The sequence below is a fragment of the Patagioenas fasciata genome, chromosome 2, assembly GCF_037038585.1.
Source record: "Patagioenas fasciata isolate bPatFas1 chromosome 2, bPatFas1.hap1, whole genome shotgun sequence".
Classification (NCBI taxonomy): Eukaryota; Metazoa; Chordata; class Aves; order Columbiformes; family Columbidae; genus Patagioenas; species Patagioenas fasciata.
Genome location: NC_092521.1, coordinates 30,512,165 through 30,584,253, shown reverse-complemented (window position 1 = coordinate 30,584,253; position 72,089 = coordinate 30,512,165). Strand labels below are relative to the sequence as shown.

Here is a 72,089-nt window from a genome sequence, read left to right as displayed (position 1 = left end):
TGACTTGATCGTAGTCTGTCTGTGGCAGTTGCACATCCCCTTGAGATCCTAAGCCTTCAATGAGGTAGCTGATGGCTCTTTAGCACCTTTTGTGCACCACTGTGCCTGTCCCCATGTACACACCCAGGGTGGTACCAAAGTGCTGACAGTCACATCCTCCCCTGCCCTGGGGCAGGGTGACTTCACCTCCACCAGCTGGTGGGGCAGAAGGGGTCAGTTGATAGGGTCCTTAACAAAGGAGGTGCCCAGAGTAGGTATGGAGCTTCTGGACCATGTTGTAATGGCCACAGCCAGATCTGACCAGGTTATAAAACAGGGTCCCTGCTGAAGACCCCCTTGGAGTGCTCTTCTTGGAGCAGCGGGTCTGGGAACTGGAGGCCTCCCCTTAGACTGGGACACCATCTAAGGAGACTTCCTGGGATTAAGTGCACCTCACCTTCTCATCTGAGTGAGTGGTTATTTACTGGATATATCCTTGAATGGGTCCTTGCCTAACAAAGGCAAGTGTGAGCCCTCACCTAACCCAGGTGAGTGATTATTTTCTTGTGGATACCCTGGATATGTTGTTATACCCCAATAATCTCTTCAACTGATATCTGAACCTGTATTTTCCGTTGTCAGAATGCTAAATAATTGTATAAACCCTGTTTCTAGTCGGTTTATTTGCTACACTTTTCTGGCTAAAATAAAGTCTGTTTTGGAATTTATTGTTTGTCTAAAACTGACTTTGGAGTGCCTCCGTGGCAGTCTGTATGCATCACACATAAAAGCAGATTTTACTTTTCTTAACTCTTGAGTGTTTGACTTTTAATCTCAGTATTCTCTTAAAGCATAAATTTTGTGTGTGCATAAAAACTATTCTCTTTTTTAACAGGATCGCTTGAGTCTACATCTGTATGTAAAACATCCTTATTCATTTAGTTTAAAAAGTTATACCTATGATTGGATTTACATGCAAGATCATTGCATATTATCAACAAAAAGAAACTTAAACTGTTTTAATCACTTCAGGAATAAACAGAGGTCTAGCTCATTATATGGAATCATGTTATGAGTAGTAAGTAAAAGACTTTCCAGTCTGATATTTTTCTTACATTTAAATAAAAACATTAGAAAGGTAAAGCACATACCACAAATAATAATTCCAAGTAATAATAGTATTTAAAACATTGTAGGAATCTTTCAAGTGTTTTTGTAACGAGGAGGCGTATCAATGACACTAGTTTGTTAGCTTTGTTGGCTTCAGTATCCTAACTGATATTTTTTGTAATATCCCAAACTGTAACTCCACATCTTTTACCAATAGAAGGGAATATTTCCAAGTAATTGCCATAGCACAATGTATAGGTTTTTTTTTTCATTCTTGGATTGTCAGTAAAGATTCCCCATATATGCTTTATAATTTACAAAAAAATAAAAACATTAATATCTTTCAGATTTTATATAATATAAAACAAAATACAGAATGCTAAAATGAGATGGATTTCTAGACTGTGAAGAAAAATCCAGACTATTCAATTACATCCGGATTTGCAAAGTAAAGCATAATTCTTCTCTTCAACACTTTCAATGTCTTCATTGAACAAAAGATTAAGTACAAGTTAATGAAAATGAACATTTCATTAGTAACAAATGGAACTTAAAATATTGTTCTCAGCATATTTAGAAATATTATTGTAAGTTTTCCCAAAATCCAATAAAGAAAAGCTTGCAATAACTGAAGATTACCTATGAATATATTATGCTTATATTTATTTTGAAGGTTTATTTTCTAGATAATATTAAGAGGAGAATTATACTGTATTCTCCTTTTAAAATGAAGTATTGCTGGGAAAGAAAATGAGTATACCCATAACTGACAGTATTGAATCGAAAAACTTTCTTAAAGAGCAAGTGGAAGAAATAAAACTGAAATGAGACCATAAATCGCTATAATACTCAAAGTGGAGAAAAAGCAAAAGAAATTCATACAGCAAAACCTAGTAGGAGACAAGTGACACCAGATTGTTTATTTATGTATTTCATTGCTTTTAAAAACTAGAACACGGACTCAGAAATTTTTTTTTTCTTTGTGGAATTAAAATGCAGTTTAATTTAATGAACACATTTTCATTAAAGAACATTTCCTAATGAGGGTAACTAATCCAAAATTAGAAACTAGGTTGTTACCTTGAGAATCTTAATTTAAAAAGGTGGTGGGAAGTATGGTTCATCATCATCCTCAGGGCTAATATGGATAGTAAGAGAACTCTGTTCTGCATTCTAACCTGATAATATAGTCTGAGAGAAGGAGGTAAGACAGAAGAAACATGAAGCTGCCTGAAAGTTGGGCATTTTCTTTCTTCGTTTTGATACTGCCCAAAGACAAAGGCACAGGCCATGAGCAAGTCAAATCTTTTTCATTCCCTTCAAGAAAAACCTTCAAAACAAATCTAATGAATATAGCATAAGTAAGTTGAAAAAATAGATGTGGTAAGCAGTACTGCTTTTGATGAAAATGCCTATCACATGTAGTCTGAGGAGTTACAACATTCAGTGTAGGATTGGATCAAGCAGTTCAAAGCTTCTTTCCTGCCTATGACAACCAAATATAGTAGCCTGTGTCACAGGCACCACACTGGATTGGATAATACCTGTTATTAACTGATTAGGATAGCAGACACAGCATAGACCAGACATTGGTTGTTACATGTGTTGTCTTTCCTTTTCTTAACAATGGCATGCAACAGGGGAAAGAGAAGCAACTGCAGTCACATGAAACATCAGCAAGCCTGAGGTAAAAATCAAGAAAGAAGTGAGATAGGCACTTCATGTCTTCATTTACTTGGATTATGCTCTTTCCTTGTCCCTAAAAATCCTTTACCCTGTTTTACACTCTTCCAAGATGCACTGTACGGAGAAGTAACGTGTTTGCCTGTACATCTAATAACAAAAATGTGGTTTACCTCTACCAAAAACCTCTCAGGACCTCCAGTTCATATACAGTCTTAAAACACTCTCAGAGTACAGGGTAGAATTAGCCTTTTCCCAAAGTGCAATTATGGACAGAACATTCTTTTAAAACATCTCCAGAAGTGGTGATAGCAACTCCATTTCATGTAATAGCCGAGGCTAAAGCACTCACTCAGGAATTGATTTATACAGCTTTAATTCCTTTTACTTCCTCAGGAAACTCAAACTTGTACCATCCAGCAGCCCACAAAATGTTCCTATCATGGGGTTACCTTGAGGTTAAAGCACTCACCTGGAGGACTCAAGAGACAGAAAGCAAGATTCATGAGTTGCAGTTCCTGTTAGGAAGACTATTCCTGTATTAAACTTTGAGCAGCTGCAGGTGAAACGTGTATACTAAAATTAAATTAAACATTCAGTGATTCACAAAAAGATGATTAAAGATTCATTAGACAGGAGACAGATGGAGAGAACTTCTGTGAGACTAAGTATGACTGTCACCTGGTGTGAGGCCACATTTGTAAGGATAAAATCCTAACTTCTTTCTGCTCCCAGGCTGACTGTCCTAGTACCTAATCTCTTTTTTGGATGTTGAAGTTCTGGAACAGTAGTACTATACAATGCACAAAGCCAGCAGAAATTACTTTCTGAAATGAAATCTGTCAGGCCGCAGCAGGTATATGTTTCTTTGCAAAGAGGAAAGTGAGCCAGGAGGTGAGTAATGACCTAGGCAGGCCAGACACAGCAGATCTGCAGTAAAGTCCAGGAAAGGAACAAAGTGAAGGACTGGGAGCTTCAATGCAGTTATGCTGTGCCTCACCTTGTATTTGGTTGATCCCAACCTTACCTGTGGGCTTGATTTTCAGTTATGATTCAGCTCTACAGACTCATCTTGCTATCCCTCATCTGCATCTGACTGCAGTCACCATCACCACTACCGGTCCTGCTCTGCTTCCCTTGTTGGATATGGTGGCATGGTGTCCTGCCAGCCCTGCACTCTCATTGTGGCTCCCAACTCGTTGCTCCCCTCGATGGAGCAGCCCCCTCAAAGCTCAGGGTCTGGATGGTGTCATGTAGTCTTTACATATAATGCTGAATAAAATCCAGGGAAAATATGATAACATTAAAATAATTTCAATAATAGATTTTGCTCATACAATCACATATTTTAAATATCGAACTGAGCACAGCTTATTGGATATCTGCTGAAAATAGGGACCAGTCCAAGTCTCAGTGGAACACAGACAGAACTTCATGTCATTGATAGCTGTACCACTGAATGCTTGTGTCCTTAGTATGTCTGGAAAGAATAACTTTTTCAGAGAAGTCTTAATCATGTTCACTTGCATTCTATAGTAAAAGAGTTGAAAATTAAAAATAGATTTTGAACAAGTCGTGATTTAAGTAATGTATAGGCATGAAGGGATATCTTTAAAAGTGAATTGAATAATTTTTCAATGTATGTGACTTATTTCATTCATAAAGCAAATAAAGCCTGACTCTTTTCCTCCCAGAAACTGCAAAATGTAAAACTAAGCCTAGTATACATTAAAGTGGAAAGAACAATTATATAGCTAATTAAATTAAAGTCCCTCATTTATCTAAACTTGGCATTTTTGTCTGTGGCTGTTACTATGCTAGGCATATATACATGTGGTCAACAGTGAGTGTGAAAATACAGGATCAGAACTACCCTATCAGTCACAGAAAAGAAATGGAGAACAATTGAGATCAAGCTTATTTTAAACTCTCTTTGGCAATCTGTCCATTGCCCACCAAGCTCTTTCTGGACTTTCTATTTTCTTCTTCTTTCTCTTTTCTTCTGCAGGTGTGAGGCAGCTAGGAAGGGAACATGTATGGGACAGACCTTGACTGACATCCAGGCTGATCAATGGGTCTCAGACCTGTTCCTGTCACCCAAGTTCTTCTCATATATCTAGAAGTAAGAGACGTGTCATAACTTAAAATGATCATGCTTATAAATGGTTTCAGAGACTTCTGAGTGCTAAGATACACGAATGATAGCCAAGAATCAACATAACACGAGGACAGGGCCTGGCAGATATCTTTGCCCTAAATTAAGGCATGCCTAAACTCACCAGATCAGATGATATAGAAGAGGCAAGAATTTTCTGTAAGTAGTCTGAGAAAAGGGTTAAAACTGAATACTTGAAAAATTCCCCTCCAAAGACAGACATATTTTTAATAATCCTTTACATTCAAAATGTTGGTATGTGGAACTCAGTTGCTTTATAAAGATGATAGTAATATATTAGTAACTAAAAATAGAAAGTATTACAACAGGAGGCAGGAGAGTGAAAATCAAGTTTTCTAATCACCAAAGAACTAAAGCTGTAATATGCAGTATTGCAATTTGCACATGATCTCTACAGTAAAGTTGTGGGTTTTGATGCTCCTTCTTCTTGATTAAAGGTCAAGCTTTCTGTAGCTTTAGTGAACATGACCGTTTAGAATAATTATAAAGTTCTATTGATAGCACTTCTAAAAACATTCCCATAGAAATATAGTGCAGCAGCAGCAGGAGAACTGAGACAGTACCCCTCTGAGATGTGAATCAATGAACATCTCTACTGTTTTATTAGCTGTCATGACTACAGAGGTCAAAGTTCACTTAACTTAAGAAGACCCATTGAAAAATCCTGAGGGAAAAATACAGTGAAATACTGTCACATTAAACTTTTGTTTCATTCATATTAAACCACACAGATATTCACACATATGCACAAGTGCTTCTCCTATTTAAATAGATAAGATCTGTGTGAATAAAAGAGGTTAGGTAAGAGAGTAGAATTTGAATTTAGTTTCATCTCAGCTGGAGCCTTTATAGTCTTTATGGAGACTGCCTATAGGATACAAACAGCAACTAAAAATCAAAAGGACTTGTAGGCACTACACTTCATTATTCTGCAAACCTCTCAAATGTATATTTGTGCTGGTTTGACTAAAATAGAGTTAATTTTCTTCATGCAGTTAAAAATTCTTCTTCTTTGTCGCTAGCATGGTCATTGTTTGGATATAGTTTGAGAATAATAAGACAGGACATTGGGATAGAGTTAATGTTTTCTTCAAGTAACTTCCAAGTGGTTTTGAGTTGGAATGAAGAGAACATAAGAACCTACTGTTACCTTACCCATTGTCAGGGACACCAAGGTCTTTCTGGACTTTCTATTTTCTTCTTCTTTCTCTTTTCTTCTGCAGATGTGAGGCAGCTAGGAAGGGAACATGTATGGGACAGACCTTGACTAACATCCAGGCTGATCAACGAGAATATTCCAGGTCATTAGTGTAATGCTTTGTACATAATGGAAGTTGGGTCTCAGACCTGTTCCATTTTAGCTCTGTTCCATCTGAGTTCCGTTCAAGAGTTCCATTACTTCAGTTAGTTTTTCTAGTTCAGCCTTTTGCCATTCTGTCATTTTGCAGTTGGCCTATGGACTTTTCTACCTTTTGGGCCTTTTTGCTCTCTTCCTGGGATCTACAGTTTGGAACCAGGATGCTCTTTTCCTGAGACTGACTGCTCAACGTGGATGGAGTTAATGAGAAATTGCATTGAGTATCGCTCATTTTATATTTTATTTTTATTTTATAGATTACTATTATTACTATCACTATTATCAGTATATATTACTTTGTTATTTTATTAAACTCTTTGTATCTGAGTCCACAAGTTTCTCTCTTTTAAATCTTTCTGTACTTGAGGAGTGGGGAAGGGGAGTGAAAAAACGCGATTGTGGTTTTGATTGCTAGCTGGTGTTAAATCTTGACAATAAGTTTTATAGTTTGTATGATTATGCTCCTGTACGTGTGTTACAGGAGCTATGGCTGAATTCTTGATGTGAGACAGTCATTAGTTGCCTGAGTTCAGAGCAGTATCTTTGTGCTTCTATCTTCAGGTTTTCGGTAATTTGAATTTTATGAGAATCAGCGCTTTTTCTCCATTATTATCTGGCAAACATGTTCTCTATAATGTATCTCCTTGCTTGATTCTATAAAAACTATAAGTTATGGCAAAATTCATTTTAACCAGGGCTATAATGCTGAGCCTCCATGCCAACAGGTCACAGTCAAAGTTTTTCCTCTTTGTTTTTCATGTAATGAATGCAGTGCATCTGCATTTCAGTTATTTTTACAGTTAAAACTGTAAAAAAAATCTTGTACATCTGTTGGGCATTGATAAGGATCATGGCTGAAAACATTGTGACTAGTTCAGCCAGGAGAAGACAGGTTCAGAGCAGGGGGAACTGCGATCTTCATATCAACGAGGAGCTAACGAGTAACAGATCAGGCTGGCTGACTGACTGGAGATGGAGGATGTGCTGAAGGGCACATAGCCCCATCTCCTGATATGCCCAGCTTGGCAAACAAAGGGGAAAAGTTGAGACCCTTTATCATGGCCCAGGGCTTGTCGAAACTTGTTGATCTTTTGTAACCATCGCTTCCCCCTGGATTTCTGCATGACACAAAGGTGCAAGGTGGAGACCCTCAACGTGGCCCAGGACTTGTCCAGACTTGTCCCTCTTTCACAATCACCACTTTTCCCCCCCTCTACTCTGGGAGCTATAAAAAGCCCACCAAAAACAGCATGCTCAAGGTCCTACCAGTCGCACCGGAGGGAATACCAGTCTCATCTAAGGGCCTGTCCAGTCATCACTGAGGGAACACCAAGGTCCTACCAGTCTCATAGAAGGAAATACCAGCTTGGCCTCACCAAGAGAATACCAGCACCCTGAGGATCCTCACTCTGAACCAGTCATTGGAGGATGCTGTGCTCCTGACCCCAGCATCCTCGCCGTGGAACACCGAGGCCATACATCATCATACAAGTCCTGTCATCCACATTGTGGGGCCATAAGAGACTGGATCCCTCAGTCTTTTCTTTCTTCCTTTCTCTCTGCTCTTTCCTTCTCTCCATTTTTCTATACCCCTATTTCTTTGCCTCTCCTTCCTTTTATATATATATTACTCTCTCTCTCTCTCCCTTATATCTTGGTTTTCCTTTCCTCTCTACCACTCTCTTTCTCTTTTGAACATATAAGGATAACACCATCTTTAAGCTCTGCTATTGATTTCTGGTTGAATTTCATATTGTAGCTACTGATGGTTGCCAATATACTGCTCGTAGTAGGACTTTCGCTGTTAATGTGTTGATAAGTTCTGTTATACTTTTGCCAAGTCACCATTCGCTGTAACCAATATTCCAACAAGTACTTTTAGTAAAACTCACAACAGAATTGGACCCCGGAGGTGATTGTCTGTCATTCACTTCACGTAACTGCACAGAATGAACCTGGAGTTAACTCAGACCTGGTCTCATCTGTTGAGTCAGGGCACGTGTCACGTCTAGAGTTAACTCATCCCTCATCCCATCGGTTGGGACGGGACAGCATCCTCTTGTCCACTTCACAGTGGTCTGTAGCATTTTGGTCTTCATCCATTTTAATGATCTATTCCATGATAACAATATTTCTCTTATTGCTTTATGTTGAAACATATCTAAATGATTGTGCTTTGAGATTAATTTAATTTGATGCATTAAATATTCATGGTTCTGATCTACTCCTTTTATCGGAGTCAGGAATGAGAGCATTGACAGCAGCAGGCACTCACCCTTCATTGCCTTCTCTCCAGTTCTCCACCCTACAGCTTCAGTTTTTTTTTTTTTCTTCTTTAGGGTTGATTACTGTTGTTATTATGAAGATAATACTAGCTCCAGGGGTAGTGCTTATCTACACCATAAATATAGTTTTCTATGCATGAAAGCAGCATTTTTCTCAAGCTGATAACAAACAGAAGCCAGTCTTCTAAAATTAACATTCTGACTAGATGAAAAGCAAAGCAGGAGTCAGTCTTTCAGTCATGTTTGTTAATTTTTAAGCTCTTCAAACTCAGATGCTTGAACAAGGTACAGAGCAGCCACAGTGTAGTCCTAATGTTACCCACTCAGCATGTAGATTTCCTTCCAAGTATGACTGTCACAGCCCCAGAAAATGTCCAGGTAACTGCCAGTGCTTGTCAGCTTTGCTGTACACCATCATTGTACATCATAGTCTACCAACTGAGCTCCTCTACCGTGAGGCTGCACAGTACTGACAACAATGCAGTCCCCATTATTTGATTTCTTACTTATTTGCACGGAAATCTCCTATTAATATTACTCATTCAGGATAAATACTGAACAAGGCCAATGCAGTTTCTATCTCATATAACTACTAGTGTACAGATATCCTATCACTGTAAGGTGGGCTTGTTCCTAATGTATGCAAAAGTCAGCATCAAACCCAAAGGTGACAAGTTACAGAGTCAGCTTGGTTTTGTAAAATGCTTTGAGAGCTAGTGACAAAGATGTTAAATGGAATAGTCTTTATTAATTCATTAATTTCTTCTTATAGTAGAAACTAAGTTACTATCTCAAATATCTCCCTTGTCATTTCCATTTGTCCCACCACAAATGATTTTTTTTTGTAACATGAGAAAAGGGAACTTTACTTTTTAATTTTTTCTTCCTTTGCATCATACTAAGACAGTCATGATGAATAGTTGAGACAGAATGGAACAAGGAAAGTTCCTTTTTCTGCTTTTCCCAGGCTCAGAGCCAGTAATTCATCTGCCTTTTCTGTAAGTGATATCATGTGCCCAGGAAAGAGACAACACACTAAGAAGGTCTAACATAGCAAGCACTGTTGGAGACCAGATAGCAAAGTCAAACTGAACTGGCCTCATGGTAAATCTTATTGCTAACAGTCCATTATAGACAGTGTGAGCAGAGGTGTCAGACTGAAGGTAGAATAATTACCTCCTTTGCATTCATAAACATGATGAAAGTACCTTGCAACACCTCTTATTTTTTTAAAAAAACTTAATTATAGCACAGAGGGAAAGATTTGTCTTCGGTTCAGACAATTAAAGGCATTTATACAGGTTCAAATACCAACTCAGTTGTACGAGTATAATAGAAGAAAATAATGTGGATTAAATAAAAAAAAAAAACACACAGATTTAAGAGGTATTGCAATTCATAAAAAAATAAAACAAAACAAAATTAGAAAGACTACTTCTTTCAGTTGTAGGAAAAAAAAAAAAAAAAGAAAGAGATACTTTAATAAAAAATAACCAGCTAGTGAATAGATGGCTGCAGATAATTGATTTCACCTGAAGTCAAGACACAGATCTTCTTCTATCAAATAAATACCAGTAATACGTGTTCCATTATCAATACACATAATATTATGAGATAGGTTTTTAAAAATATTTGTTCAAAAGCATACAGAAGCTAAATGACTAAGAGATTCCTGCAAAATAAATTCCAAAACACTAGGCAAAACCAAAGTTGCAAGTTAAATTTTCACGTGTCCATGATGCTCTGCTCTGGCAACACCGTGGCAGTCTGAGAGCACCTGATGGTAGATATTTAGATGGTTACACTTCCTGAAAGCAACTTAGGTGCCTGCTTAAGTAAATAGACAGTTATTTATTTCTCAAACCTGCAATTTGACAGACATAAGACCTCTTTATGACCATACAGTTCATTTAGTAGGTAAAACAGTAAAATATGAAAGTGCCCCTCTTGACTATTCTTTGACACGTTAGACCTCCATAATGTAGACTGCAGTGAAATGCAAACTATTTAAGATTACTTTGTACTGCAGTTGTTATGGAAACTACGTTAAAATGTACTATCCTTTTATACAACACAAAATACTAGTACTCCACTAGTAACTTTCACAGAGTTGCGGTTGTTATAAGAAAACATTCAGGAAAATAAGTAACTCAATAACTCACTTGTGTGTGAGATTTTTTTTTAACGTTGAAAATTTCCACATTAATAACAATGTCACAAAATTAAAATTAATTATTCAACATCTTCAAAGAAGTTATAAGTATATTTAATATATAATATATTTTATATTTTATATCAGAATATTTCATATTGGTTGTGTATGGTTTCTCTATCTATGGTCCAAAACTTGCATGTTATACTTACACACTTCTTATACAATTCATAGGGAACCTGAGGCAGTCATGACTAAAATTCACTGTGGTCATCATGTTGAGCTGTGGAAAGTGTAAGCCAATCTGTTGGAAACAGCAAAGATAGGGTATGACTAAAACTTTCTCTGTCATAGATGCAACTCAAACACTGCTAAATCACCTTTTTGGATAGGAGAGGTTAGACCAGCTGACGTCTTCTCTCAGTATGTTGTAATGGTGCTATCTATCTTTTTTTCTCTTCTGAGAAATGTGCCCTTTACAGTGAGATGTACTGTAGACTGAACCTCCCTTTAAACTTTGTGACTGTGTGTGCTGGTTTGACTAAAAGTGAGTTAATTTTCTTCATGCAGTTAGAAACCTTGTTTTTTCATAGCTAGCAAGGCTGTTGTTTGGATTTCATTTGAGAACAAGAAGATACCACTCTAGAACAGAGTTAATGTTTTTAATTGTTGTTTTCTGGCAGCCAAGGTCTTTCAGAGCTCTGTGCCCACGGGTGTGAGGCATCAAGGAAGTGGGGCATATGTGGCACAGACCTTGACTGACATCCAGACTGATAAGAATATTCCATGCTATTGGTGTCATGCTTCATATTTAAGGTGAGTAGGGACTTTCTGGCTAGAGGGACAAAGATAGAGACCTGTTCTGGTTTCTGCTCCATTTTGGTGGAATTCTGTTTGGGACTTTATTTCAGCCTGTTGCAATCCTGCTGTTTTGCAGAGGCCTCTGGTCCTTACTGCCTTTTTCTCTTTTCTCTTTCTGCGATTGGCTGCTGTGGACCAAGGTGCTGCTTCCTGGGACCGGCTGCTCAGTTCGAATGGAGTTACAAGAGAAGCTGTCCTTCATGGCAAAGTCAATCTGGGCACATTCACTAACATGGGCAATTGCCTTTCCTTATTGATGAAAACTTAAGTGGTTGCTTGTCTTTAAACACATAAAGCATTTTGGTTTTGTGACAGACACCCCTAGGTACATATGCTGCTGAAATGTATTTCTTTTGGAAAAAAAAAAAAGAGAGAATAAGGCTGAAGCAACAAATGATAGATTATATACATTTAAAGGTATTTGGACATCTACTCTGTTTCTAGTACCATGGGTCAACAAAGACTAAAACATGCAGATATTTCCTAATTCTATATTTCTGGAATGTCTTCTGAACATACTAAAGGATGGTCAGCAGACTGCATCTTGCCCTGTACACGTTTGGCAGTGAGCTCATTCTCCATTTACTACCTTCCTTTCAGGTAAAATATCCACTATCAGTTTAGAGTATGAGACAGATGTGACAGTGGCATAGAATAAAAAAAATGCCAAATCATCACTTACACTATGGCAATTATTGTTACCTTAAAATTTAGGCTTAGAGTCTACAAAATATCCATTTAAACTGACATATATGTTATAATAGTGTCAGAAAAGTGACCAGTCTGTCTATAATGAAACCCTTATCTAATGGACGTTTTAAAGCTGGGAATTGACATTTTAATGTAAATAGGAATGGCAAAGACTTACTGATGATTGACTAGACCTGTAACCCTACTTCTCATACAAACATAAATGGTTTGACAGAAGTCAAATACATGCTTTTTTTCTCTTATCTGAGAAACTCATGCTGAACTACTGGCAAATGTGATAGCTTGACTTTCTAAGTTATGATGCAGTATAGATGAACCAGAGTGAAATCAGAACATTACAGAAGGTTTTAGTATGTGTTCTTGTTTCATTTATAATTAATACAATCTTGCAAGTTCATATGTGACATATATATAGACAAGATTTAAATGAATGAAACAAAAATTCCTCAACATCTTCTATGTGGGAAAAGACATGAATTATTGTAATTTATCAAGGTTACTAAGGAATTCCTGTGAGACTACATGACAAAATGAATGAAGACCAAAGCGTTTATTATCATATTGTCTTCTGTATCTAGCCTCATAGTTCAATAAACAGTGGAATTGAAATCGTCCATATTAAGAAAGATTACAGTCTTACAGATTCTTAAAAGGAATACATATTTTTTTTTTTATCAGTAACATTATATAGGCTGCCTGAATAGCCTCCACAAGAAATCATCAATAAGCAGAAGAGGCATAACTCTTATGGGAAGTTAGTAATAGCCAGCTAAAAATAAGCATAAGCAGGCCAATATGGAAAAGAAAGGCTCAAGAACAAGTGAGAGTGAGAAGAATTTTTGTGTGAGTTCCTGAATAAATACCCTCAGACCATCACGAACATCAGAACTTCCATTTAAGGAAGATAATTTTCATTTTAGTCGTCACATGTGAGAGACTTCAAAGGCTGCAAACACATTCTCTGGGAACATATAGCTGTGACTGATACACAGCTTGTTTGTTATATCAGTATGAAATCCTGCAGATATGGATGCAGTAACCTGATAAAACAAGTTCAGCCTTTTCCTTTGCTTTGGCTTTGGAGGAGCGGAGAGTTTAGGGCCAGGGGCAGGTGCTAAAGCATGTTAGAGTATGAGCACATCTGTGCAATAGCAGAGGAACAATCCAGAAAGATCTTAATAACGCTTGCAGCATGAAATGGAGTATTAACAAATGTAAATAAGGTAAGTCCTAGCTGATTTTAAGTCTTTTCATGAAGAATGCAACTTTGCATAGCGAAATTAATATTTTTGTGCAAAAAGTTGGTGCCCATACTATAATTTAGATTTTATAAGTCAAAAGTTAACATCTTTAAGCACAATAGAAAACTAATTCATAATCATTAATTCATAAATTATAATTGGATGCAAAGGCCCTTGGATATTTTGTATACTGTATATATATAAATCCCAGGTGTCTTTTCTGAGCACTCTTGCATTCTCTTGTGCTTCTGTAATTTCTTTTTGCTTCACTGGGGACCAAGAATGTGCAAAGGATGCAAAAGAAGAGCTTTGGGTTTTTAAGTATACCACAATACATACATCCATGACTTTCATCAAACCTGACTAAAAATGTTATAATTCAAACTAATGAAATTTTATATGCATCTCTGAACAAATTTTTAAAGTATAAAACCCAGAGGGACATAGTTCCTAATAGAAGTGCTGACAGAACCTTATGAACAAGCATAATTATTTCAAATATATTAAGCAAATACCTTTAATCAACAGCTGAATGGTAGCACGCTGTGCTAATTATTTCTGGTTGATGATGAGAAGTCTGATTGCAATTTCCTCATTAACTTGCTTTTTTTATCCCTTCTGTGAATTTCTCCATGTTTACATATTTTCTTTTACTTACACAATTGTCTTCTTCCTGTAGCAGTATTTTTGAGTCACAAATCCTTTTAAATCTCATATGCCTACCACCTATACTGAGGAGTCATAACATTTTTTTCCAAACAGGATGTATTCCCACATTTCCAAAAGGGGTTCGATGTCAAACCATGGTGTGCTTACTCTGTCTCTGTTATGGTTATGGTAGTGCTCCTAAAGTAAATAAATTGAACAAAACCTCTGCCCAATTCTTGAAATTAATATTCTGAAGCAGGTCAAATAAATAAATAGCCTTTCTCGTGGGAAGAGTACACAGTATAAAGGCAAAGATTTCCAGTTTTGTAATTTGTTTTGTATTTTTTTCCCCAGTGAGTAGGTTTTGGCTCTTTAGACCATTTTAAAAATTTATTTATTTATTTTAAATAAAGGTGAAAGAAAATGAAAAAAAATACTAGAATTTTGTTTTTCTAGTTAAAATTTATCTGTGTCTTAAAGACAGGAGGAGTGGATCGAGGGAGGAATCAATTGCCCCAGATCTCATCATTATGCTTCAATATTTTCACTATAACATTAAGCATAATCTCAGTTATGACTCAGTAAGGAACTGCATAAATGATTTCTGTGAATATGTTTGAATCTTAATTATTAGTATAATTAAGATCAGAATGCTTGGGTGAGGAGGTTGCTGGTGCCTCAAAAATTCCATTCCTTCTTCTTTGAAGGCATACTCACATTGTAGGTCTTACACAAGAACAGGATGCTGGCTTGGGAATTGAAACAACTCATGGTTACTTTACTTGATCATCATTCAGTCACGTTTCAGTCATGCATGGTAGTGTGGTAGCAAGCCAATCTGAGAAAGTAATATGTCAGTTATCAAATATGTATGGTTTTTTTTCTCTTTATCTAAACCTGAGATTATCATCTTCGTTACAGTACTGTGTATATGTGGATTGTGTAAATAAGATCTGTTTTATTGCTAATTTACTCCTGAGTGTCTGTGAGGAGTGGGCCCAAGAGTAACTAGAACATGTTAGAGCACTCTATTCCAATATATTACTCAACAACCTGGCACAAGTTTTCAAAGAAATCTAAATAATATTAACTAATGTTAAAAAAATAATTTGTTTGAACAAACTCCCTGCATTAGAGGGTTTGTTTGTTTGTTTTTTAAATATGAAGAAGGAAGCAAACAATTATAATAACCAGATCAGCCAGGAGTTGTGGAATTTGGCAAGTGTGAAATGAAAGTTTAAATCTCTCTGATTCATCCCTGGGGCTGTTGTTTTGAAAATGAGTTGTAGGCTATTTAAGCTTAAACTGGTTTATATTTTGTCATGAAGCATGGGTACTTTAGCTATGTTTCTTTTCTGCATTGGCATGATGTATATGAAAATCAGTATTTTTCAAAAACGAAATTGTTCTTTCTCTGTTCATGTCTGTACACAGACATTGAGGAAAGGTACAAAACCAAATAAACTATTTTATAAAAAATATATCAGCTAAAAGGCCGAAAAATATCCTCTGAGAAACACATTGGAACTTTTATGTCTATGATTTTGAAGACTGAGGAATTTTAAAGACAACATCAACATAAAGGAGACTGGAAGAGGAGGACTTAACAATAACCAAGGTGGGTGATAACTAGGTAACACATACAACATTAAAAAAGGCAAAACCATATGTGAGGAGCGAACAATCTATCTCACAGTAATTAATGTTCCAACAGTCAATTCACAGTCCAAAACCCAGCTTTTATTTGTCAAGTTACAGTTATACTTACTCTTATAGCCCAAATGATGTCATTATTACAGATAGCCTTGTTTATAACAGTAAAATTTGCTGTAGATGAACTCCTGAGTATCTACCCCCTTTCTCTGGTGTAAAGATCAACCTTTCAGTTTCTCTCTGAGTTCCACAGTCAACAAAACCCTTTCCAGAAGGACAGGAGGATTTGGTGGTTGCAGTATCACAGTATGTTTGGGATTGGAAGGGACCTCAAAAGATCATCTAGTCCAATCCCCCTGCTGGAGCAGGAACGCCTAGGTGAGGTCGCACAGGAATGTGTCCAGGCGAGTTTTGAATGTCTCCAGGGAAGGAGACTCCACAACCTCCCTGCGCAGCCTGTTCCAGTGTTCTGTCACCCTCACTGAGAAGAAGTTTTTTCTCAAATTTAAGTGGAACCTCTTGTGTTTCAGCTTGATCCCATTACTCCTTGTCCTATCATTGTTTGCCACTGAGAAGAGCCTGGCTCCATTCTCATGGCACTCACCCTTTATATATTCATAAACATTAATAAGGTCACCCCTCAGTCTCCTCTTCTCCAAACTAAAGAGACCCAGCTCCCTCAGCCTTTCTTCATAAGGAAGGTGCTCCACTCCCTTAATCATCTTTGTTGCCCTATGCTGGACCCTCTCCAGCAATTCCCTGTCCTTCTGGAACTGAGGGGCCCAGAACTGGACACAATATTCCAGATGGGGTCTCACCAAGGCAGAGTAGAGGGGAAGGAGGACCTCTCTCGATCTACTGACCACCCTCCTTGTAATACACCCGAGGATGCCATTGGCCTTCCTGGCCACAAGGGCACAGTGCTGGCTCATGGTCATCCTGTTGTCCACCAGGACCCCCAGGTCCCTTTCCCCTACACTGCTCTCTAATAGGTCATTCCCCAATTTATAATGGAAGCTGGGGTTGTTCCTGCCCAGATGCAGGACTCTACACTTTCCCTTGTTATATTTCATTAATTTTTCCCCGCCCAACTCTCCAGCCTGTCCAGGTCCCGCTGGATGGCAGCACAGCCTTCTGGCGTGTCAGCCACTCCTCCCAGCTTAGTGTCATCAGCAAACTTGCTGATAGTAAACTCAATTCCCTCGTCTAAATCATTAATCAATATATTGAATAATATTGGCCCCAGTGCTGACCCCTGAGGCACTCCGCTAGATACGGGCCTCCAACTGGACTCCACATCATTGACCACCACTCTCTGGCTTCTCTCTTTAAGCCAGTTTGCAACGCACCTCACTACTCTATTTTCTAGACCACACCTCCTCAATTTAGCTGTGAGGATGCTGTGAGAGACTGTGTCAAAGGCTTTACTGAAATCTAGGTAGACCACATCCACCACTCTGCCATCATCCATCCACCTTGTTACATTCTCATAAAAGGCTATGAAGTTGGTCAAGCATGACTTACCCTTGGTAAAGCCATGCTGACTGCCCCTAATGACCCTCTTATCCCTGATGTGCCTTGAGATGACACCAAGGATAAGCTGCTCCATTACTTTCCCAGGGACAGAGGTGAGGCTGACCGGTCTATAATTACCCGGGTCCTCCTTCTTGCCCTTTTTGAAGACTGGAGTGACATTTGCTTTCCTCCAATCCTCGGGCACCTCTCCTGTTTCCCAAGACCTGGCAAAAATGATGGAGAGCAGTCTAGCAATGACTTCAGCCAGCTCCCTCAGCACCCGCGGATGCATCCCATCTGGACCCATGGATTTATGGATGTCCAGACTATTTAATTGCTCCCTAACCCAGTCCTCATCAACTAAAGCAAACTCCTCCATTGACCTGGCTTCATCCGGGGTCTCAGGGGTACAGGGCTCCCCAGGACAGCCTCCAGCAGAGTAGACAGAGACAAAGAAGGCATTCAGCAATTCTGCCTTCTCTGTGTCTTCTGCCACCAGGGCACCCACCTCATTCATCAGTGGGCCTACATTGCCTCTGGTATTAGTTTTATCTGCTATGTATTTGAAAAAGTTCTTTTTGCTGTCCTTGACCCCTCTCACCAGCTGTAATTCTAAGGAGGCCTTGGCTATCCTATCTGCCTTCCTACGTCCTCTAACAGCAGCCTTATATTCCTCCCAAGTGGCCAGCCCCTGCTTCCATGACCTGTAAACTCTCCTCTTCTGCTTGAGCATTGTCGTATTGAGATCTTCACTAGGAAGCATATGATGCTCATGGTGGTGTTTTTCTTCTTCCTCAGTCTAGGATTCATGAAGACCGTCTGCTTCCTTTTTTTGTCCTGACTGGTTTTATTTTCCAGATTATATCTGTTTTACTGTTCTTCTTATCATTATTCTTAAAAATAGTTTCATCTGATTCACAAAGATGCACTCCTGAAGTTCCTGAGCCTGATTTCTTTTACACTGCATTTTCTTTCTAGGATAGTAGATCACTCTAAGCAGAATAACTACTTGTTATTACTGTCTATTAATTAACAATAAATAACACAAAACTGCATTGTTAAACTACAGTGAAAAGAAATGTAGGCAATAATATCTAAGCACTAGGCAATTGCTATTACAGCTAAAATCAGGTCAATCCAAGTCTAGACAAGTCCTGTGACTTTGTTATGTCAAAAAATGGCTGTGGGCTTTTACTAATAATGGAAAAATCCTATTTTCTCTGTTAAATTTCAGCATGGCTAAGAGTGTCCTTGAACATGTTCTGCTAAGGCATTCTTGCTTAAGAATCACATTGGTGCATAATTTTCCTTCCTATGCTGTTGCATGTCAGTAATAGCATTCATCATGTTGATGCCCAGGGTTGAGTCTGCTGCAAGTGCCCAGAGAGATTTTCTCACTCTTATCCCTGTAAAGTTCTGTCCAGTCATTTGATAAATCCATTATAATCTCAATTTGTAGGCTGCTGATTTGTTTATGAGTTGGGTAATTTGATGATGGGCTAGGTAATATCCTAATGGTATTTCCTACCAGATTAGCAAGACCAGACATCGCAAAGTTTCAACCTAATTTCTGGTGATCTCTCCTTGTACAGACACTCCAATGGCTTTAAATCAGCACTGAGCAGAGAAATCTTTCATTCTGCATGCAAAGTTAACATATATTGTTTTCTCAATAAATCTGCCAATAAGAACAGTGTGGTGTTATGTCATACTACTATGAAAAAATTTCAGGACTCACATTTTTCTTGGAATCAAGAGGAAGTTTCCCTCTCTAATTCAAGACTTGTGGAGAAGAGATAATTGTCTATTAAGTTTATTCCTCAAAGAATAATATTTTCTTGCTTCTGCAGTCAAAAGAATAATACGTAAAATGATGCATACACCTGCAACCCTGTCAGATCCAGGGCATTTAGAACTGAACTGCTTGCAGTAAGTGCACAGGACTAATCCTTCAGGTCATAAAATTGGGTATAGCTTTGAGTAACTGTTTCTAGGGTTGCTTTTTAAAGACAGCAGCGTTTGAACTTCTGGCTTTAGTTTATATATTTCATTCTCTGTGAATTGTGCTGAACTCTGTGAACATATTCTCATGATTTCCACTATGACACAACACTAATGCTTGGTGTTTCTTTTTTAAATAAGGAACACCCATAATGCTCTGGAAATTGCAAACTGATCGCCTTTCAGTCAAGCAACTCAATAAGGTGAAAAGTTAAACTAAATTTTTTATTTTCTCCATTAGTGGCCATGATCTAGAAACATGTATGTAGTTATTTGAGGGCACTGCACTGATTTCTGAGATGGAATCCTAGAAGTTATGAAAAACAAAAGCAAACATAAACTGCTGGTATTTATATTGAGTAAATATATCTTGATTAGACCGAATTTCCATAAATGCAAATGTGAGAGACAGATTTCCAACAAGCCACCTCTGTGACAACTGCTTTTGACAGCATAGACTGAAAAGGGAAACACAGAAGTAATAGAAAAGGAAGGCTTGAGTTTGTGAGGGGAAGAAGTTTTTTATAATGAGGGAGATCAAACATTGCAACAGGTTACCCAGAGAGGTGGTAGATGCCCCATCCCCAGAAACATTCAAGGGGGGGTTCTACTGGGCTCTGAGCAACCTGATCTAGTTGAAGATGTCCCTGCCCACATCAGGGTGGAGTCAGACTAGATGACCTTTGAAGGTCCCTTCCATCCCAAACTATTCTATGAATCTATGAAACAGATAAGGGATATCTGAATGAGTTAAGAATATTTCCCATATCTGCAACATAAAATAAAATACATTTCATTTTCAGATTTTTCCAAGCATTAAAAGTTTCTTTTGCCTTTTTCAGAATTCGTGGTTCCCAGTTTTAATACAATGTTAAGTTCTAAGCTATGTTTTAAAATAGACCAAAAAACTAGCCCAGTTCAGGGTAGGTACTTAATAATTTCCATATCTGACATAAATAAAATGCTATATGCTTAAGTCCTTATAACACACTCCATAGCTCTTCATTGTTGGTAGTCATGCATGCTTAAACAAAAAATTCAGACTTTTGCCATGAGAATGTTTTGCCCCTTTGACTTGGTGCTGATCTGTACCCTTTACTATGCCTCAGCCGTGTGTTTTGCTCTGGTCTTGTCACTGAAAGAGTGCATTGGACACTGCCACTTTGAGAGACCAGTCTTAGAATTTTAGGCAGCTTTTCCATGGATGACATAAGTGAACTTTGATCAGCATGTGTGCAGGTGCATAAGTGTATGTGTTTGTTTATTTTCACCTGGTGTTTCACTTCTGGGCTAGAAACACGTAACAGTTTATATAAACACTATTTATATCTACATAGTGAAGTATCTATACAGGATGTGCTTTTATCTATATTTATGTTTATTTATGTTATAGATAAAGATTGGACAGTATGTCTACACATTGTGTAAACGTGCCAGATGTAGAACATTTCATAAAGCCACTGGTGAGGGAAAGGATTAAAGGTTTTCTTTCTTCCTCTTCTACAGTGCTTTTGAGAACGTTACTTGTAAAAAACACTCAGTAGGATACCAAATGCAGGAATCCCAAAAGTACACTGTCATATGCCTGAGAAAAAGAAAATTGAAAATAAAATTAGCTTAAGATAATTTTCTGATTTGATATATTTACTGATGGCATTACGTACTGGATAGAATGCTGTTGATAATTAAAATACTATCAAATTGTGATGAAAGTATTTTTTTTTAATTTTTCAAAGTTGTGTGTGTGTGTGTGTAGGTACTGTTTTGTTCTTTTACAAAACAAACAATCAAACAAACAAACAAAACCCAAACCAAACCAGCCCAAACCAAAACCAAAACCCAATTACTTACATTCATTACCAGAAAATTACATTACTGTTGATGAGCAGCTGCCACCTGTTTTCTACCTATGTTGTATGAACTACGTTTTAAAAATATAGTAGAGAAGTAAAATATGAAACGGCTTCTACAGCTGACCTCACTTGGCGATCCAATGCTGTAGATTAAAAAAGATTTTGAAAACATGTACTAACTTATTTGAAAGATAACTTAATTCTAAATATTACAAGGGTAAGTAAAACTTGTGTCTGGGTGATAGTTCTCTATGTGGCTACCCACCAGTTTTACATAGAGCAGATGAAATGAGTGCTATTGTGCCTAAGTACTATTTCTTAAGTATTACAAAGGACAATACAAATTGAATGGAAGTACCAAAAAGAATACTAAACATTATTTTTTAAAAGTGATCATCAAGTTAAAGGAAAGAAAACGGCAGCAGATCAATCTAGGAAGGAAGGAAGGAAGGAAGGAAGGAAGGAAGGAAGGAAGGAAGGAAGGAAGGAAGGAAGGAAGGAAGGAAGGAAGGAAGGAAGGAGATCCCTTGTGTTTACTTATAAAATGCATAGATATTCAGATATGATGATGAGAACTTCATAAAACCCCAGAAAGAAAGATGGATGTAATAGCAATTTAGTCGATCTTGCTTTTAATGACTTATCTTCTGCCAAACTTGGTAGTGGAATTAATTGTTTCAAGCTGGGGTTTTGATTAAGATTTATTCTTATCCAATGTGAAGAATAGGAAATTCACCTTAGAGATCATATTTTCGCGCAAGAAATTAATGAATTTTAGACAGTAAAAAATTTAAGGGGGTGATTTCCTTACTGAGCAACAAATTTTATGCAGTGCACCTGAAAAAGATTTTGGTTTAGTTAAGATGAATGATGAATGACTTTTTCTTTGCCAAAGTGTAGCTATTTGTTCTAGTCTGCCACAAAGACTTTGCCAATTTAACAGCTTCCCTCTACACCGCTATGCAGGCCCTGCACAGTTACTATATCTCCTGCTGACAATATGATTCATATACGTGTAACACTGGCAATTAAAAGTGTGGTTTCCACTGGCAGCCCAGGGAATAGTATGTGAATTCATGGTGATATTCCCAGAGTCAAAGAAATTCTCCTGTTAAAGGTGATTTAAATTGTTTTCATTATCTATCAAACATCGGCAACCCCCCAGCCAATTCAAAAGCCAATTCAATTAGTTTTCTTCCACTTACGGTCTTCCAAAAATCATAACATAGTTAAAAACCTTATTCATCAGACAGATCAGTTGCAGTTGAGCTACTAAATGTCTATGGGCCATAAAGCCATCTTTCTGAGCAGAGCTAGTGTGTAATAAGTGTCTGAGTTATTTTAAACAAAAATGCTACAGAGAGGCTGTTTCAAATGATAGATAACTCCTGGGTTTCAGGAATCTCAAAGTAATAATTTTCCTCAGGGAAAAAACTCTTGTTGTAAGGTCATTCTTCAATAACAAAGTAAAACACTGTATTTTTTTTCTTCTTTCCTTTTTTCAGGTTTGGTGGAGTGATTTGTAAGTAGTATGGGAACATGACAAATAAAAGCATGTGCTCGGAACATCTGTGCCTAGCCAACTGTCTCATATATGGTTAGGTGTATGGATATGTTTGACAAGGATGTATTATGAATGGGAAAGTAATTAGTAAAAGGCTTATTTTTTCTTCAAAACTTCATCTTTGCAGTCTTTACAGTGTTGTTGAAGCTGACTTCAAATAGGGAAACAATCTAAAAGGTGTAAATATAATAAAATATGATGAGCCATATAATGTGCCACTCATTTTTATTGCCCAAGGGAGATCATGCATGAAATACTTACGGCCTTGCCTGATCTGTTGCTCATAATGTATATGATTTGCTTAAATTTATTTTCCTATGTATACATCTGGCTGTCTTCTATTGCACCTTTTATCCTGTTTCTTGCCCTTCACCTCCTGTCTTTCAAAGGCTGATGGGAATTAACTGCCAACTATTGTTTGATGAAGTGGTATGGCTTGCTCTTGTTAAAAATAGTTACTTTCTATATTTTGGGTATTAAAAACTGCTACCAGGTAAGAAAGTCAGGGATCAAATCCCATAAAAATCAATGTAAATTACTAGAGAAAAACCATTTCCAGTTCACCATGAGCTCCATTCAAAGACAGTAGCTAAAACTTCCAGAAAACCTTTATTATGCAAATCCATGGAGTTTTGAAAAAAAAAAAAGGTTTTGCATTGCTAGCAAAGCCAAAAATGAGCATTGCATAAAAGTTTCATGTAAACATTTTCTAATCTGAGAATAATTTATCTTAAGCACAAGAACAAACTTTGACGACAGTATGTGTGCTAGACATGATACTTTGAGAGTTTTTATGTACAAGTGATGAAATGCAACTCAGCTTAAAAGCAAAATAGAACTACATTGATAAGAAAAGTCTTCCTATTTGCCTGAATTATTAGAAGATGTTCATAATCAAGGACAGGTTATGTGGTGCTGTAAACACTGAATTCTGGGTGAGTAACTTTTTATAATAAATGTGTTGTCCAGTGGGATTAAAGAACTTGATCAGGATCAAGACAACTAAGTGTCAAGGACTGCACAATATCATGCAGTGATCACTACAGATCTTGTAAACTTATGTTGTTAGGTCTTAAATCAGCAAAAATTCAAAAAAGTGAGTGACTTTTAATACCTGATCAATTTTAATGAATTCCGTGACACAATTTACATCAGTAAAATTAAGATTAATTGTAAACGTTTGCAAGATTGAACTTATAATTACACAAGATGTAGCAGACTAGATTAAAGAAAAACCTTAGCAGGAGAAATTGTAATAAACATAGCACAAATTATCAATAATTTCTGTTCAAAAGAGTGGGTAATATGGATCAGAGAATGATGGACAATAATTTTAAATTAAATGCTCTGCTCTAACACAGAAAGTGACACATTCATAAATAGATTATACCTAACATTGGATAAAGGGGAGGAACAGTTTGAAAAATATACTTTTTTCAGGTTTGCAAAGGATGAAAAGCAAAGTAGAAATCAGTTAACCCTGCTAAATATTTTTTGACTTGTAACTCACTCTTTTCAAATCTAGGGTAATGAACAACTTTGATTAAGCTAGATATTAACAAGATCTATGATAAATCAAGATATTTATCATTTCAATGGTTGATGTAATTTAAGTTTGTCACAAGATTCAAGCTGACAAACTGTTATACTTTCATTATGAAAGCTTCTTATAGATTTTCACTCACATTATATATGTTAATTAAAAAACTGATTCTGAGTGAAGGAGGTGTCTTTCACACAGACAAAAATAGCAAGTCGTTACACAAGAAATGATAATACCTCTTACCAGGGTTCAGAATAAGTATACTCACATTTGACATCATTTTCTGATCGGGTATACCAAGTTGTGGTTCTGATTGAAAAGAGTGAGCCATTTTTGTGAAATATTTCTTGATCTCAGTTAATCATTCACATTGACTGGCTGTACAATGTTTCATAATTTACAGACTGTGTAGAGAAAACGGTGCTTGTTTCATTTCTCTAGGTGCATAATGGATGAGAACTGAAATGATTCAGGTGAATGGACACTAGAGGGCTGCTATTCTGCTGTAATGTATTACAGCTACCCTTCAAGTAATAGTACAGGAACAATGTGCCATTGTCCAAAGTCAGAATTTAAGCTTCAGTAAAATTTATCAAGTATATCAAGTGCTTCCTCTAAAAGCAGACATGATGTAGTTATTTTCTATCGATCAACATAAATCAGACTGGAAGTACAACTTCACACCTTTTGGATAATGTTTTTGTTCACAGCATCCCACCACACCTTGATTCTTAAAAGACACTAGCTAATTAATCTGTTATTACAAATATAAACCCCACCATCAACAATAACTTCAAAGCTTTCTGCCAAAATAAAAACATTTTCAGAATATATTTTTTTTATTGTTGCAGAGTTCAGTATTTGAGTCGTTCAGTGGAATTATTCCATGTTAAAATAAGGTAAGCCAGTGAAAGAGAAAAAATTGAGATAGATGAGGATACCCTCACACTAGATATTGCATTATTTGAACAACCCCCATATTTTCAATTTTTACTGAGTTAAAATCCTACTCCACCAGACTACAACTTCAGACATCAAGTGTAAAACGGTTATTCAGATTATCTAAATTATAAGAGAAGTTACCTAGAACAATGTCTTTTTCTTTAAAATTACTTCATGATTTCAGTGTGTTTATCACTTTCAGATCCCTTTCCTATTCATCTATCCACCTGAGCACTGTCTGTTTTGCCTGTCAGCTTTGCTGCTATGTCAGTTTTCCTGCCTTGCTGCTCTGTCTTTTTGCCTTTTATGCTGTGCATTTGTGGCCAAAGGAACTCCTTCTCAAAAGCTGGCAGCTCACAACCTGAGCTTCCAATTCCTTCTAGGTCTTTACTGTGCTGGTGTCGAGGTTTTATTTACAGGGTGACAATAAAACCGTGGCAGCCTAACTGTGAGGTCAATAAGGAGTTAAAAATAGTGCTTTATGCTACATGGACTGCCATTTTCTGGCTTGTCTGTATCATATGAACTCTGAACTTGATCTTCCAAGTGCTCCTGTAATACAGGTAACAGGCCCTTCTGGAGATACTTGAAAGTAAATCCTAGGCAGGAGACTTTGCTGAAATAGGCTGAGCCCATGAAGGTTTGTAATTGGTACATACTATTTCCTCCCTTCATGAATGAACTAAGCAGTTCACATAGAAAACCATCATTCTGTCAGCTCCGGCCAGATTAGAGTGGAATATAATCATGGGAGCCAGCAAAATCAAATGACAGAAGGGAGTAGGAGGAGTCAGAAAATGGAGAACAGTTTAATTGCATCAGAATTGATTGAAAGGATCTGGGGACATAATATGAGAAAACTGAACAAGGAGAAACAGCATTGTGATGAGCCATTTCTATACTTGTGTGCATAACCAAGAGTTTGCATTGGATTCATTAGTAAAATAAGCTTCTATATTTTTAAATTTTAATATTATTATAATATTTTATAATCAGGGAACATCACAGTCTTTTCACATCATCTTTGCGATGCACGAGCTACAGGGCAAAATTTGCATTTGAGCTCAATAGTGAAGAAAGGACATTGACTAGAGAAAATCCAAAACATGACAAAAATCCTCAAAAGGTTACAGAATGTACTCTACAGGGGAAGAGAGGGGATGAAAACGATGCATTTTGAAGGTAAGCCAACAGACAAATGATATAGTGTAATAATAACAAATACAATCATGGTGGGTAAAAAGAGGGGACAAGAATTGGATAAAGTAGCATAGAGGGAAAAGTAAATAAGAGTAGATGTGGTAAGGTGATTCTAAAGAAAGCAGGGAATGATCTGACTCAGAAAATTTAAAAAGAAAAGAAAAAAGAAAAAGAAGGTGAGATACAGAAGCTGAAATTTAGTTCTAGCAAAATTGCTTAATCACTATCACTAGATAAATTAAATGGTAATGTAATATTGCATATGAGGAAAGAATATGCATTAATGGAAATGTGGACAAATTTGACCAACCCTAGCATTGGAAGGACTAGAATCTACAAACTATCGAATGCAAATATCATGTTTGTTATCATCCACCAGAGATTTGTCTTTGTTTCTAGGATGAAAACCAAGATAAAAGGGCCGTGGCTTAATTAGGACATGAATTTATTAGCTCAGCTCTTGTGGGAACTCTTTGGCAATAAATTGTACAGTGCATATCAAGACACCTTAGTTGTTGCCATATACTAGGACTGTAACATCAGACATCCTTCCTTATTTCTGATTCATATTCATATTTCTTTTACTCATACCCAACTGCCTGCCCCTTTTACAGAAGTGTTAAATAGCATAGAAAGAAGAACCCACTCTTGTTACTTCAGACAGTGTAATTAAACTTGTTTCTCAGGTCTCGAGTGTCGCTTCGTCTCCATCCATTTCCAACTCTGATTAATCATGCACTACAGCAATTGTAGTACTGACAAATGCAGACTCTTGTTTCAAATAAGACCTTCAGATAAGATCTAGTGCCTGGTACCTCCTCCCATTTCAAATTAACTTTTCAGATACCTTAACAATTTCCTTCCAAATTCAGTCATCCTCATCCCTGAATAACCAATGTATTGAACACAATATTTTTGGTGGATGTCCATTAATCCTCCTGCTACTAATAAGTGGTATGTTATCTGGTCTTGTCAAGTCTGCAGATAGCTCACCATATGTTTTCTGAAAAATGCAGCCTCTGGGAAGAACTGGCACTAAGAAAAATGTCCCTGACCTGTCCTAAATTTTTTTTTTAGTTTATACAGATCCTTTCAAAAATCTCAGTACATTGTTATGCATTTTCAGGAGTCTGCCTTAGTATATGAAGTACAGCCAACTTCATCTTTCTCTTACAGGATCTGAGGACAGCTAGAGACATGGGGGAAGTGACCACCTGTCCCATGCAGGGCAGACCATTGCCCCGCCAAATCCAGCCACCAGCCAACATGACTTCATTTCTTCCTTTCTTTGTAATGGACTTCTGTCTTTGAACCACATGAACGCTGTTGTGCATTCCCACTCAGTCATCATATTTTGCTCACAGGGCTGTGAAAAAGGCATTGAAGAATAACTATTTAACCTCCATGTATGGAAGAATCAGTGTCTGTGTCAGAAGTTACTACATACTATGGTGCCATTCACAAAACTATCAATTTAGATTCCCTGCTGTGCTCCTATTAGAACCAAATCTTGAATGAACAAAAGCTCCTGTTTCTCTTGGCCAACTATAACAACAGTGTTTGCCAGGAAGTGAAATGTTATTTTTTTAAAGTGGTTTGTCCCCCTTAAATTAATGAAATCCCTGTATTTTCACATATGCTTAATTATCTCTCTAAAGCCTTCAAATGGCAGCTGATCTGAAACAACTGCGTTCACAGAACACATCTTCATAGTTTCAAATCAATCATAAACAGGATAACTATGACTTCTGTTTCCTTTATGGGTTAAAAGGAACAACATTTATACAGACTTTTAAAAGAAGTTTGAGTCTCTCTTTTGAGCTTTCAATGTACGTGTGCTAGAAATGTTTCTATGCAGAGCATATTAGAGAAAGAAAATCTAGATGACTTTTTTTTAATATATTAAATGTGGACTATGGCAAAGCTATACATTTTTAAAATAAATGACACATGGGTCCTCATAAATGTATTCTTAATATTTACTGAGTTACTAGTATATTACTTAAGATTTAATTTGCTCTTAACAAAAGATGTTTCCCCTCCTTCTTTTTGGTAGACACACAGGTCCAGTTGTTATCAGCTCAGTGTTCATATTAAAAATGAATTTTCTGCTCTTCATCTCTAAAGGAAATCTCAAAGAAAAGGCAGATGTTGACAAGAAAATTATTTTATTGTTTAGAACTTAGCAACTTTAAAGAAAATAACTCAAAACAATGTTCTACAACATTCTATGATGTTCTACAGTCATTGTTCAAATAGTTCTCAATTATTTTCAATAGTTAAACTAACTTCCAATGCCTCTGTGTTCCCATCCATAAGAAACTGTGTAATTCTGCCTGGCAGAGATTGGCATTTCTTCTGTAATGGCTGAAGCTACCGTCACTAATCTCTGTTACTTGTAAAAGCTTTTTGTTTCATTTGGATAACTTCTGTTTTCTTGTTTTTTTTCCTTTTCTGTCTGATCTGTGTAGCAATATTGTCTTGCTTGGATGGCTTTGATTGAATAAGTTACCTTGTATATGAAAGGAGAGGTTTTTGGTTTTTGTTTGTTTGTGTTTTTTTTTAGTGTTTTTTGTTTGATTGGTTTCAGTAATTTGATTTCTTTGTATATTAATTAATTAATTAATTTGGCATCTTTTAGATTCTCTTTGGTTTTTATTCTGCTATTCTTTGACACATTTTTAATTACTGGTCTCACTTTTCCCCAAGTTCTGTCATTTCTTATCTCCTTGAAGTGTCCATAACCTCACTTAGATGATTTTTAAAATACATTTTCCATACAATGTATATTAGGTTAAAAGATAGTTCTTCCAGTTGCCTCAATCTCTGCCTGTCATAGACCTATTCTACAGACAGTAAAGTGGCTCAGATCTCCTTCAGCATCCAAACAGATTTCTATAAATCTGACCTATGTTCTTGCCTTGAGCGCCTGAAAAGTATTTACCTTGAGAAAGAAATACGGCCCTGTGCCTAGTGTGTGACCTTTCATCTATAGCTAGTGAGAATGGGAAAAGTACTCTTTAAATAAAAGACTATTGTGTTGAGCTTTTTTCCTCTTATGTGCTCAGGCACATTTCATTCAGGATAGATTGGGGCCAAAGAATCAATCTAGAGATCTCTTGTGAGACCTGCAAATAATTTTGAAGAGTTATAAGGCAGAACTGTTATGAGGCTTACGCGTGACAGCAAACACTTCAACCAGCATCCAAAGTGCATCAACGTTAAGTAGCTTTTAGAATCAGTGAGGTTTAGGGTATAGGAAAGCTCCTTTGAACCTCTGCTCTTAGACTAGCATGAGGTAGTTTTTTGACATGTCGTAGCCAAAAAATTAAAGTTGTCACTACAGAGACACAGAAGAAACTGAAGTTTTGGTTATCCTTGGTTTGTTGGTGAAAGTATTGGAACATCTCCAGAAAATGTCTGCTTTTCAGGGCTTAGCGTTAAAGATCCTTTTGGAAAAAAAGAAAAAAAAAAAAAAAAAGGAAAAGATTTTTTTTTTTTAAAGACGTTAGCACTCTGTAGGTGGTGCTCTGTGACTCACAGCTTGTGTGTGTGTGTGTGTGTGTGTGTGTGTGTGTGTGTGTGTGTCCTTGTGATGTTACTTCATCACAGAAATGTTAATACTGTTGATTTTAAATTATACAATATGGACACATCAGTGTTTCACAGCACTAATGAGCCTAGTATAATGCTACTTGAAAATAGATGGTAACAAGCATTGTAACACCTCGCTTCCACAGCCATCCTACGCTCTGACACATTTTGTGAGCTGCATTGCATGTGGCAGACGGTTTGCTTAATGCAGATAGAATCCTCCTGAACATCTAAATGCTGTACAGTCTAAGGGAAGATTTGGTGCATAACTGTCCCTACAAAACTTCCATCTATTAAGGTGATATATCATCTCTAAATGATTTTTCTGCAGTGGCTAAATTAATACAAGTTGTTAAAATTGGAAGACTTCAAAGCTTTTATTTCTCAACATTATGTTTTTCTGTTTCTTCAAAGCTTCATAATTGTATCAATAATCAGCAGCCTAGAACAAATGGTTGTTGCTGGTTCAGAAAACCATTCTGGGTGTGAACTGTGAACTAATGCTGGTAGACTGCAGTTACTGGCAGAGCTGACAGTAGTTGTTTTGTAAAGTGGTTGTTAGAACCATTCACCCATAGAACATCAATTTGTGGAAATTTTAAATGAACCTGAAAACTATGCATGTTGGTAGTGCTTCCACTGTGTGGTAATTTCATGAAATTGAAAGATGGTTCATTCACATATATTCTCAATAACATACTCAAGGGGTACTGCATACTTTCTATTCCGAAAACTGATGTTGAAAGAAAATGTCTTATGCCATGAACAGGGCTTTTAGGGAAGAGTGTGCATGGGGATTCTGCTCATATTGCAGATTCTGCCCATATCGCAGATTCTGCAATTAAAATAGTTTACCCTATGTTTATCTTAAATGAAAAAGTAGAGGCCTTCTCAGAAAATACAATTGGAAAGTTATGGGGAAATTGATCAGGCAAAGACTGATCGTTTGAAGCTGAACCTCTAGAGATTAGTTATCATTAGACAAAAGAGAACATTTAAACTACCTTGAAATAAACAGGGTCACATCTAGTTTCAGGAATAAATTAATCTGTAGGTTTGTTGATACAGCACACCATTCCTTTCTGGAACAACGTGTACAAGGTGAAATTAGACAATATTTGACTTTGATCTGATTTGCACAAAGTATAGTATTGTACTTTCCCTTCCTTCACTTATCGTATCTGATTTCATTCCAAACTTTCACCGTTTCTTTAGTTCCCCCGACACACTGTTTAAACAGAATGAATTAGTAAAGTATGCAGTGACTAGCTGATGAGTTAAAATAAATTACATATATCCACACCAGAAAAGAAATTAAAAGCTTCCATTTAATGTACAGTTAGAAAAATTGGTGTAATCAAGTAATAAAAGTAAACAGACTGAAATATAAAAGTATTTGCCTACATAGGTAGGCCTTGCCCTGATTTTTTTTTTTTTTTTCCCATTCATTTGAAATTCAGAAAGGAACGTGAAGGAAGAGATAATGGAAGTAGTGCTAGAAGGTGTGCCTTTGGTGAAGCAAAAAGAATATGAAGAAAAATCTGCATCAGAAGTTGATTAATAAATTACAATCAATTGGAATTAGTCAAAACTACCATGTCAGGTTGGGTTTGTCCACTGCTGCTAGGTATAAATACCCTGTGGTATAAATACAACCCCACCCTGAAAGACCATTCCGCATACCTACATCTCATCCTGACAAAGGCAGAATTGCAACAAAAGAGTTCTTGTATTCTTCAGACAATTCCTAATCAGGGAAACAAGACCTTGTGATTTAGGAATATATTGAGTTACAGGAATAAGATTTCTTTCATAAGAGCTTACAATAAAAAAAAAGCAAAAATACAAAAATTCAGTCTAGTCAAAAACATACAGGACTCCCTAGTTTAAGGAGAATACTTACTGCATCTTAACTCTCCTTCTCATTATAACCGAAACCCTGATTATTTATAGTAGTTACAGACCTGTTTGTAGTCTGTATTATTCTAAATTGTTCAGTATCAAATAGATCAATACCTAGAAATTCATAAGTTCTGAATTTCTGTTGTTGAGTAGGTCTCATCTCACAGAATTGTCTACAGACACTCCACTTACATGAGCATGGCCTGAATAAATATTCTGAAAGATGATAAAATGAGTTGAAACATTTTGTGAGAGCTGGGATTGTGTTGTGAGGTGACAAACAAAATGAAGATCTCATGGGAATGATTGCCTCTACCTCAAAGTCATACTTGTAGTTAAGTGAAAATAAGAATGTGTACTTGAAAAAATCCAAGATATCTCACTTCAGCTGCATGAGGTAGCTTGGATCAACAGTATGATGCCAGTATCTGCTTGCCATAGTAATGCTCAGCAGTTAGGAGATACAAACATGCATCTGTGAGGTTAGAGGTGGGAGATATGTTTCTAGTATAGTGAAATAAGTGGTTGGTTGTAAAATTTTGTATTGTAACTCTTGGTATGAAGTAGGCCAAGCATTATGTCTCTACAGATTGCTCTGTTCCGTATGCAGAATGTATAGACAAAATGAATGTGTGTGAGGATAGATTATATGTTTGCTTTATTGGAAAAGAATAGAAGATATTTTGTTCTGAACATTAATAATATACTCCTGAGTCATCACAAGTTTTGTTGATGAATATGGCAGTAGGAAAGGAAATAAAATATCAAAATCAGCTTTTCTTTGAAAGGAATTTGTCCATTTTGGTGGCCATATCATCACTACAGTGTTTTCATTTTATTTTAATGGAATAATTTCTAAGAGAGTGTTAATTTCATTTGTTGGCAATTGTAAGAGGGGTGTGATATAAGTGTAATGTGTTGGGATTCCTGTCTTCAGGAAATGATGGGAACTGAGATCATAGAATCATAGAATTGTAGAATGGTTTGTGTTGGAAAGACCTTAAAGATCATCTAGTTCCATACTCCCTGCCATGGACAGGAACACCTTCCACTAGACCAGATTGTTCAAAGCCCCAACCGACCTGGCCTTGAACACTTCCAGGGATGGAAATTGTTGCACAGCTTCTCTGGGAAATCTCTTCCAGTGACGCACCACCTTCAGAGTGAAGAATTTCTTCTTTACATCTAATTAAATCTATTCTCTTTCAGTTTAGAGCCATTACCCCTTGTCCTATCGCACTATGCCCTTGCAAAAAGTCCCTCTCCAGCTTTATGTAGGCCTCCTTTAGGTACTGGGAGGCATCAGTTAGGTCTTCCCGGAGCCTACTCTTCTCCAGGCTGAACAAACTCAACTCACTCTGTCCTCATAGGACAGTTACCTCTGTTGTCTCCATTTCATCAATCTTAGGCATATTAATATAGTATTTTATCTCCCAATACGGGTAATCTTACTTATTGAATCACAGGAAAGGTGGGGAAGTATGCAGGCTTTACAGGATGTCAAAATTTTGGATTATGTGATAAAGAAGTGTCAAAGCACAAAATTCACAAGGCAAGGCAGTGCACCTGTGTATAGCTCTTGTGATATTGAGGCAGTAGGGTGAATTCAGAGAAAGCATGGATTCTGCGAGGTCCTTTATGAATGGAAGACACTGTAAAGGGCATAGCTCTGACTGCACTGCATTACCCTTTGAAGTGACTGTCAGCTTCAAAGAAATTATTTTGCATAGTCAGGTCTATCATTGTTTGAACTTCCTTAGAGCTTGAACATCTTATTTTCCCACAAGGCACACCAAATGAAAGAGCATGCTTAGTGAGTACGAGCAAAGTCAATCTTTCAAGAGAAAAGGTCTCTCAGAAAAATTCTGTAAAGCTTTTGCTTTATTGTAATAGGGTGTCAGAAAAAGATTGAAAGAAATTAAAGATGACCAGGAAAATAATGGAAATTTATCATACTGTGGATCATTGTCCCAAAGGCAGTGATAGAGTCTCAGCCACTTGGGAAATTCTGAGTTGGAGTGAACAAGGCACTTGAAAATCTATTAGTTGAAGTTTAGTTGAAGCAACTGACAGATGAATGGATTAAAAAGTCTACAATAATGAGTTTTTTAACTCATTTACTTCAAATAATTTTGATACAGGAAGCAGAAGAGAGATGTGCTTGAATTGGGAAGTAGGAAGAAGTGATGAGGTAAGAGGAAAGCTGGAGCTAAAGCAATATGAATACAAATATATAGAAGAAATGTAGGAAGTAGAAAGGTTTCTATAACCTATAAAATGAGAAAGAAAGGTAACATAAGAAAAAAGATAGAAGAAATAGGAGTAGGAAATGAAACTACAAATAAGAGGATTTCAAATTGGCAGAGTTAAATTATGGCAGAATGGAAGAAAGAAACAGAGACCATATGTACAGAACAATATGAGAAAAGAGCAATTAAAAAACAAACAAACAAACAAACAAAGAAGTTAGCAAAAAATAATCAGTTGTTGAATGTGGCGGTAGCAAATTCGACGAATCCAGACGCCGGCATAAGCTCTTTGATCGAACGGGCGGGCCGGGCGAGAGTAAGGAGTCTAATTCAATGTGAATTTACCATCCGTACTCTTTAATGAACTCTTAAACAACACTGAATATCAATGTCCCCGAGACCACGTTTTTCCAAGCCTTATATACTCTCTACCAAAAGGCCATGCGGCAAGCGCAGGCTACAATTGGTTACACTCACAGTCACTCATCCCCCCCCACTATGGTGATTGGCTGCAGGGCACTGTTCACAGACTGTTCATGCGCAGCGGCAACGCCCCTCCTGCAGCCTGGGTCGAGAGCAGACCGGCTTCTGTTTACTTTCCTTTTGTCTCTGGTGTCTCAGGGAAATCCTTCCGTGTAGCACAGCCGCATCAAGCCCTGGCTTGTTCACAGCACACAGCCAGTAACTCTCCACAGTTGAAGACAAGACACTTGTACAAATACTGAGAGAAAATTGAAGATTTGTAATTTATTTTCACAGACTACAGCAAAGAAATTGTTTTGCTCAAATAAGACATGGCAACATAAATTGAGAAGTGATGTGTAATACCCTCTGATCTTTACATACTGAGATAGTCTCAGAAGACAACTTGTTACATCTTAACAAAAACTAGTAAAATAAATTGACTTTTCACTATTACAAAATTAAAAGTGTTTTTAAGTGCTTGTATTTAGTGTTATTTCTCCTAAGCATGGTTAGGAGATATTAATTAGATTCTTTTGCTAGTAAATGGGACTCTGAAACTTATCCCCTATTTCAGACTGTCCTACATTCCATAGAAGTTTATTATTACCAGAATTATTTTTCAGTCAACCAATCTTTACCGTTTATCTTTATATAACCACATCTTTACTTACAGTTTTTTTGAAGTTACAGGACTGAGAGCTGCCCTTACGAACTGAGTTTTTCATTGTGCTCTTCTCATGTCCATTCAGAAAGGGAACAAGAGACACACATTTTCCAACACCAGTATAACAGGTTTATTCTGAGGAAACGAAATACTAAGGCTCTAGGTCATTAGCTATGGACTATAGGCAGGAAGCAAAATTAAATGCATGTCATCATTTCCAGATATATCAGTGCTTAAGTACACCTTGGAGTAACAAAGCAAATAAACAGGAATGCCTTACAGACTTAAATTTAAAATAAAACAAATTATCAGTTTATCATAGATGTAAAATTTGAAGTGACCCTATCTGCGACCAAACATTAAGATGAACACTTCAGCACATATAATAACAGGATAATGATGACATCAATATCTAGTTGAGGGACCTAAATGTCTCCTTTCCCAGATCTCAGCCAGAGGTACTGTACAAGTAGTGTGGAGGATGTGATTTATTTGAGTTGCCTGTGAGAACTCTGGCCAAGCCTAGAAAAATATAAACTCCTTTAGGTCTAGCAGTTCTGATTTCCAGGTTTCAGCAGAGACTTCCCATTTCTTTTGTGGTCAGCTTAGTTTTTTTACTGTCAAGGGGATAGATTAAGAACAGGTCTTGCTCACAGTTTGGCCATGTAAGCTACTGCACTATTGCTCAGGTCACTACTATTTTGCTATTTTGCACACTGCAAATAGTTCACTTTTCCATTTATGTCACTCCACTGATAAATATTTTAAGGTGTGCTCTCCATTATGGTAGTCTGGAAAGAGGCCTATGTAGAGTTATTAAGATCCTGAAGGCCCTTACTCTGCTCAAACCAAATGCAAAGTTCAGATGTCAATCAGAAACTACAGCAAACATTCAGGATCTGGAACTTGTAGGTAAGAACGTATTTTGTTCTTCCTGTTCCACAACAGACATCTGCTGGCTGGGTCCTATACCCCTGCATAGAGCAGCAGCCTGAGCAGAATAATTTTTCCAGAGTAAGGGTGTTGTCTGGCTAATGACGGGAAGTTATGAAAGTCTATCCTCATTAATTATTTCTTGTGAAGAGTTCAAAGAAGCTATGTAATGATTAGCTAGAGTTTGTTAAACCTAGGATTTCTGAATGCTTCTTGGATTCACATGCGTGTTTCTTTATCATGCTTTTCTGCATATTGGTGTGGCATCAGCCTTAGTAAATCAAATAGCTGAATAAACACTGCTTGTCTATACAAGTGCAACATTCAGGGAGTTTGGTCTCATCAGTCTTGCTTTATACTTTTGACTGGACTTCTGCAAAAGATAGATTTAATTGAAATGGAAGCATTTCAAGAGATTTGCACTTCTATACTGAGCTAGTTCTGGTGTATCCAGAATATCTCTGATAGCTGTTTTTTGAGTATACTTCCTGACTCCAAAAGCATACCTAAGTTTCCAGTACCTCCTCCTCATACATAACTGAAAGCTTAAACAGCAATCTATTGCTTCTGTGTGGAGTAAAAAATATATTTTTTACTCCCCATTAACATTTTTTTTCTCTATTTCTTTTTTCCTAAGAGACTTTAAGAAGAAAATAGAAAAGGAAGAGGAAAAATACCAAAAAATGTCAAAACAAAAAAAGTCATAGTAATATGAGAATGTGATGGAAGTAGAATGGTCCCAGGGAACAATCAGCAGTAATTTATACTTGGCATATTAAATAAACAGACAACTCTTCCAAATTACAGTACTTGTGATTGTCAGGAAAGGCTATGAAAACTATTAGAAAAACCTTTTAGATTTACTCAGTAATGGCATGAGGTTTAGTATATGTAAGCTAGGAAGAATATAAATTATGTTATCTCAATACACAAATTTCTTTGAATACTCAGATTTTGTCATCTTGAAACTGCTGCAATAGTTGTACAATATCGAGCATCTCATTTCGTTAGAATATCATCATGTGAACAGAATGAGAAATGCTTGACATTTAAATAGTCCATGAAATTCAGTCCAACTTTAATTTTGTGGCATTGTACATTCTTAGAAATGATCATGCATGTTTTCCTGCATGTCTGCATGAATACAACATTCTACCCTTTGCTAAGACCAAGTTGTTTGCAAGTTAGAGGACTATTGTCTGTCTTTTTGTTAGACTCACATTTAAGAAGTAGTAGGGGCTAGATAAAAAAAATCAAGACAGATCTGTGGTTGGTCTTTTTCATGGCCTAAATGAATTTCACTAATTCAGTTCAGAGAAAGGCAGTCTTTTGTGCTTATAGATTTAAAACTTCATCTTTCCTTTATTACTACAAAAATTAAGAAAAGCTGTAGCTTTTAAGTAACTACGACCAAGCCTCTTGAAAGCTTTGTCTATCAATGAATTCTTCAGTTGGAAAGCAGATTTTTGTGCCTCCTTGTCTCTACCCCAGTCTCATCTCAAATAAACTGCTCAACACAGTTGCTTTTTCTCTATTGGTACCAGTTTTGCAATATTCATACCCAAATTTAGTATTTCTGATACTTTTACCCAGGTGATCTCAGTTAGGGTTACCTAAGTACAGGGAGATCCCCTGTACTCCCCTCCAAATACCAATGAAGTTCAGCCATTTCTTACTTCCTTGGTAAGCATGAGTAAAATCCAGCCTTCCCTCATGAAGGGTAACAATTGTTGCCTGCTTCTCACAGTTATCTGTCACATTTGGCAGCTTCTTAGGCCATATCTAACAGCTTTTAGTAGTCTCTTCTCTCAGGTAAGCCTCAGGCCAGGGCCTAGTCAGTGATGTCGTTATTTACCTGCAACCCTAACCTGGTGCTTAGCCGCTTTTAGAGTATTTTGAGGTCTCAAACAAAACATATTTCACAGTAGAATAGACCTTTCCTTAGGAAATCTTGAGGGTTGTCATCTGAATAAATGCAAATTATTTGTAAATCTATACACATTTTGAAGGGAATAGACTCCTTCATTACCATTTCCCTGGTATTCAGTTTTCATTGACAAAAAGACAAAAAGTAGAATTAAAACCATGCTACATGTGACATAGATTGCTCACAAGCAACTGCAGAGCTATGCTTTCTTATCTGAACTTCATATTACTTTCCTGAGTACTTAGTGATGACGTTTGCCAAACCATCCCGTGTGCTTAACCAAGTGTGGCTTCAACCATAAAGGAATGAAATCCAAATGGACATTTTGTCTACAAAATCAGGTCATTTATTCAACTATTTGGTGTAAGGACAGGCGATCGGGAGGGAAAGAAGGACAGGGAGAAGAAAGTTGGAAAAAATAAAAATGTTTTACTAGTGCTACTAATAAGAACAGAGAAAATAATACAAAATATACAAAACCAATCCTGAAAGTCCCAGCAACTGCAGAGCCAGCACCTGAAGTCCTGGATTGGACTCTGCAGCCAACCGGATCTGGATTCAGTCTGTCATTGGGCCTCACTTTGCAGGGACGACTAGCAAAGTCCTCTCCTAATGTCAGCCATAAGCAAAAAAGGGATGAGATCCTTGTGATCTCCCACTTTCATATGAAGTATTCACGTGAATGGGATGTTATACTCCGTTGGTCAGTTTCTTGGTCACCTGTTTCTCGTTGCCCCTCTCGTGAGATGTCCATCCATGCTTATCAATAACTTTGCATTCCATTGTTATGTTTACCAAAACATGTATCTGGTTTTCCAGGAAAATGCAGCTAATATGAAAGCTTTAGCTGACAGGCAAATTCACTAAAAGAGAAACTTGTTTTTAACAAAACCAGGACAGGTGGTTGTACTTCATTGCAAAAGACCATGCTCATGTAGAATGAAGGCTTTTGCAAAATTTGACTGAGGCCTGAAAATCTAAAGTTTGCCCTGGAGATCGAAAGCTAAGAGTGATACATATAATACACTGGAGGTTAATCTATATTCCAGGCAGTGCATGACCATTTGGAAAAGAAAAACTGGAGATGCCTTCAGAGCTCCTGCTGTTCATGGAACTGGCTGGGTTAAGCAGTCATTTACCAGTTATGCATCTATAAGCTCGAAGCAAAGATTCTGACAATATTGGATGAGGCAGATGAAGGAAATTGTTTCCTTGAAGATGAGTAGATTTGTTCTTTCTTTCTGTGTATCAGACTAATTTAGCTTTATGCACTCTGTGAACTGAGGAGAGAATGATGCACATTAATTGGTAACTCTGCAGTCATTCAGTACACATGCATATAGTTTCAAAATATTCCCCTGTGGATGTAACTCAATGTATGCATACAAACAAGCTCCACATGGGATCCTGAGCATCAAACATGATTCAGCTTTTGTCCATCAACCATCATGTCCATCTGTTTCTCTGACTCATCTTACAAAAATGGAATTTCCCAAGAGAAGTACTGTTCACTCTAAGTTCTCTAAATGGCACTAAGAAAGTATTATGGGCCAGAGGATCTTGGCCTTATATGTTCATTTTTTATTCTAATTCCTAGCATTGAGTAGGACTATATAAACCTGAAATGCAAAGTTTCTAAATGCTAGACTAAGAACATTTCCACTTTCTTCAAATTCCTCAGGCAAAATTAGGAAGGATGCTTTCCCAGGGGCTCATCTAGCTCACACTTCCGTCCCCTCTAAACAATTAATCCTAAAGATCTGTCTAGAGAAGATGTATATTCAGCAAAGTAGTAGTATAATGTAAACGGTACTAGGTTGCACATCATTTCGGGAGAGTCAGCGTGTATTAAGGAGTAGTGGGCTAAGGCATCATGAATAAAATATTAAATGGATATTAATGTTTTTTATACCAATACAAAGCTATCTTTTAAACACAAATTTGACTCAGTATTTGCAAAATGTTGGGTATCAAGTGGTAGAAAACTATATCACTAGATGAACATCACAGAATATACAAGAGTCAAAAGAGGCTTTGAGGCTTTTACTTCTAAGTCTGTACATTTTTCCTGTTTGGATATTATTTAGTAACCATTACCTCACCAACATGTTTGACTGTGCTCATAATCTGTTAACACTTTCACAGCTTTTACTAAGTTTTATGTAGTAAAGAACTGTGTAAGTAGCCAGAGTTCAAAGAATTGTTTATGCCCTGAAATATATGGCTTTTTGTGTGGAAATGCTTGGAATATGTGAGATGGTTTATCCATTCCTTCATCCATTCCTTCATAGTTGCACGATAAGTGATGTAATAGGAAGAAAAAAGCACGCAAAACAAAACAACACAAAAAAAGCAACACAATTGGGAATGGCAATCAATACTCTATTTTAAGCCGTGAACAGGGACCAAGCTGCAGGTGCAATTCAGTGACTAACTCCACTCTTAAGTGTGTGCATAAAGCCAAGTTTAGGGCGAAACAGATCACTTAGGGAAGAAGGAATCTTCAACTATACCTTGTCCTTGAAAATGTCCTTTGAGTATATATTTATTGAACACCTAGACACCTCAGGAGTTATTTTCTCTTAAATGTGATCTTAGACTTAAGAATGCATATAAATATATGTCCATGCAAATTCTGAGGACTGCACTCTGTTTTGCACACTTAATGAAATTAACGGAAATGGAATCTTTTCATTATGGAAGGCTGCTAGTTTAGGAGGATTTAATATTCTTCACGACTAATGAAATGAGGAACCCCATCTACTCAACTTGATCCAAATTAAAAGATGCATTTCAGAAGAAAAAAAATGTATCACTATGTAAAGTCAGTGGCAAGTAAAATTCATAGGAAAAATAAAATTTTTTCTCTTTTTTTTTTTTTTTCTGTTATGGTCTAGAAGATTATATGGGGTAGGAAACTATTTTAAAATGCAGCACAGCTCACCATATTGTCTTTACATTAGCACTTTTACATGCCCACATGTAAAATCTTTTACCTAATCTATATTTAGTCTTTTGTTGTTTAACATATTGCAATTTTACTAACCACCATAGCTTCAAAAAGCTGTTGCATCCCATACCTATAATTTACTGTAATAGACCTTCACTTCCACTTTGGAATTCCTCACATTCACACTGGTAAGTTGATGACTGTTGTACACCGACAGTTATTTCAGCAAGATCTTCTTGCTAGGCTGAAGGGGAACAGAAAAAGTTTAAAATTTCCTCTGGTATCTTTTTGACTCAGCTTTGTTTTGGTAAGCTCATACCACATTATGAAGGTGATGTCTGTAAACCTCCAGTGCTTACTAACCATAAACTTCATCAGTTTTGTAGCTGGTCTCTGCATGAGTACAAATCAGACTTAGGCTTTACAGCTATATGTGATTTCAAATATTACTTTCTTCTACTCAGTCAGCAGAAAAAATCTCTAATTATGCTGCAGGCTCAGTCAACAGAGTCAGCAAAACAAAACTCATTATGTATTACAAAAAATCCAGCTCATGCAAATTTTTCATGGAATTACAGAAAATAGATTCTCTATTAACAGAAAAAAAAAAAGTTCTGGCTTGTCACCTTGGTAAGTTCTTGAACTTTTTTGTTTTCTTTACTTGGTACATTGATGTTGCAATTTCATACATTCCCATTTATATTATTTGTCAAAGTTTCTTTGTTATAGGCATTGTACAGAAATGCTACTAAAACAGAAAATTCATTAACTCCATAAAGATGTTAGCTTTAGAAATATGTGTTGGATATGGTTGGTTTGCCTAGCAGTAAAATACGATTCATGTTTTCCTATTTGTTTTTTTTCTCCCTGTTCCAGAGAATTAAGAGGACAAAGGAGCAGGAGAAAAACACGTGCATAATCCTCTTTAACTATGGCCTGCTGTCCTTTTGCCTCTGACTTCCAAACTCTGTAAACTTTGTGCAAGTAATTTGAGAAACCTCATGATATCAAGACAAGCCTTGAACTATAAATCTGCACCATTTTAATGGAATCTTGAACAATTTATGGTGTTTGGATATTTTTCTGATTTTATTTACTTTTCTTCTGTTTCAGCGAATGGCCATTTATACCTAATATCTGTTTTTCCTCTGTCTGTATTTCCAATTTACTTATTTCTCAGTTCTGTCTCTGTGTGCAGTCTTCAAGAAAGAAGGATGACATAACCACCTTCCTCCTGTCATCTCTGCCATGCACATTTTTTTTGTTATATTTTTATTTAAAGTGAGCTTCCTTACAATATGCAGGGGGAGACAACTTGCTAATTGCTCTGCACTTGCTCTCATTATATCTGCTGCTCTGTTTTGCAGTTTCATATTCCAGCACAGATGACAACAGTCAGAGAATGCGAGAGAAAAACTAACACAAATATAGTTAGGTAGATCCGATTTATGTCAAAAGCTTTGTTAAATTGGATATTTGATCAACTGCATACTGTGCAGGTAAAAAGAAACTCCTAATATGAACAGCAGTCAGAATGATATTAGAACTAAAAAGTCAGATATCTTTTGAAGATTAATACCACCACTACCCCCCCCAAAAAAAAAACACAACAGCAATGTTGGTTTCCCTGAAAAACAAAAACAAAAAACCCAACCAACCAAACAAAAAAACCAACAACAAACATAACCAAAAAAAAAAAAAAAAAACACCACCAAACCAAACAAACAAAAAAAAAACCTTGCCAAAACCCCCACTTAAATAATGGAGTAAATTTTAATGTTAAAGTGTTTGGGGTTGTTTTTGGTTTTTTTTTGCTTGTTTGTCTTTTGTTGTTGGTTTGGTTTGGTTTTTGTCTTTAACCTAACTAGGCTCCAGACCTAGATGTAACTGTGCTATTTCTCTTTTCTGAACACAAGATGAAACATTTTATTTTTTCATGAAATTATATGAAACTTTTTGCAAATTATTATGATGCTTTAAACTCCAGATTAGAATTTTTGTCCCTTAATCTTTAATGTTTTTCTGAATCCATTCCTAGATTTTTTTTTTCAATGTATAACCAGTTTTCATTATCAACCCCTGAAGAACATTAATACTATATGAAACTATGAATATTTCATAGGTATGTACTTGACCATGTATGTGTGGTCAAACCTTTTGAGTTCCCTACTGAAATAAAATCAAGTTAAAATATCTGATACATGAAGACTGGAAAGTCTGATATAATTCAACTGATTTCAACTATGTTGTTCCTGATACACGTAGGTAATGAAAGTAGGATCGAATTCTGTGTGCATACCCTCTCATATTCTTTCAAATATCCTCACTTTCATTTTTCTTTGCATTTCATTTTAAAAAGATTAAGTATTACTTTTACATAGTCTCCTAACATTAAAATTTACCTTAAATTTGTAATATGTGATTGACCTCAAGTGAACAATATTGCTCTAAACAGTCAGCAGCCCATGTTATGACATTACCATTGGTAGAGACTTTTGAGAACAATAAATGTCAAATTTACAAAGCGAACCACTTCAGCTTTGAAGGACTAGCTTTGTCAAAAATACAAGTGTGTTTCAACTGTAAAGTAAAGGAGAATTTTTAGAACTGCTGTGAATAATGACCTCGCTCAATAGACATTTCAACTTTAACACAACTATAAGATAAATATGAAAGAGGCACTGCAGGTGTACACTAAAAATACATTTTATGACATGTAAGTGGGCATCAACACTGCAACTTTCTGCTGCAAACCTGTTTACAATGTTATTTGCAATCAGACACAGATCCAAGTCAGTGCTGCTTCTGATCTGTTTTCACATGCTTAAGTTCCACTTGCAACGGACAGCATAACTATTACGTTTCTCACAGCAGAAAAAAAAGGCAAAATTCTGCTGTAATATTAATTAGAGAGTGATACTGTAGCGTACTGTTAAGTAGTTTATCTCCTTTTGTTGATTTGAAGACATGTAACATTTCAGTCAAATCACAGGACTGGTCCTCATTTTATATAACCTTCTCTTTTTTATAGTGATAAAGCAGTAGTCTTCAGATGCAAGGGAAAAAGAGAACAGGGGAAAATGACAGGAGGGTGATAAATGGCTCTCTATTTCAACTAGGCTAAGTTTGTGTGAAATTTTGACATGACTGTTGGATCTCACACACAGAGATAATCTAACTTCCTAAATTTGCAATCTATGAAGTTCCCAAATGGTATGATATTTATTTATATAGAAGTACTTTGATGACATACAAAGTATATTATCATCAAACCAAACTCAGGCACATGCTGAAGTGCTTACTTAGATAATGGTTGTGTTGATTGAATCCCTACTACTATGGCTCTTTGTACAACATTCTAAAAATACAAGTAATTTTGCTATTTTATTTTTTTTCCCTATAAGGTCTTTGGCTTAATACCAGTAGACAATGTATGGCTTTCACTTCTTTGACAACTGTTCAGTTTCAGTTTTGTCGCATTCGTTCAATCTGTGGACATATGCCCTGCTTATTGAGCATCACTCTGGTTTTCCTTGTGGACACAGAAGGAGAGTTCAATCTAGGCTGCCTGGGAAAACCTAATTGCCATGCTTCCTAATAGTGAATGCTCTACATCAGAAGTTTTAAAATATTCAAGAGATGTTTTGACAGTACATGATTAGAATACCTGGTGAACTACTATACCTATTTCTATTAGAAAAAAAAAAAAAAACATGACCAGAAACCAGAGCATTAGAACTCATTTGATGGTTTCCTGATGAATTCTATTAACAAGAAAAAAGTTTATCAAAAGTAAATCTAGTCGGGCAGGCATGTAGAGAAAAGGCATTCTGGATTCTTGAAGAATCTAGAAGACATCTGCCAACATCTTTATTTTAATGATTGCAAGTGAATAAGATCAAGTCAGCATGTATATTAAACCTAAATATTTTCTGGAGCATTCATTTATAAATACAGTTAAGTACAAAACTCTTAACTAGTGAAAATGTATTTATAGATATTACCTTATTGTGGAATAATTACTGGAGGGGGGGCAAATTATATAAACTAATTATTGAAGGCACACATATTTAGAGTAAAGTTATACCCACATTTTCAGCACATAAGGTTTCTGCTTGATATGCAAAGAATCTGTTCTATGATGGTTCACCCCCACACCTGACCTGCATCCTTAGATGTTCACACACTAGGAAAGCTTGGTGTGCTATGCACTAGGAGGAACAAAAGGTGGATCGATGTGGAGATACCACAGCCAGGCTCTGTGTACAAGGCAGGTATGGGAACTAAATGGTACTGTGCACATAGTTGCTGTCAAATAAGAAATAATATCCCATTCTATCCAGAATACTGTTTGCTGAGCTAGCAGTTGTATTTAAATGTTGTCCTGTGGATGAAATTTGCTTGTTATAATCTCATTATAACACCAAAACACACCTCCATCCCCAAAGCTATCTGTCTCCCTTCTACTGTGAGCATGCTCTCTGAATTCTTTTTAGTCTATACCTTTAAAATTGAAGCAAGAGAATTTTATACCAATCAATAACAAAGGTAGATATGACTAGAGTCACTCAAGCTCCACCTAAATGTAAAAAGTATTATAAAACACACTGATGACAGGGGAAAGCTGGGGAAGATTACATCACTGAGAAGTCAAGGAGACAGCATCACAAACTTCTGGGATCAGCTGACTGCCTGAACCTCTCTTCCCCACCCACAGGGACACCTTTGGATAAGACTTGCACACTTGGCTAAATCAAGGGCTTCCTTGGAAACGTAGAAATCAAGCTTGTATTTGTAATCACATTAGTAGTGCTATGTAGTCATCTTAGAATAAATATATTTGGTTCAAAGTATATTTTGCAACCAAGGTGTATTTTTGTGTCAATGGCAATCTTAAAGAACATGTACCTGTTGCTTTATTGAATCTCATTGTCTGCGGATCTATTCGTGAGAATCTCCCATTGGATGCACTCAGACTTGTAGTACCATTCGCAGATCTGTGTAAGCACCTAAGTTCAATGACCACGACCTGACTTTGCACTATGCGTGAATTCATAATTGTGTGAATTCAACATAACGCTGGACTGGCTGTTGAGCATTATCAGACTTATAGTGCCGATTGAGGCTATTTTTGGTGTAATTTGGCATCACTGAGAAGCTAAATTCGGCCACCCCCAGTCACTCTGATATCTGAGGACAAACTGGAATGCAACGGCGTTTAGTTTCTGCCAAATTAACCTTTTTAACACACCACCTGTGAAGAATCTTTGTCAGTTTGCTGTTTTGTTAACACTGAAACAGGGAACTTTTACAAAGAATAGCATACTTAAGACATCTATAAAATATAGGACATTCTGCCAGAGGACATGTACGAAGTGCTGTTTGGTTGGAGCAGATTACTACTTTGTTTGGATTCCTTTCTATTCACATAGAAATCAGAAATTATATTTCCTTTAAATAAACAAATGGTCATGTTTCAATGAAAATATTTTCAGGCAAGCTTTCAGGTTAAGCAAAACCTTCCAGGAGACAGAGAAATCAGAGAGACAATTAGACCTGGAAATTACAATACTTACCTGAAAATGTTTGTCGGTCATAAAAAATGTCTCTCCTCCTCTCTCCTCCAATCTTTTCACTATTGCTGTTTTACCGTGTGAGCTCTTTCTCTTTTTCCCTTTCGATTAAAAATTTTGAGTGGTTTGGGGCTTTTGTTTTTGTGTTGGCTTATTTTTTTCCTTTTTTATTTTTTTTCAGAACAACAACAAAAACGCAGGAGCTCAGTTCTTTTGTGTATGACCTTTTTTTTTTAGCTTCTCCATTATTTAAAAATTTACTTTGGTGGGCTCACATTCAGGTTTTATTTTCATGTTGTTTCTCCTGACAATATGTACCCAGGAGGTTTTGCTAATCTGTTTTTGAAACACTAGGTACCTAAGCCATATGGCATCAGCTCCCACAAGGAATGACTGACAGAGGCTATTAAGCAGAAAAATCTCAGAAATGGGGATGGATTTGGGTGTGCAAAAGTAAAGGTCTGGTTATCAGTCAACAAATTATTCTTTCTGGTTACTATTTAAGAACATGGTTGCTTTAACATTTTGGTTACAATTTTCTACAATGATTCTGAATGATTCTGTGCAATGAACCAAAGTCTTTCAGAATACATGTATAGAAAACAAACAAACAAACCACAACAAAACATTGATTAAAAAGTAAAAAATCTGTTTAACCTTGTTTGTAAAATGAATGTGATAAACATTCTTCTCTAAAAGACAGATTACCAAATGAGCAGTTAAGGCACTGGGAGAATAACATAGTAATACAAGAATTAAGGTGGATTTGCTCTAGGATTTAAGATGGTGGTCTCAGACCATAAATAAGAGATAAATTTATAATAAGTCAGTCTTATGGAATTTGATTTCTTCCCTTTAAAACATGCTCCATAGGTGAATCTCCTTATATATAACAGTCCATAACACAATATATTCATGTGTAGTTTATACAAAGTGAGTGGACTTTCAATCTATAAATAAATGCTTTTATTTTCAAACTGTTCAAATAAAGGTGTTATCACAGGCAGAAATCACAGATTTCCAATAAATCATTTATTCTAACTACAGAAAATGACTAGAATACTCTGAGATGAAAGGGATCAGTAATAAGAGTTTTCCATGATGATGGGTACTTTTATAAGGGAAAAGAAAGCAGTTCTGCAACAATTCAGGAACCAGAGATGTATTGTCTGATATTAAGAAGTGTACTGGGATGCTCCAAACCACAGCAAAATTCAAATAAACTTTCTTTCCTGTTTTCTGTGACCTGTGAATCAATCCTAACTAAGGCAATAACAGGAAATGTTCAGAAATGTGCTTTCATTAGTAGATATGGTACTTTCCCAACTCTTTTTTTTTGGCATCTCCACACTATTTTTGCAGTGTAAAACGTTATTCATAGCAAACTCCATGGTTGCCTAAGCCACATGATCACTGAATTTACCACCTGTGGAGAAGGGAAGAGGCAACATATGACAAACACTCTACAGCCAGGTGCAGATGGATCTGGGCTGCTCCTCTAGCTGCAGACATTAGCAGTTGTGATGTTTTCAAGTGAGACATGAAGGTCAAGAACTCCTACCCTGCTTTCAGGTTCATACCACAGAAAGCAAAGTTGCTTTTCAATATAAGCTCAATGATACAAAAGCATCTCAGGGAACACAGGTTTTATTCTTTCACAGAAGAGTGCATTGTTTTGTAAACTGTGGAAATCAATTCATTATCTTTGAGTTCAAGTCCTCTAGCCCTTACTTCCCACCAAATTAACCCCATCTGATCTTGTGTCTTGTGATCTTTTGTGGTCCCATCAAACAGGGAAGGGCACTTACTATGGCTGCCCTCACTGGCTGACCATCTCATTCAGACACTATTATTAATGAATCCTATTTCCTTTTCCTCAGTCCACTGATCTGAGTCACTCTCACTATCTGCTAGCCTTCATATAACTTGTAGGAACTTCATTATCTTTCCCACTTTTATCCATTATTTAAATTTGGTTGAATGTGTCTCAAGGACTGAGAAGTTGCCAGTAGGGCCTGAGAACCTAAATGGTCTCTGTATACCACTTAAAATGATAATGTGTTTAGAATAGTGCAGCTCTTTAAAACGTGACAAATCATGGCCATTACATGTATATTACAAATACTATTTACTTGATTTTTTTGTTTTATATTATTGCTGCACTATCTATTCATTTTATTTAACTGAAAATAAAATTTGTTACACTGCATTAACCATGTTTAAATTTCTTTATTCAGATACACATGATGTGTAATGTACAGGCCTTTTCCACAGGGACAGGAAGAAACTACTCTCCATAAGTCTTTTCCACCTGGTATTAAATCTCATTTCCAAGCAGAGACACCTTTTGTTAAATGAAGAGATGGCTGATTCTGAACTATTTTTTACCGTGGCTGATAATTCTATTCTGACCCATTTTATGATATAATAATATTAGGAAATTTAACTCTCCTATTATTTTGACACTTTTGACTACTATCCAGGATTTATTTTTTAATTGAGCTTCATGGTCTAGAATATGAGTTTAGGATTTCACACTCTTTGTTCCATAATAAGACTTCCCGTAATATAGCTAATAGGTTTGAACAGGAATAGTAGAATAAATGCAGACATATTTCTGTCAGAAAATTTGCATATTTATTATTTTTTCAACTGCTTGTGCAGGGACTCTCCACAAAGCAAACCTACCTCTTTTAGTGCCACATTTTCAGTTTTGTTCTATTTTTTTCTTACATTCAGCAGTCCTTAGTCATGTCAGCTACTGTGACCTTTTTCTGTTGTGTTTTGCATTCTGCCACTCTCAAGCCTCATTTCTCAAGGATTTTGTTCTTTTCCTCTTTTCTACTTTATCTGTTAAAACAATCAGCAATTGCATAGTTTATGGTTTCCGAGATATGTCTTCTGTGGCCTGTAAATTTGACCCTTCAATGAGATTAGTAGGGCGCAGAAGGGGGATTAAATTCCTCTCAGTCTGACTTCCTACAATGTTCCACAGTAGTAATAACATTTCTTTATACTAATTTCACATCTGAAAAGGTCACTTTTATGGCTAGTCCTTTTAGAAATGACATAAATTAAAAAAAAAATCACAGAACCTGAGAGAGCAATTAGCACATAATACATAACGTGAGCTGTATGCTTTTACATTCAGAACCCATTATATAGAGGATTTTCTATGCATTTTTTCATGAACTCTAACCATGAACCTTCATTCAGATACTACCTGAAAAATTCTTCACTGAATGGTTTCTTGTGGACCCCTTATTCATTCAAAAGTTGTGTTAAGGTCTTCAGTATTCTTCACCAAAGAGCAACAGAATCACAATTTGCTATTTGATTTGCAAAATGAGGACATGGGAATTGCTTCATCTAAAAAAATTCATAAGTAAATTGAGTTGTCATATATAAGTACACTACACTTATTCTAAATTCTAGGCAAGTTATATACATCAATCAAACTGAATACTGGTGCATACCAACATGAATATTCTATAGTTTTCAGCAGTCAGCTGTTAATTTTTCTAATATGTCAATACCCATTATTTAATTAAAATAAGAGTCAATTACCTATTTTTGCTCACAATAAGAAATACAACTTTCCAACAAAACTGCTAGATCTGCAGCATGGAAGAAACATCGGACTAAATTCAACTTCTTGAGTAATTTTTCATCTATTTTTTCCCTTAATCAAAAAGGTATTTGCATAAAGTTGAAAGAAGCTACGAGTGCAGCCTTTTCCCCATTTGTGTCCCCAGCAAACGACTTAGCTAGCATGGAGGAAATCATGGAATTATTTCTTTTTCTGGAAGGTAACTGCTGAGTAAGAGTATTACAGCTGCACTACTATAGCTTTTCACATTTGTTAATTATGAGGAAACAGATCATCAAAACTTGAATGCTTCATTTTATAGTGATCTTCTATATTGTGTTATTTTAAAAAGGCAAGTGCCTCTTGACAAAGCTAAAAAAAGGAAGAGGGTGGGGAGAAACTTCTAGTGCTGGCAGCTGACATTGTGCAAAAAGTTTTTTCCAAGAGAAATTGAAAACAGTGAGGTTTGGTCTCAGTTTTCCAATTCCTGATGTTAATACAAACAATAATGAGCACAATAAGAGCACAGATTTGAAACAACTCTATTATGCTGTTTCCTGGAGGAATAATTGAATTTTTGTTTGTCTTTCCGTAAGAAATATCTGGCAGACGTTTTGCAGACCTTAGCAGGAGGAAAATGAGGCCATTGCCTGCTTTTCCTGTTCAGGACAGTTTCTGGGTTGACCTTTTCAACAAAAGGTGGTAAAGGAAAAAAAAAAAAATGGATCACGAATGATACTGAGATATAATGAATGCTATGACCAATGTTATGGTCCAGCAGAGCATTTCTTACTCTGAGCAGGTAATCAGCCAATTTTTATCTGGGTGGATCATCACAGGGAACAAGGCATTGGTGTGACCAGAGCAGAAGCATCTGTGCAACAGGACCTGTTGTAGTTCCTGACAGACCATACCAACTCAATCCAGTAGGTACTTTTCTCCCTTTTAGGTGCATATCTGAAAATGGCGCACTCACTAGCAACTAAAGGAGATGTAAATTACGCAATATAAATGCTTCTGGGTGTAGTCAGTTGCACATACACCCTGATCACACCCATGGAATCTGTGATCCTGAGCAGTTGTCTGTAGAAGATGCTACAGAGATGGATGCTGAGGGCAGTGAGAGGGGAATGAAGAAAGACGGATGTGCTCTGATGACTCTACGATATCTTACTGAGAACCACACCACCCGTAAGTGGTTCATTATGACACTGTGCCCATCACTCGCAAAATACGGATATTCTGTACATAGCTGTAAGACAATTGACAAAATTACTTTAAGTTCTTCAGATGAGAAATCCAAAGGGAAAACGTATTTGAAAACATAAAATCCCAGGGCCAAATGCAAAACCAGTATACACATATTAAATTACTGAAAATTAATCTGACAATATTTATTTTGTTCCTCTCATTTTCCACATTTTATGCCTATATCTTATCTCTCTGATATCTTATCAGTTTCCTTTCAAGATTTTAAAAAATTAGGTGTAAAATTTTTATCATTGGGGCCTAATCCACCTGACCTCTCTAAATACTATGCAATGAAAAATATAACGATTAATAGTATAGCACATATTTCTAAATTATTTTAACACAATTTCAGAGACAATTCTTCACTTATCTCAGTTGCATGTCCTAGGAAACATTTTTTCGTTGTTGTTTGTTTGTTTTTTTTTCCTTTCTTAGTGGTATTACATACATAAAAAAATCGCCCTATCCACTTGAAAAAGACAACAGAGGGATGCTTTTGCTAAGTAATATGACTATTTCCAAAAGTACAAAAACCAGTACTGTGTAAAATTTAACAGCTAAATTATGCTTTAGACCTCTGAGATTCCACTAATACACAACAGGTAATAAGTACATGAGAACCTGTAAATAGCACATTCTAAACCCAGGGCCCAGGAAATGAAAATTTCCAATAGAGAGGTTTGTCCCTTAGAATAAACAGATTAAGAAGCTGCGGAATAAGCAAAGCAATGACTTCTATTGGTACAGAAACACATTGCAATACAGAAGAGACAGCTGAAAATTGCACCACCAAACAAGTGGCACAGAATAACAGTAAGTAGGATTGCTTTTCAAAAAGAATCATTATCTTTAAGCATGTCTGGAGAAAGACACGATCATGAACAGTGCAATTATGCACTGTTCTTTACAGTCTGTATTAACTAGTATTTTTTCTTTCCTATCTTGTTCTTTGAAGCTTCTGTACATTATTTATTTGGAAAATACCTAAATAGTGTTAATTACTAACCTAAAGAGAAATCATCAAATATTTAAATTATGAGGAAAAAATAATTAAAATTTGGATTTAATTAGCATTTTTCAACTGTGTATGTGCTTATTTTTTAGCTCAAGTGGTTTCTTTATTTGGATGGATCAGTATCCTTAGTGTAGCAGTAGTATTAATAGCTCTAGTGCATTGTCAGATTAAGATTATTTTTCACTTTCCTTTGCAATTAAGTTTTCCTTAGTTTTATCACTGAAGAGGATAGGTTTGATCAATTTAATTAAAACAATGGAGGAAAAAGGGTATCAAGGATTTCTTGCTTAAATTTCACACTTCTCGCTCTCCTCATCTTTATCATCTTGAATATGTTTCCCACAGTTTATGTCATACAGTGAGTGGTATGTTGTTTTGTTTTGCTTTTTTTTTTATTAGACGACCTCTATTCTAAACATTTTTATTAATAAAAGTGAAGAATTTTCTTATCTCCTGTAATACATTTGTAAAAGCATGAAGGAATACATTTTTTCTTTGGAGATTATAGGATCTTTCTATTTTAAAAATAATACTTGTATGAGCTGATTTATTAGATACACTCTTAATCCTTGGGCATTGTTGCTTGAATCCAGTTAGAAGGTCAGCAACTGTCATATCTGCTCTACATCAGGAGATTTTATTAACCTTGGACTCATATTATTGACTCTTCTGCCCTAAAATTTTGATGTGATTACAACTGAATGCAGTCCCAGCTTTTCTTAATCTCTCTGTTATGAGTCACTCATCATTTTGCAGAAGTATTTTGGCAATGTCCTTTGGTATTTACACAATTGCTTGGGCAATTCTTCCAGGTTTTATGTTTGTTTGTTTCTCTGTTTGTTTTCTGTTTTGCAGGAGTATTTCATTGTTATAAATAGTATACTGTTCTTTCAAACTCACATGCTTAGCTTTGTATATGTAGCCCAATATTAAATGGAAAAAATGTATAAAAATGTCTGAGAATATAAAGTCTAAAATACTTATTCCAGAAATTCTTTGCTATGTAAATGGAACCCATTAATTTGGAGAACACATATTCAAAAGAGAACATTTGTTGTAGGATATGTAAACCAGCTTAGATCATAGATATTTGAGAAAAGAGTACTTGAATTTCTTTTGTATGCATATACAATCTCCTCACATTTTGAAGGCTGATTTCATGGAACAGAACATTTGCCTTTACATTCCAATTAAACTTTAGTTTGAAAATGTATCTGAAAATATAGTTATGGAAGTCAAGCATGATTTTTAGAGAAAGCTGAATAGTGTGCATATCACAAATAAATTAATAATGAACATAATAGTTACATAAAAGTAACACATTTTATTTTTGGTAACCCTGTGCAGCTGATGTATCTCATCTCTTCACATTCTTTTCTTTCAGGGCCTATAAAACTCTCTCAGGAATTTATGCATTATTGAATGAAACGTAACTTCTTTCATCTGCTTCTGGCTCTGAGTTAGGTCTTTCCACCAGGATCGATCACTTTTTCTGATAATTCATAAAGCACCTACAATACTTCTGTCACCAGAAAAAAAAAAAAGTAGTCATGTTTAATAACATAACTCTTTTTTTCAGGTGGATTTTTTTTTCAACAAATGATAAATAATTATTCGAAGGATGACTTTACAAAGAAAAGGCATTTTGATAACAGCAATTTTGACTACCAATCTGATCTGCAATACTGCTTTGCATTTCAGTATGAGACCCAACCCTAACTCACTCTTGTCAACATGCATTAATATCTTGGTCTGTGAACTAGTTTGTATCTGTGAATTTTTAAACATATATGTACAATTCTTAAAATGGTGTGTCTTTTCATCTTTGGCAGTTTGCTTTGAAAATGTATGCTACTGATCAGATTTGTGGCATTTATCCTAGATATGGATTAATCATCTGCCACCAGTTTCTGATTTACAGTTTTGAGAGGTTAACACAAATGTTCAGATCACATACAGAAGTAACTTATTTTGTACAAACATATAAAAGCATATATAAAATAATTTGCACGACTCTCATGAGTAATCTACATTTCCTCAATTCATTACGACAGTTCTCTGTGGGAATTCCTTCAGATCTAAGCACTTGTATTTCAATTCCAACCATTTCCTAACTCTAAGCAATACAGTGAACATTTTGGGTTTATTTTTCTATGCAAAGTAAGAGAAAATAAAGCTGAATGAACCTTCAAGGTTATATAGTCCAGCCTCATATGCCAGTAGAGTATCATAGTATTTTATATGTGCTTTTAATTTTCCTTGTTAAAATATGCACCCATTAATTTTTGCAGTATGTATGATGGATGAAAAAGAATATCTCATTTTCTTTATATTTGCAGCAGGTTTTTATCAGTTCGAAGACTAATATAAAATAATCACTCATCCTTCTCATCTCTGTATAGCTTGTGTTCTTTTAACCTCCCCTCATCAGTGACATTGCCAGAGCTCTAGACATTTTAATTGCTTTTATCCTGCTTTGTTGAAGATCAGAGCCTCAACCTGAACACAGACCTGCAAATGATATATTGCCTACATGGAGCAGTGTCTTCAGAGTATCCTGCTATTTAGAAATCACTAATTTTCCTCTGTAGGAGTCATGTTACATAATCCTTGATCCTTTCTTTCACAAGTACTGCTTAGCTGTTTGTTTCCTTAAACCTTGTTCATAAAGCTGAGTATTCTTGCCCAAACGTGGATGCTTGCAGTTCTTGTTAAATAGCAATCCATTTTGTGTCACTAATGTTACTTGTTTTCTGCTGTCTTTACAACTATTTGGGTTAATTGTTCTTGTAGCACAGAAGAAATTAAAGTTAATTGAAGTTCTATAATGTTCTGGCTTCTAATCTCTTGCTTTAAAAAATAAATGCTTATCCTGTCACCTGCCTCTGCTTCTCATAGACAATTGTAAATGTTACTGACATTATTTCGGCCAGTATCATAGGCACCCAAAGGTGAATTACCCTGGTTTACCCAAAAAATACCTGCATTTACTTTAAAATGTCTTCCTTTAGTGCAATCTGAGATCTTTTTTTTTCTGTTATAGAAATAATCATGTAGTTAGACAAGTTTACTTTTTTATTGAAGATAAAAGCAAACATCATATTAGAAACTTTAATCATTATGGCATCCTTTTAGTAGCTTATAATTCTACTGATCAGAAGAATGTGAAAGAACAGTTATAGAAATAATTATTTGTCTTTCATCTATCATTGAGTCCTAGTTTTCCCAGAATGCTCATCTGACACTTTTCTATGCTCATTAAGCCTGTGTTTACTGAAATCCATCATTTTCAGTCTGTCACTGTCCTTCCTTCCTGCCTGCCTGCCTTCCCTCTTTTCCTTCCATTTCTGTTGTTTAGCCATCTTCAATGGATGTGTCCATTCATGGTGGCCCTCATCACCCAACTCTCCTTCAGGTTCTGCATTCTCATCCAGTTACTCCCTGGTGTTTAGAAGAAAACCTAGACAAGGCTCTTTTTGGGTTGCTTGCTCTACCTGTGTTTCATGATCTTCTTGACTTCTGCTTTCTGATACATTCCTTTTTCTAGTAGGAGGGGGGTTTAACTCACCTCAGGTTTGGAGTTTATCATGTGCATAGCTACACAGACAAAGCTGTGAAACTCACATTATACTCATCGGCTATTCAGCCATACAGTTTGTAAGGTAAATATCTGATCATAGTGTCAGTATATATTTGAACATTAAAATGTAACATCTTCTTTCCCTGAACTTCACTGACCCTCTTAACTAATCTCCATAGATCTTAAAAGAAACCTACTTTGATTTGTTAGCATTTAGAAATCTTCCTTGTTAACACCTATGGAGTAAAATGGTGTGTCTCCTTTTTTCCCCTTTGTCTATTCTTTCTGAATAATGGAAAGCTTTTACATTTATGATTGATTGATCATTTTGCAACTGAAAAAAATACATCTAAATATTTTGATTATATGTACCAACATAAATTAGGAAAATAGATATTATTGTCTTGGAAGAGTCTAAAAGACTGTGCAAGTGTCTCAAAAGCTTCAATTTGCCTTTTTCTTGGTTATATCTTGTTTGTACATTTACCTTTAAATGTATTACAAAAAAGCTGTGCTTGTTGCTGATTGTAAATATTAATAGTACTACAATGTTACAAACTGCATATAGTACACTGGCCTCAGTTACAGTGTTTGGATTTGCAAATACTGGATTCAAGGCAAGCAAATAATAACTACATCTTGGTTAATATATTTTGCTTCTACAGGTGTAACTGCTTTGGCTTCAAGTCTCGACATGTGAATAATAACAATCATTCTCTGACACAACTACAATTTCTATTATAAGTGCCATTGGGATTGTATCTATATCTAAACATGCATATTCTGACACAAATTTCCTTTGATAATAATGTATATACTAATAAAAAATAAATAATCTTGAAGAATTGCTTCTGATCTTGAGCAAAAATGTACCCAATACTGAATCTGTTTTTAAAGATATCTTCAATGCAAGCATGAAGTTTCGGGGTGGAAAAGCTTTGAATTCACCCTTAGGATACTCTCTTGGCAGACAAATCAGGACACTGATACCCTGCTTATTGCAAAAACATTGGATCATTTAAGTCCATTGCATAAGAAAGTAAGTCCTCAGGGTGTGTCTGTATTGTATTTCCAGCTGACAGAAAACCTGATTTATGATGATGTGTTGATTTGGAAGCATAACAGCAAACAGAAGAACTCCCCAAGGAGCCAAAAATGTGCTTTTGTTTGATAGAGGAGAAAAAGCTCAGACTGACATGTAGGCATTGCACTTTCTTATTAGAGAATCTGATAAGCCTGTCCATGACAAGGTACAGAAATCCCTAGAACTTTTTCCTGTACTTGCCTCTCACATTAGCTTTTAGAAAATTGATGAGGGAGAAAAATGTTAAACCATTGGAAAAAATTTCTGTGATAGAGACAGATTTGAAACATGATAGAAGACTGTCCCGTAGACATTCTAATGTTCTTATTGCTTCTCATATGTAGGAAACAATTCTTTTGCAAATATAATAGGCCCTGGCAGGATCTCTTGGCAAAGCATATTTTAATAACGATTTTGCAAGACCGGGTGTTCTACCTAAAGGTAGGCACACCGAATAGGGCAAAAAGCCCCTGCTTATATCTCCCCAAAATCCCAGCCGCAATTTCCCTCCCCTGTTCCCCATTGGTTGGGTACTTCAGGGTTTACAGACTATCCTGACGCACACAATACCCTTCCCCTTATCAGTCTATTTAAGATATGGATTCCTGGTACTTTGGCTACACTTCCCCCTAAATTAACTTATCAATACAGGTATCGGTATGTATACAGGTGTCAGTACATATTCTGGGAAGAGACTGTGTATTACATTAAGAATTCATAGTCTGATGTCTCTCAGTCCTTCCCCTCTAAATGAGTTAGTAAATACAGGTATCAGTATGTATACAGGTGTCAGTCCGTATTCTGGGAAGAAACTGTGTATTGCATTAAGAATTCATAGTCCGATGTCTCTCGGTCCTGCTAGGGTCAGGCGCCAGGTCCTCAGTTATGTAAAAACAACAGTTCTTCGTTAAATGTTCCTTACAATTTCCTCCTCTCCTTATTTTATACTTTTGTTGGTTTTGCATTTTCTTATGATACAGTTCTATAGGTGGCTTCAAGCCTAGACAACATGATTTCACATTTTTCTTCTGGAGTTATGCAGTCGCTGTTCCTTCTTTCTTCTTGTTCTTCTAGCAGGATCATTTTATCTGAGTATGGCAGTGGCCCTAAAGGCATTTGCTTTGATAGAGCTGTCTCAATAAGGTGTTGAACAAGTCCTCGGACACACAGAATGATGTAGCATGCTATATAAATCAGTGCTTCTGTTCCTATGATTAAAGAAGTAATTTCTCTCAATTTTCCAAACCAAGATTCTAACGATCTCATGAGTGGACTATCTATACCTGAATTCTCAGCCAATTCTTCTGCTGAAGTTGTGATTAGACATGTATCACCTTTTTCTGCCAACATCATATCTAGGACCATGTTATTTTCCCATGCCATTCTACTAGTAGCATCTAATTGTTTGGTGATTCCTTTAACTGCTTGTCTAGTATAACTTCTAAATAACTGTTATTTATTCTGTCTACATTCTTGTTTGTAGTTACGTACCAAAACAAAAAGGACTCAAAACCCACAGCTACTTGATTTCTTTTTTTGTGTTCCTTGGGGACCCTTCTGGGGACCCCAATCTAATTGAAATAAACTCTGTCATCAAAGGAAAACCCTAAACTCCTTTTTCGGTTGCCCTGATGAATCACAGTGTTCAAATGCCAGTGTAAAAGGAATTGCAAATTGAACAATGTCACAGGTACCTTCCCAGTGGGGGATAAAATGGAATGAAGTGTCATCTTCCCACAGTACCACCAAAGATCCACTCAAGAAGCATTTGAGGACGTACGAGGACCAACTTCCCGTGTCTCTACACACTTACTCATGTTCCTAGGAACTTGGTATCATTCCTGCCCTGTCGTGAGAGACAGGCAGTATGATTTCCAATTATTCCTGAAAATGCTGGGTGAATTTTGATATTTTTCCCTGCAAGGCTGGAAATAGTAGGGAGAGAGTATGACACGACTTATTTCCCCATACCGTAGAGTCTTGGTATAAGGCTAAGATGCACTCCATCCCCTGTCAATCTTCGCTCCATCCCAGAGGGAAGGGTACCACTTGGGCCACAGGCCTTCCTGCTGCACAGGCATAGCAATTGCTCTTGTTTAGGCTTTGCACCATATATTTGATCCATTCTACCCAGGCATTTGTATCTCCATAGATTTTGAACCTTCCCAGGGCATCTTTTCTACTAATGTCTATTTGTGATCCATAAACCCCACTTACTGAATCATCTGCTCCCTGTCTTGTAATTAGCAAAGGGTTGCACTGCAGAGACTCACATCCTGGGAGAGATTGTCCTTTAGATAGGGTAATTTTTCTTTTTAACTCTATAACCGTTCATTGGTCACTGTCCATCCCCTAAACTCTGTGGTCCAGACAACACTGTACCAGGAGGGGCAATGAGAGACAGCAACAAAAAATGTGCACTTATTTAAATCATCCTTAAACTCAGTTCCGTTGGACACATGTTTGTTTTCATAACTCAATTCTCCTTAGCTCTGTACATCCCCACAGTTAAGGATGTGGCAATCATCTACTCAAATTGTTAGGGAACCTTCAGTTTCAGGGATGTTTGTTAAGTAACCCATTTGTAAGTTCTACATATACAGGATTAACAATCCCCAAAAGTTTCATTTCATTTTCATCTCTGTATCTTTAGTCGAAGGGGGTCGTCAGTTGTCAATACTTGCCACTCGTCATTGTCCTTTGGAGGTTCGATTGGCTCTTTAATCCGTGTCTAGTGAGTCCACCCTTTCTCAGCTGGTCGTACCACTGTCTCGGTGATCAACAGAACATGAAATGCTCCTTACCAATCTGGCCAAAGCTTCATTTCTTTCCAGGATTTGACCAGGACCCAGTTTTCAGGCTGAAACTTGTGAGCTGCAAACTCTAAAGGCAGAGTTTGTGCCAGAAGGCCTTGGTGCCTGAGAGAAGACAGACAAGACAACCTCAGTATACAGTTTTTGAGAAATAAATCCTTAGTTTCCACCTGTTATTAAACTTTTGCTACCACTGCAGCAGTGCTTAGAAGGAAAGCTTCTCCCCATCTGGTAAGGCGATCAATCAACGCTAGTATGTATTTAATTTTACCAGCTACAGGTAAATCAACTTGAATATTTTGAAAGAGTTGTAAACTTGGACTCTGCCCTCCTGCAGGCTGCTTTTTAAGTGCCTTTTTATTTATTCTTTTACAAACCACCCATCTTTCACAAATTTGCTTGGCTATAGTATGAATTCCAGTACTATGTCACACATGGCTTGTGTTCCCCAATAACTCTCCTGATGTAAAATCGCTAATACCTCCCTCATGATTTGCTTATTTAACATTTCTCTACCATCTGGGAGTACCCATTTCCCACTCTGTTTCCTGGCTCCTAATTCTTGGAGGATTTCTTTTTATTTTTCATCAAAAACTGGAATTTCCTGTGGGGCCAGGACCTCAAGGGTGAGATAACTTACAGTTATTACTTCAGGTTTTAAGGCTGCTTCTCAGGTCATTTCATCTGATAACCAATTTCCCCTGACACAAAAGGAGTTTCTCCTCTGATGTCCATTAGCATGTACTACAGCCACTTCTATTGGTGACATCAGATTACGTAACACTTGTCCAACTGGTTCTTCATGAACCAATTCTTTCCCTGTACTATTAATTAGACCCCATTCTTCCCAGATTTTCCCAAAGGTGTGCACTACTCCAAATGAATATCTAGAACCATTACAGATGGTATCTTCTTTTCCATCTAACATTTGCAGTGCCTGATTGACAGCTTATAGTTGGCATGTTTGAGCTCACCAGTTATTAGGCAACCTTTCCATTTCTTATTTCACCACTCACACCTTCAATGATGGCACACTCATTGTGTCTTTTCCCCTGAATTATCCTTGAAGACCCATCTATGAAGAGGTGCAGCCCATTGTCATCTCTCCATAGGAAAGCAGCAGGGTTTAATTTCCTGCTTTCTTCCACCAGAAGAGCGGTTACTGCTGCAGTTTGCACACACTCAAGACACTGGGTCTAAGAGCTCAGATGAGTGTGCCACTGGCTGTCGCTTCCCCCAAGCCCACTTGCTGGTGGAACAGTGTGGAAGGCAGAAGAGGCCTCCACTCTGTGCAAGCATTGCTCAACAATAGCAGAAACATCTCTGTATTATCAACACTGTTTTTAGCACAAATCAAAAAACATAGTCCCATACTAGGTACCACAAAGAAAATTAACTCCACCCCGGCCAAAACCAACACAAACTTCCAGGTAATATAATAGCTTTCAAATTTTCTCCTTGTCACTCCCCCAGGCAGCAACAGTGCTTCCACACCCAGAGCCTGTAAAATATTTTTCTCTAATAAATAAGCTATGGAATCTTCCACAAATATAGTCCTTCCGCATACACTTTCAATTCTTATTATCACAAACAGGAATTTATTCATAATCATCTCTCCTTCCCCCCGCTACCCCATTTATTACAACTCTTTCTTCAGTTTTAGATCTCACCGAGGGCCCCCTGCAGCCGGGCGGGGGGGGTGGCGGTGGGGCCGGGAGACCGCGGCTGTGAGAAGAGGGCTCTCATGGACAGCTTCGGCATCTTCCTGCAGGGGCTCCTGGGCGTCGTGGCCTTCAGCACCCTCATGCTAAAACGCTTCCGAGAACCAAAGCATGAAAGACGGTCCTGGAAGATATGGTTTTTAGATACTCCCAAGCAAGCCATAGAGATGTTATTCATCCACTTCGCAAATGTCTATTTATCAGACGTTACAGAAGAAGATCCCTGTACATTGTACCTTATCAACTTCTTGTTAGATGCCACATTAGGAATGCTGTTAATCTACATTGGCATATGTGCAGTCAGCAGCATTGTGGAGTGGCAGCAGTGGCACACCCTTCATTTTGGCAAATATGATGACCCTGCGCAGTGCAGTGCTTGGATGGGCCAGTGTACTCTGTACATAATGATCACGACATTTGAGAAAACCATCATCATTATAGTGCTGCTTATACCTCAGTGAAAAGAGGTAGCTTTATTCAATCTCACAGAGAACCCCCAGCTGGAGCTGGCTATCGTCATGCTGATAGTTCCCTTCTTTGTTAATGCATTAATGTTCTGGGTAGTAGATAATTTCCTTATGAAGAAAGGGAAGACAAAAGCTAAACTTGAAGAAAAGGAAGCAGGTCAAGATTTCAGAAATGGAATTAAAGTCCGATACAGGAGAGCAGCATCACATGAAGAGTCAGAGTCAGAAATCCTTATTTCAGCAGATGATGAGATGGAGGAATCAGACACTGAAGAGGACCTGCGTAGACTGACCAACTTAAAGCCCATTAAGAAAAAGCAGCATCACTTTGGTCTGCCTGTATGACACATTCCTGACCTGTGTATTTGCAGGTTTTGTAGCAAAAACTTCAGTCAGTGGGTTTTAATGTTGCAATTGCATCTCCCCTTTCATACAAACTGACTTAAAAGCAAGGTCTGCCAACAGAACACAAACAGTTGGAAGACTTCCAGTTCAGTTGCACTACAGACACACTGACCAATTATTCAACAATGTCTTTTCATCCTGTGTGAAGAGCACAGCGTCTGTTAAGGCCTGGTCGCTAAGACGATTTGTATCTGACGTTTCAGAGAAGATCATAGAAAACAGGGCAATCTTTCACTTGTGGTTACTGATGATACAGTTTAAGATGTTCTCAAAAAGGCATCAGAATCAACTGAGTTAAAGGAGTCTGTTCTATTACTAAAACTGGCTTTTGCAGCTTAATTCCTAGAGCAGAATGGTTTATGGTTACAAGCTGTAACTTAACATTTATTTAAGTACAAATGTTTACTTGCTACTGGGTACCTATGGAATTAATAGGTGGAAGAAAGATTTTTGTTTTCCAAGTCTCTTCAAATCTATTTGACTATTTTATATTTAAGTTATATTTTCATACAGTTGTATTTAAAGATTCTCTTTGTCAGAGAAAAGGGTGCAGTTCACTTTTTTCTGCAGAACAGGTCAAAAGATGTGTAGTGAAAATCTTATTTATGCTTGTGTCCCGGATTAAGGGATTGCAAAGGGAAAAGCTCTGTCACTGCTGAAGTCACCAAATATCTCTAAGAATGCAGTCCTAAATGTGCTTTTGACCACATAATTTGAAAATACCTTTTTAATAGCAGGTGGTGTTTGCATATTTGACAAACGTGCACTTTAGTGTATAACAAAAATCTGTTGCGTTAGGTTATTTGTGAAATATATGGATGACTATTTCTGTTTCTGCAAGTCTCTAGTGTGAACCTCTCAAATGACCCAAAAGAGATGGAACTCTTCTTGTACTTTTTGTTTCGCGCCGCCGCTGCGACCGGCTCGTGGGAGCCTTGGTCGGTTCACTATAGCTGGCCGCCCCCCTCCCGACCGGCCGGTCCCGATTGCCCATCGCAGTCGAGACCGTGACCTGTCCCTAGCCGCGGTATCCAGACGGTCCCCTCCCCGTACCGGCAACTCGGAGGGTCCGGCATAGCAAAGCCCGACTTCGCGAGTGCCGGCGACCGCCCCGGGACTGGCGGCGCGAAACGGGGCAGCCTGAAAGAGCCGCTAGAAATACATGTCCAGTAGGGGCGTGACCCAAAAAACGGAGGCAAACTTCCCCCCGTAAAGCTTCTACCGCCTCTCCGCACACCTCCTCCCGACTGCGGACCCCGCGCCCCGCCACCGTTCCTGGCATCTAAGTCCTGGTGGTGTGGGGCGGGGCAGTCCGGCCTCGCGAAAGCTGGCAGGCAACCACCTTCCCCGGGTTGGCCGCCTCCGTCCCCTCGCTGCGCCCCCCACTCTTTCAAACTGAAGTAAAAAAAAAAGCCGCGGCTTTGGACCAGCAACCCCGCCCCGGCTCAGTGCTCTCTCTGAGGTTCAGAGGCAGCTCGCATTAGGACCCGGCAATATGCCTCATCACTGCTGCTTACTAAAAGTAGCTTGCTAACATTACTTGCTATCAAAAAATTAACCGACACTCCACTGCAGCTAAATGGGGCATTATGGAGGCCATTAATGATTTTGATAAAGAGTCAATAACAGGCAACGGCTCGATAAACACCTGCCCCCAAAACAAAAGGTCCAAGGGATATTTTCTGCTCAGAACCTTCTGAGCTAGTTCAACATGTTAACTATGAAAGTCCGGTTCCAAAGGAATCGAGGTCTGTTTTTGTGTTCAGGCAAGTGTGTACTCCTCCGAGACTCAGAGACGGTTCCGGCATTGTTTTGGGTGAAGCCATGTGCATGCACTCTGTGGACCACCTGTTGTACTAGTTGCTGCCCCTTAATAATTTTCCTCAACTGATAACCGAACCTGTATTTAAGTCACTTTTGGAGTATCACAGTATCACAGTATGTTTGGGACTGGAAGGGACCTCGAAAGATCATCTAGTCCAATCCCCCTGCTGAAGCAGGAACGCCTAGGTGAGGTCGCACAGGAACATGTCCAGGTGGGCTTTGAATGTCTCCTGGGAAGGAGATTCCACAAGCTTCCTGGGCAGCCTGTTCCAGTGCTGTCACCCTCACTGAGAAGAAGTTTTTTCTCAATTTTAAGTGTAACCTCTTGTGTTTCAGCTTGATCCCATTACCCCTAGTCCTACCATTGTTTGCCACCGAGAAGAGCCTGGCTTCATCCTTGTGGCACTCACCTTTTATATATTTATAAACATTAATAAGGTCACCCCTCAGTCTCCTCTTCTCCAAACTAAAGAGACCCAGCTCCCTCAGCCTTTCTTCATAAGGGAGGTGCTCCACTCCCTTAATCATCTTTGTTGCCCTATGCTGGACCCTCTCCAGCAGTTCCCTGTCCTTCTGGAACTGAGGGGCCCAGAACTGGACACAATATTCCAGATGGGGTCTCACCAGGGCAGAGTAGAGGGGAAGGAGGACCCCTCTCGATCTACTGACCACCCCCCTTGTAATACACCCGAGGGTGCCATTGGCCTTCCTGGCCACAAGGGCACAGTGCTGGCTCATGGTCATCCTGCTGTCCACCAGGACCCTGAGGTCCCTTTCCCCTACACTGCTCTCTAATATGTAATTTTCCAACCTATACTGGAACCTGGGGTTGTTCCTGCCCAGATGCAGGACTCTACACTTTCCCTTCTTAAATTTCATCAGGCTATTCCCTGGCCAACTCTCCAGCCTGTCCAGGTCCCACTGGATGACAGCACAGCCTTCTGGCGTGTCAGCCACTCCTCCCAGCTTAGTGTCATCAGCAAACTTGCTGATAGTACACTCAATTCCCTCGTCCAAATCGTTAATGAATATATTGAATAATATTGGCCCCAGTACTGACCCCTGAGGCACTCCACTAGATACTGGCCTCCAACTGGACTCCACACCATTGACCACCACTCTCTGGCTTCTCTCTTCAACCCAGTTTGCAACCCACCTCACTACTCTACTGTCTAGACCACACCTCCTCAATTTAGCTGTGAGGATGCTGTGAGGGACTGTGTCAAAGGCTTTATTGAAGTCAAGGTAGACCACATCCACTGCTCTGCCACCATCCATCCACCTTGTTACATTCGCATGACTTACCCTTAGTAAAGCCATGTTGACTGCCTCTAATGACCCTCTTATCCTTGATATGCCTTGAGATGACACCAAGGATAAGCTGTTCCATTACTTTCCCAGGGACAGAGGTGAGGCTGACTGGTCTATAATTACTCGGGTCCTCCTTCTTGCCCTTTTTGAAGACTGGAGTGACATTTGCTTTCCTCTAATCCTTGGGCACCTCTCCCGTTTCCCAAGGCTTGGCAAAAATGATGGAGAGAGGTCTAGCAATGACTTCAGTCAGCTCCCTCAGCACCTGCAGATGCATCCCATTTGGACCCATGGATTTATGGATGTCCAGACTATTTAATTGCTCCCTAACCCAGTCCTCATCGACTAAAGCAAACTCCTCCATTGACCTGGCTTCATCCAGGATCTCAGGGGTACAGGGCTCCCCAGGACAGCCTCCAGCGGAGTAGACAGAGACAAAGAAGGCATTCAGTAATTCTGCCTTCTCTGTGTCTTCTGCCACCAGGGCATCCACCCCATTCATCAGTGGGCCTGCATTGCCTCTGGTATTAGTTTTATCTGCTATGTATTTGAAAAAGTTCTTTTTGCTGTCCTTGACTCCTCTTGCCAGCTGTAATTCTAAGGAGGCCTTGGCTATCCTAGCTGCCTTCCTACATCCTCTAACAGCAGCCTTTTATTCCTCCCAAGTGGCCAGCCCCTGCTTCTGTGACCTGTAAACTCTCCTCTTCTGCTTGAGCATACCCAACAGATCCCTATTCAACCACACAGGTCTCCTGGCTCCCTTCCTCGACTTCCTACGTGTGGGGATGCTCTGATCCTGAGCATGGAAGAAGCAATCTCTGAATGCAATCCAGCTCTCTTGGGCCCCTTTTCCTTCAAGCAGTCTTGCCCGTGGGATTTCCCCTAGCAATTGCTTGAAAAGGCTGAAGTTAGCCCTGCTAAAGCCCAGGGCTGCAATTCTACTTGCTATTCTGTTCCTGCCACACAAGATGCTGAACTCCACCATCTCGTGGTCACTGCAACCCAGGCAGCCCTCAACCTTTACTGCTTCAAACAGACCCTCGTTGTTAGTGAGGATGAGATCCAGCAGTGCACCTCTCCTAGTTGGCTCCTCCACCATCTCATCTGCATGAGGAAGTTATCATCAATGCACTGGAGGAACCTCCTGGACTGTGGCTGGCTGGCTGAATGGTCCTTCCAGCAAACATCAGGGAAGTCAAAATCACCCACAACAACCAGGGCCTGTGACTGTGAGGCCACTCTCAGCTGCGCATAGAAGGCCTCATCAATTTCCTCAGCCTGATCTGGTGGCCTATAATAGACACCTACAACAGTATCACCCCTGTCAGCCTGTCCCTTGATCCTGACCCATACACTCTCAACTCGTTCCTCATCCGCTCCTGGGCAGAATTTAGTACATTGTAGTTGCTCTCTCACATAGAGAGCAACTCCACCACCACGCCTGGCTGGCCTGTCTTTCCTGAAAAGGGCGCAGCCATCCATGACCACATTCCAGTCATGTGAACTGTCCCACCATATTTCTGTAATTGCCACCAGACCGTAATCTCTTGACCGAACATAGGATTCTAACTCCTCCTGCTTATTCCCCATGCTGCGCGCATTAGTGTACAGGCATTTCAGGGAGCGAGCAGAGCACACCAATTTCTCCCTAGGGGCACAGGAGGCCACCCGGTCCTCATCAGTTTTAGAATGCTGCCCCACTGGGACAAGCCCAGCTACAACCCCATCCCCCTTCCAGCTTAGTTTAAAGCTCTCCAAATGAGCCCAACTAATTCCTGCCCCAGCATCCTTTTGCCCCTGCGAGATAAACCTTTCCCGCGTAACGCTGTCCGGACTGGAGTCTTATAAAACCAGCCATTATCAAAAAATCCAAAGCCCTGCCTGTAGCACCAGTCTTGGAGCCAACCATTTAGAGACTGAATTTTCCCATTCCACCCCACATCGTCACTTGAAGATGGAAGGAGCGAAGAGAAGATCACTTGAGCCCCTGAGTCTTTCACCATCCTTCCCAAGACCTTGAAATCGTTCTTCATTCCCCTCAGACTACAGGAAGCAGCTTCCTCCTCATCTGTCTGGAAGACCAGTAGCGGGTAGTAGTCCGTCGGGCGCACCAGTTTGGGGAGCTCTCTAGCAATATCCTTGATCCGGGCTCCAGGTAGACTACAAACTTCCCTAAGATGAGGGTCAATTCTGTATATCGGGCCCTCTGTTCCTTTCAGAAGGGAATTTCCTATTACAATCACCCTTCTTTCTTTCCTATCAGAGGCAGTCTTAAGGTGTGAGGTCAACCGCCCCTTCCTATGTGATCTTGTAGGCAGGTTTGGCACCACCTCCTCACCTACCTCCTCCTCCAGATCCAGGGCCTCAAACCTATTACAGAGGGGCACCTGGGCAGGCAAAGCAGGCAGGGAGGGGGGCTGCCCGTGATGCCGAACTGGAATACGCTTCCAACCCTTGTTGTCTTTTAGGTCCGCTACCTCTGCCCGACAGCGACAAGGGTGGGGCTGTCTCAGGACCTCCGCCTCTGTCCGAGAGGGCAGGAGGTCCATCTCCTTTTCGGGGGTACCTCCCTGAGGCCTTTCTGACTGACACGTCAGGGTGTTATTCCACTAGTCGATCTCCCTTTTGCACTCCCTGATAGACCTCAGCATCTCAACCTCCTCCTTAAGTTTCACAACCATGTCGAGCAGATCTTGCACCTGCTCACACCTCACACAAGTGGAGTGCTGGCCTCCCTCTCCTGGCAGCAGCAGGCTCTGGCACTCCCTGCAGCCAGAGACCTGAACAGCCACCGTTCGGGACAGAGCCTCAGTCTGCGTTGCCACAGTCTTTTCGAGACAAGCTCTCCTTCTGGAGGCGACCACGGTCATCAGCGGTCTGGGACGCTGGCAGCAAGTTAGAGGGACTGACAAGCAACAAGTGCTCTCTGCACCCTGCTGCACAAGCTACCACACCCGCTGCACAAGCTGGTTACTCCTTTCTGCGCCTGGTGGGCAGCGACCAGTGTCTCAAAGGCTTTTTCAAGGCAAAGGGAGCAGGTGTGGTCGCTGTCACCGTGGGAACACCCCCCCCCCCCCCCCGTCACGTCATCTGCTCTCTCGAAATGGCTGCCGGGGCTTCAGGTGTCGGGACCGCCGGGAATCACGCTGTCCCCGTACGTTTCCCTCTGAGCTTCCTAATCTCAGCTAGACCTCGTGGTCGGCTGAACCTCGTCGGCTCTGGCTCTCGCTGCGCTGGCTCCGATCAGCTGCATACGTGATTAATATTGTTACAGCAGTAGCAGTTCTTTCTTTGATGGTCTGTTTTTCAGAAGCTTAATGACTCAAGTGGCCTGACACAAAAAGCAGGCAACATCACCCTCAATCCACAGGGACAACAAAAAGATAAAAGATTTTGAATCCTTGGTCTATTGTTATCTATTTGAATGTACATATCTTGCAGATGAGATTTTGAGAGAATTATTGTTTGGTAAATCAGAGTTTGCCCAGAGTTTAACTTCAGGTTGGGTAAAAATGTATTGCATAATACTTGAACATTAATTCAGGGTGAAATAAGATGGCAAGAACTACTTTCTGTCCATTCAACCTGGGTTGCTTGCTTTCCTCTTCTTTTGTGTTGATACAACTACACTGCTGTTTAGTAGCCGTGCACTTGAAAGAAAAGTCTGGAGAGCACTCTGCCTTATTTCAAGAATGCTATTACTGAAAGAAAATAAAATGGATATTTTAGCTACTCTCATCCTGTAAAGTTGTTCTGAAAATTAAATTGAAAAAATGCAATGAATATCATATGGAAAGTAGCACTCTTATTTGCTGAAATCATAAACCTTTACTGGACATATGGGAAATTGGCTCAAAACCTGCATGGAGTTGGATTCCTAAGGAAAACTTGTGCTGCTACTCCTTGAATACAAGATTCATTATTCTGGTTTTGTTATGTCTAGATTGCTTTCATCTTGTCTAAACAATGATTTAAATAGAAGTCTACAAAGAGTGCTATGAAAACAGTGGCCAATATCAGCAAGTGCTTCCAGAATATCAGAACTACTGTCTATGCATATTTATGATGATCTGTGAATAATCAGAAAGTGTGATGTTTCCTACACACTGCAAGTCCTGTGTGGAGTCGCAGGCTGACTGTACATTACATTTTTAATAAATGCAATGCAGTTTGGCTGAAACAGATTGAGTATTAAATCAACACAAAAACACTTTACATTAATAATGGTTTATTTTATGTGAATTAGGCCTTACTTCTCTGGTGAATTAATGTTGCACCAGTATGGACAGCAGTGAAGTAGTAATATAACAGTTCTATTTTCAGCACAGCTTGTTGAATAAACTTAAATAGACATATGTCAGTAAAAGGAACAGTTACTTGAAAAGGCAACAATTGTTAAGTTCTAGTAGATTTAATCAGATTTATTTTTTTTTAAATATAAAATGATTACTTGTTTTGCCATAAAAGCAGGAAGACTGCAACATGCTAAAAAAGTACAGTATTCTCAGGACAAAATATTTTTAAATTAATTCATTTCAATTTTTTATGTATAAATGACATAATGTATAATGAAAACATGGAATTCAAAAATATTTTCTTCCACACAATATTTAAAACTAAGATATATTTAAAGATAGGATCTATTGAGAGTTTTGAAAATTCTTTCTTCTCGAGTAAAGCTTCATTTTCAAATTTTAAACTCTTCATAAGATTTGAACTTTTGCTTTCACAAAAACTCTAGAAATAAGTTTGTGGAAATGGAGGAAATTTTAACACAGCAAGATAGCTGCAGAGTAGTTTAAAAATCTAGTCTCTGTATTTCTGATGAATATATAGCAGAATGACATACAACTGCAGGATAATTCTTCCAAATGTTGCATGCTGGTTTTCTGTGTGGTTAGTTTATGACAATGACAGTGCCAGAAAACCAGACAGAAGTTAGTAGTGACTATATGGGGAAACATAAAACAGCACTGTCTTGTCATTAACACCTTTGCTAACATCAAAGTGATCATGCTTGCATAAAAGAGAAACCAGAGCCAAGGAAATCCAGCAGTGACAGCAATTCAGCTGCTCAGAATTATGAGTTTCAAGCATGCTGCTCAAGTCTATATACCTTAGGATTCCTAAAAATACCCCTGCCTCTTCCTACACCATTCAGGAGAATACCAAATTTTTCTGTTCCATATCAATAAAGGAACATAATCTTATGTAGGTTAAGGAGGGAGGTTCATAAAACAGTCTGAAGATTTCACTTCTCTTACGAGACAACATCCTTTCCATATCTCAAGAGAACATTGATATTCTTCTTTACACACCATTCAGAGTCACATTTTATTTCCTCTAATCCTTCTGGAACCATGTTTATTATTCCTGAAAAGTCTCAAATTTCTATGACAATATAAGTAAGCTTCATGTACATATACAAGAAAATTATTTTAACTCCAAGAAAGGTAACAATAACATCACTCTGTCACTCTCATTGTGCCATATTTTTTTTAAATCATGGTTATAAATATGTACATTTGACTAATGCATATCTCATATGCTAATCACATGAAAGACGTGCTGGTCATCAACCAATATTAATTCAAACACTACATTCAGTTTCCTAGTATAGAAAGTAAATTGTCCATGTAGAACAAAAGATTCGATTCTGGATTTTCATCTCTGATAATCTCAAAACTACTATTGTATCTTTTGGAAAAATTTAAATACTATGAGCAGTCAACAGTTTTTGCAGATTTCAAAACATTGATGGAATACCTTGAAGATGACAATTAATTTTTAAGTAAAACACATCAGAAAAATGTTAAGAAAAGGAGAAGACAAAAAAATATTATTTCCTCGTATCAGCAGTGTTAGTTATTAGATGTTATTAGACTAAGAACTTAAATTCCATTTTCACTATATAAGTGAAACCCTGACTGGAAAAAAAAAAAAAAACACACAAAAAAAAAACCCAAAACAAAACAGTAAAATGAAGGAAAACAGATTTTGTAATTGTTATTTATCACTTCTGTGTTAGCTGTGGAGATGCATGGGGAGATTCCCATGCCAGCTATGTAAGACATCTGCAGAAGAAGTGAAATTATATGTATGTTTTGGAAACATTACTATGTTTGAGGGAAAGTAAAGTAATCAGACTTTATTTCTATTCACAGTATGATGCCAACTCTTTTTCCAAACATTATGTAATGTAGTGCTTTTTTTTGTTGGAAAAGCTGATCAATATAATAAAGTTCAGCAGGTGACCTCTATTCTTTATCTTTCCTCTCCCCCTCCTCCTCTAGATAAA

The 72,089-nt window shown here is 37.7% G+C and overlaps 1 pseudogene; it reads left to right on the top strand.

Annotated features, from left to right (window-relative positions):
* Positions 1–51,283: 51,283 nt before the first annotated feature.
* Positions 51,284–62,953, top strand: LOC136097768 (store-operated calcium entry regulator STIMATE pseudogene; annotated as a pseudogene).
* The last annotated feature ends 9,136 nt before the right edge of the window (positions 62,954–72,089 follow it).